This window comes from Neovison vison, chromosome 8, assembly GCF_020171115.1.
Source record: "Neovison vison isolate M4711 chromosome 8, ASM_NN_V1, whole genome shotgun sequence".
In the NCBI taxonomy this organism is placed as follows: domain Eukaryota; kingdom Metazoa; phylum Chordata; class Mammalia; order Carnivora; family Mustelidae; genus Neogale; species Neogale vison.
The window spans coordinates 27,460,944-27,531,396 of NC_058098.1; the positions used below are offsets into that span (position 1 = coordinate 27,460,944).

Here is a 70,453-nt window from a genome sequence, read left to right on the forward strand (position 1 = left end):
CTAATTATGCTCTACAAGGCCCTTATGACCTAGATTCCTGCTACCCTCCCACATCCTCTTTACCTATTCTGCTATAGCCACACTGCCTCCGTGATGTTCCAGGAACATACCAGACACATTCTTACCTCAGGACTTTTGTACTTGCTGCTTCCATTGCCAGTGTCTATCCTACCCCAGATACCCACATGACTCAATCACTTACTTCGTTTGGGTCTCTGCTTACATGTCAACTCCTCAGAGAGGCCTTCTCTGACCCACCACTCACCATCTTCCCTACCTAAACCATCAGCATCCAGCAGTCACTAGTTCCCTATCCTGGTTTATTTGTCTTGCTAGAAAAATACATACCAGCCCCTGACTCACAGTAAACAGAGGCCACATGATCTGTTTCTGGCCTCTGTCTCTTACTAGAATGCAGCTCCAGGAGACAGGATTTGATTTTACCCTAGGCTGTGTCCCCATCCCCTGGGGAGTGTTTGTTGGGTAAAAGAATGAGTGAAAAGGAGTGAGCAAATGGCATACAGCAAGGAACTAGCTCCTGGAAATTAGGAGGTCTGGATTCAAGCTCTAGTTGGTCTTGATAATTGTTCACCTTTCTGGTCCTTGGTTTCCCTAGCTGTGCTGTGAGGCATCTGTGGTCTCCAGGTAGGTTTTGTGGAGGTGGCAGGGCCCTGTGGGGGAGGATGGGAATCCTGGGGATGAAAATAGCCTAGCCCGGCCTCTTGGTTGGCCCCTTCCCTCACTGTGGCATCCAGCTGGAGCCAGGAGGCTCTGTCTGGAGCCTGCCAGCCTGGCACTGGGGCTGGGATTGCAGCTTCTGGACAGCTGGGCCAGGCAGCCCTGGGAGGTTCTTAAGGGCACACCGGGCCTGTTGGATGTCTCCAACCTCCCTCCCCACCTCCCTGTCCTCCCTCAGAGTCTGCTGGCAGGATAAATCCCTTAATCCCCTTAAATGCCTGCAGCCTTCAGCAGCTCACAGAACTTTCTCTTGGTCTGCATCTAGTCCTACCCTGCACGGTAGCTGCCTTATTGACAGGGACACCGAGGCTCAGAGAGGACAGCTGGCTCATTGGAGGTTACAGGCTAGCACGTGGGACAGTTACTACTAGAACCCAGGTCTGGCCCAGTCCTGTCCTGCCAGTGTGTGTGTGTGTGTGTTTGTGTGTGCTGGAGATGGCATGACTGCCCAAGGGCAGTCCCCTCCCTTCACTGCTGGCTCCCTGGGTCTCTGGTTTCTGATAGAGGGTAGTGGCAGTTGTTAGTGGCACTTAAAGCCAGGCTGCCAGGGTTCAAATCCCACCTTTGCTACTTCGTAACTGGACTCTGGGGTCCCACCCATCCTATCACCTCAGTGTCTGTCATTAGGGTAAATCCCTTAATCCCAGACATTATTAGGCCTAACTTTATGCATTGACCCGGTTTAAACAATTTAGTTAGTTGCCAGCTTTTGGCATATAAACCATTGGAAGAATCACACAAACACACCAAGCAAGGTACATCTCCATGAGGCCCCAAGCACCTAGAGTGTGCCCGGCACAGATCAGAGTTGTGGGGAGCTCATTCCTCGGAGTGCCATGGTGAAGTGGTGTTTTCTCCATTTCCTCCAAAGGAGCCTCAGAGATATGAAGCCCTCTGCCCAGCATCTCATGGCCAGGGAGGGCTGAGGTGGGGAGGGAGGTGAGTTGGGGGTTTGCCAAAACCCAGCACTCTCCCCTCGGGGCTCCTTGAGACCTAGTGGGGTCTTTTCAGGCTGGCGCATCACTCCCTGTCTGAGCCTTGGTGTTCCTCTTGGCAAAACGGGGCAGGGAAGTATGAATGGAGTGGGCCAGTCCTAGCCCACGATCACACCCCTGGAATGTGGGCTCAGGCGGACCAATGCTTCCAAGTTCTCATGAGAATCCAGATCTCAAAAATCAGTGAGTAGGTTATTTGCTCATTGTTTAGATGTGGATAAGTCACTATTTGAATGTGAAAATGCCCCCATACAAAGAGTAGATCATGTTCATTATTTCACCATTATCTGTAATAGCAGACAATTGAAAACAGCCCTCAGTGAGAAGTGGGTGAACCAACTTGGGCCCAGCCACCCAGTGGCATCCCGTGCAGCCACAGGAAAGACGCCGTGCGTGCACTTGGTGTGCAACAGCTGGATGCCTGGTGAGCAGGCAAGGTGTGGAATGGCATGCACAGTGTGCTCCTGTTTTTGGAAACTGGAATATATGTCCCCACATTCCTACTGGCATAGAAGCTCCCTGTGGAGTTCCACTGTGAGCCCTGCATGTTGGCTGCCTGTGGGAGAACGGGCTGGCTGGAGCCAGTGGTGGGAGAGAGACTCACTTCTTAATTTTTGTAACTTTTGAACTTTGAACCATGTGAATGTATTGCCTATGCAAAAAAAAAAAAAAAAAAGAGGGAAGGAAAGAAAGAAAGAAAAGAAAAAAGGAAGAAAGGAAGAAAGAGGGAGGAAGGAAGGAAGGAAGGAAAAAAAGAAAGGGAAAAAAATTTTTAAACCTAGGGAAATAAAGCAGAAACAAGAAATCTGGAACAGACAGACAGACAGACATGAGACATGCAGGTACAGTCACTACCCTCTCCCCTAGAGCAACCACAGGCCACATTCTGGGTTTTGCCCAGCTTCGTTTTGTGGCTCCACCCTCTACGGTAATATTTTGGTTTCCACACGCACAGCACCCACGGGAAACACCAGCCAATGGGCGTCAGGTTCTGGGCTGGGCCGCCTGCCAGGGTTGGTGGTGGGTATGACACAGCCTCGGGATGGCGTTGTCCAAATGCCCAAGTGATGACGCAGCCCCGGATGGAATGATGACACTTCCCACAGTCTCACAGGCCCTACTGGTCTGGTGTGTGTCTGGCAACTTCGGGTGTGTGGACACTTTCAGCAGCCATCCCCGTCTACTAGCTCTGAGTCTTCAGGGACTTAACCCATCCATCCATCCATCCATCCATCCATCCATCCATCCATCCATAGATCCATCCATCTACCAATCCATCCATCCACCCATCCACCCATCCGTCCGTCCATCCATCCAATATTTATGAAGTACCTACAACATGCTCTTCCAGGCACTGAAGACAGAGCAGAGAACAAAACAAAAGTTCCCGCTCCTGTGGAGTGGACATTCTAGTGAGGAGACAGGCAATGCATGCCACAGTGGAAATGTCCTGGAGAAAGTGTAGCCAGGAAAGGAAGTGGGAGGACTCTCCTGAAGTATATAATTGACATACAACAACGTTGATTCATTTTAGGCATATGATTTGGTGAGTTTCGGCGATTGTATACATCTGTGTATCCACCACTACAGACAAGTTCTAGAAGATTTCTATCATCCCAGAAAGTTCCCTCCTGCCCGTTTGCAGTCAGTCCTGACTCCCACCCCACTTCCCATCTGGGACACAGCTGGTCAGTTTTCCTTCTCTAGGAAGGATTGCATTTATCTTTTGTGTAGGTCACGTACATGGCGTCAGGCTTCTTCCGCTCTGTGTGATATATTTGTGATCCACCCATCTTGTTGTGTGCCTGTCTCTCTTTACTGCTGAGTAGTCCATGGTACAGATGTGCCATGTTTTGTCTGTTCATCCGGCCTATGGCTGGGCATCTGAGTTGTCTCCACATTTTGGCTATTCCAAATAAAGCTGCTGGGAACATCCCTACACAGGTCTCGTGGGCACGTATACTTTCATGTCTCTTGAATAAATGCCCAGGAGCAGGGCTGCTGGGCCTCCTGGCAACTGTATGTTTAACTTTATTAGAACCAGGCATTGTGCTTTTAATTTTTATTTTTTCAATTTTTAAAGATTTTATTTATTTGAGAGAGAAAGAGAGCATATGAGCAGGAGGAGGGGCAGAGGGAGAGGGAGAAGCAGCTTCCTGCTGTCCAGGGAGCCTGATACAGGGTTCAATCCCAAGACCTTGAGATCATGACCTGAGCAGAAGTCAGACCCTTAACCAACGGAGCCACCCAGGCGTCCCGGATTGTGCTTTTAAATAGCGTGGTCATGGGTGCTTGAGTGGCTCTGTTGGTTAAGGGTCTGACTTTGGTTCAAGTCATGATCTTGGGGTCCTGGGATCGAACCCCACATCGGGCTCCCTGCTCAGCGGAGAGCCAGCTTCTCCCTCTCCCTCTGCCACTCCCCCTGCTCGTGTGCTCTTTCTCTCTCTCTGTCAAATATGTAAATAAAATCTTAAAAAAATAAATAAAATAGTGTGGTCAGGGCAGGATTCCACAAGCAGGTAACATTTTAGCAGAGACTGGAAGGGGGCATGGGAAGCCTCATGGCTGTGGGCAGCAAGACTGTTGTGGCCGAGGAATGGGGTGAGTGGTGTCACTGCTGTGTTTGAGGAACAACATGGAGGCCAGCTGGTGGGAATGGAGTGAGTGAGGGGGTCAGGGCTTGGAGGTGGGGTCAGTGTGTAACAGGACTTCATAGGGTGGTGAGGATGTTGGCTTTCGCTCTGAGAACCCATGGGTGGTTTCTGAGCAGAGGTGGGACAGGATCAGACTTGAATTTGAACATCCTCCCCCGCGCCAGTCTACCCAGTGAAAATGGGCTGCAGGGCAGCCAGGGACGCAGCGGGGAGGTCAGTGAGGAGGGTACTGCAGCAGTCCTGGCGGGAGATGAAGGAGTGGGACTGGGGTAGCAGGGGCAGAGGATGTGGATGCTCAGATTCTGGATCTGCTCTGAAAGTGGATTGGATGTAGAGGTGAGGGAAAGAGGACATGAAGGGTGATAGACAGACTCTTAAGTGGCCTCTCAGATAGGGGCCAAGAGTCTCCCCGCGGCCAATAGCCAGCAAGGAAACATACACTTCAGACGGCAACCCCCAGGACCTGAACTTGGCCAACCACGGGAATCACTCCGAGCCTCCACAAAGAAACAATGCCCAGCTGATGGCTAGATTGCAGCCCAGAGAGACCCTGAGTGGAGACCCCAGGCCATGCCTGGACTTGTGACCTACAGAAACTGTAAGGTTGTGGTTTTCAGTCACTACATTTGTGATAATGTTTACTCAGCAAAAGATGACTGATACAAGCATCCTAGAGCGGGGAAACTGAGGCCCAGCGAGTGGCTGGTACTCGAACACAGGTTCTTGCAGGGAGACACCATCAGGCAGAACCTGCCCCAGTTGCAGAGGCCCCACTAGGCCCAGCCTCTCGTCTCCTAGGAGGCTGTGGTCTGAGCCCCTCTGCCAATACCTCCTCTGTCAGGGCCCTGGCCCCTCAGAGAGCCGGCTTCTGGCCACCCACTAAATGCCCAGAGCTCCTAGGGCAGCAAGCTCAGGCAGGCTCCCTGCTGGGCCAAGCCAGGTGGTCAGGAAGTAGAGTTCTCACCCCCACAGCAGAACAGGTCCCGAGGGCATAGGAGCCAGGTCCAAATCTGGGACCCCAGGCGAGAAGGACAAAGCACAGGCTTAGACCTGTGGTTAGGATCCCGGCCCTGCTACTCACCAGCTGCAGGACTCCGGTCATGGGGCAGTGTCCAGTTGGTAAACTGGGAGCAAGAATGCCCTCCTCCAGATAGTCAGTGAGCTAAGGTGCGGGAAACTCTTGGCAGGAGCCCCATTAACGTTCAAGTTCAAGGCCCCAAACTCTACCTTCTAATGGGCCTTGGTTTCCCCATCTGCGAAATGATCTTATTCCCTAGATGGGTTTGGAGGGCCCTGGTAGCTCTAACAGTTGGCCACCTGGGGGTTCAAATTCTGGCTCTGCCTCTAATCAGCTGTGACCATGGATAAGTCACTTAAGCCCTCTGAGCCCCAGTCTTCTCACCTGTAAAATGGAGCTATGAGTCATTCCTCCCATTTCATGTGACGCAGGTCAGAGACCTAGTTGAGTGCCTCAAAAAACTGTCAGCTGGTTTTACCATCCTCACTGTTGTTCCAAGTGCCTGCTGGAAAGGGCGGCAGGCTAGACACCCCAGGGCGAGGGAAGTTTGGTTTCCTTGGAGACAAACGTTTGTGGGCTGAGACAGGCCTACCTATTTTTCTGGTCAAAGCTAGTTTTTTCCACCCAACTCTCTGGCCCTGCACAATCTAAAACCAAGCCCCAGGTATCACAATGCTTCTAAACATTAAACCCACAGGCAAGTTTTGGGAAACAAAAATGTGCATTCATTTGTTTGCAGTTCTGGGAACTACCTCCTAGTTTTCTCTAGAGGGATGGCAGTAGCTTTGTGCAAATTCCTGGAGGTGGGAATGTGTGTCATAGGCACAAATGGGTGGACATGACAGCGATGTCCCCACTGGCCACATTTGAATTATGCCTGCTGTCCTCTGCACAGACTTGCTGGTGGGAACAGACACCTGCCTGCAGGCTGGACAGCCAGGGTCTCTCCTGGGAAGTTGATACTTGAATGGAGGTCACATAGGCAGAGGGTGGTTGGAGATGTGTCGTCCCTGGCCAGTACCCTAGAGAGGACAGCCACAGGCTCTGTCACTGAGTCCTCTGCGCATGCCTGAGTCCTCATGCTTGGGCTTTGTTCTTTCCCCATCCGGAGGACCCCTTCCCATAAATCTATGGCTGGTCTTCTTGCTTAGTCCCTGTCTGGTGTTTGTCACCCAACTCCCCTTTGCCAATGTGGTGTTGGGGGGTGGTGGGGACAGAGCCTTGTTGGGGGTTGAGGGCAGACTGTGAGATGGAGCAGTTACCCTTCTGGTCTGTGAAGGCAGTTTGGGGCGCTTCTGTGCAGAAAGAGCACTGGAATCAGAGTCTGTTTCTGCACATGTGACTTTAGGCCAATCACTTAGCCTCCCCATATGGTCCAGTGGGATGGTACCGGGGAGGGGGGAGAATCTCCATCAGCGGATGGGGAAACTGAGGACCAGAGAGAGGGAGGCTTTATTTAAAGCCACACAGCAGGTTTGGGACAGACCCTGGAGAGCTCCTGAGTCCCCTAGGTCCTGGCCCTGTGGGGGAGGAGTGGAGTGGGCAGGAGTAGTCTCTAATTACCAGCAGAACCTGTTTGCCCCAGACGAACCTCAGGCCCACCAGCAAGTCACAGATCAGATTCCTTTCCCAATTAATGGTCCCATTTGGCTCCGCAGTACCATCAACATCCCATTTGGGCACTGAGCAAACTGATTCCAGAGAGGGGCTTGTCCAAGGTCACAGCACAAGTTCATAGCAGAACGAGTCTGAGACAGATATGAAGCGCCCATGCTTTTTGCTCGAAATCAGTGTTTTCCAAGCTGATGAATGGGGATGTTTGGGGATGGTGGTTAATGAGTTCTTCAGAAGGATTTTTAAATGGTTTGATTTCATTTTGGTGATAACCCTAGAAGATGAACTCAAACAGCTCATGCATCACCTGCATGACCCCAGGTGAGTCCTGCTGGAGACGGTGCTTGGGATCACACTGGCACCACACAACTATGTTTCCTGAGCACTAATTAGGGGCCAGGCAGTGTGCTTGGCACTTTTCACAGAGTGTTCATTTAATCCTCGCAACAACTCTCTAAGATAGGGACTATTAACATCCCCATTTCACAGATCAGGACGTTGTCGCACAGAAAGGTGAAGTAACTTGCAACAAAGTCAACAGCGAGCAGGGGGTACAGCCAAAATTTGAACTCAGGCTGACTCCAGAGCCTGTGATCTTGACTCCTGTGCTCTCCCACTGTCACCAGCTCTGAGGGATGAGAAGAGGGCAGGAGTGGCTTTGCTATGCTAGGACGAGTTTCTGCCAAGTGAAGGACAGGTGATGCAGACGTAGAGGGTGGGAAGGAATTTTCGCCGTGGGTGAAATAGAGCCCAGTGGTGGGAGAATAATGTCATTAGGACACAGAGTTGGGCAGAAGCGTGTGAGCAACCAACAGAAATGGCAGCTGGATCGAGGGTCCCACATTCTCACTGCTAGTGGCAATTCAGGTTTAGCAAAACAACATCATCCCTATCACCAAATTAATGTTGTTACATTGATGCCATGGCAGCATCCATGCCTCGGTAGTTAGGGCCACAAGCTTCAGAGTTATGGCTTTTGAGGTCAGATCCATCTTCCTTCTTGCTTGGTTCTCAGATCACTGGCAAGTCACTGATTTCTCTCAAGTTCATTTTTTCTCATCTCTAAATGGAATTCTAATAGCACCCAAAAGGCTGCCAGTTGCCTATGGAATTTCCTTCTTTCCTTAATCTTTGTTGACCAAACCCTGATTTTATTGCGGTTGCAATGTACGCAGTTAGAAGACTCCATTCTCAACCTCTTGCAGCTACTGGTGGCCAATCTGTAGAAGTTGTTAGGTGGGATTTCTGGGAAATATCCTTGGAAGACACAGATGCAGCTGGGATGAAAGCCGATTTGCCCTTCTTTCTGCTTCTTCCTACATGGGACTCGGGCATTATGGCTGGAGCCTCAGTAGCCATTTTGGGTCAATAACTGGTCTTGAGGATGAAGCCACAAAGTAAGAATGAAGCAACACAAAACTAGCAGGAAGATGAAATGTTGATGATACCATACAGACTGTACCAGCCCCGGCCTGGATTGATCTTTCAGACTTTTTTTTTTAAATATGCTTTTAATTTTTTTACAACAGCTGTTGATTCACAGAATTGTCACAAAGATAGTGCAACATTTTTATATAACCCACATCCAGTTGTCTACCTTATTAACATCTTGGTTATTATTATATTATATATTATATATTATCATATATATTATAATATTAACATACTGGTATGGTACACGTGTCGCAATTAACAAACCAATACTGTTACATTACTATTAACTAAAAACAATCTATACTTCATTCAGATTTCCTCAGGTTTTCCTAAATGTCCTTTTCCCATTTTAGGATCCCATCCAAGATCCCAAATCACATTTAATTGTCATGTTTTCTTCGCCTTCTCATGGCTGTGACAGTTTCTCAGTTTTTTTTCTTTTTGTTTTTCATGACCTAAACAGTTTTGCGGAGGACTGGTCAGGTATGTTGTGCCTGATTTGTCTGAAGATTTTATGATTAGACCAGGGGAATATGTTTTTTGAGGAAGACCACAGAGATAAAGCGGCTCTTCTTACGTTCCCTCCAGGATAGATACTGGCAATGTGACTTATCCATATAGATCCGAACTTTGATCACTGTCAGATTCTCTGCTGTCAAGTTACTCTTTTTTCTTTCTTCCCATGCTGTGCTATTTGGAATCAGGTCACTATATACCACCCACACTTAAGGCGTGGGGACTTATTTTCCCCGTCCTGAAGGGTGGACCATCTTACGTAAATTACTTGGAGCTCTTCAGCACAAGAGATTTATTTCTCCTGTCTTATCTGTCTGTCTGTCTATCCATACATCCACCCACTGATTTACTCAATCATTTATTTGATATATTTGATTTGATAAGTATCGTATTTGAATATATCCATATTCCAGAAAGGACTCATGGATATTTATTTTATTCTTTAAGTTATAACTCAATACAACTTTATATTTTCATTCAAATTTTTCCAACTTTGGTCATTGAGCTTTTCCTGATTGGCTCCCCAGACTTTTTTCATTTCTTTTTTTTTTTTTTTAAGATTTTATTTTTTTATTTTATATATATAGAGAGAGATCACAAGTAGGCAGAGAGGCAAGCAGGGGCTGGGGTGGGGTGGGGAAGCAGGCTCCCCGCTGAGCAGAAAGCCCGATGTAGGACTCGATCCCAGGACCCTGAGATCATGACCTGAGCCTAAGGCAGAAGCTTAACCCACTGAGCCACCCTGGTGCCCATCCCCAGACTTTTTGACATGAGAGAAAAAAAAACTGAGGTGGGTCTTTTGCAGTCATGATCTCAAGTTCCTCCCATTCCTGTATGCTCACCCTTTGCAATGTGATTTTGCAGTTTTCCTCATCAAGACCGGAGTCCCTGGAATCTGGGCTGAGCTGCGTGACTTGTTTTGGTCAATGGGGAAAAGCCAAAGCTTGGAAAGGCCTTGTGCCTGGGGCTTGCTGCCCTAGGGGCTCTGAGACCACCATGGGGGCAAACCTCCAAACTGGGGAGATAGAGGGTTTGTGGCCCACTTACCTCCACTGCCCTTGCCCACAGCAATGGGAGGGAGGCCTTTCACCATAGCTGATAGCAGATGGGGAATGAACTCAGACACAAGCTGTTCCCACTGAGCCCCGTCCAAACTGCCAGGCCGAGGAGTCAGGAACAAAGCCCAGGTTAGTTTAAGCCTGCACATGGTTGGGGGGGAGGGGCACCCACACAAGCCACTTTCTTTCTAAGTCTATGTTGTTTGAGTTTCCTGTTAGGTGATGTTGAACCTAATCCTACAGGGACACAAAGTTGATTTCATGGGAGGTGGTGAAATTTGGATTTTATTTATCCACTTGACAGAGAGAGATCACAAGTAGGCAGAGAGGCAGACAGAGAGAGAGAGGGGGAAGCAGGCTCTCCGCTGAGCAGAGAGCCCGATGCGGGGCTTGATCCCAGGACCCCGGGATCACGACCTGAGCTGAAAGCAGAGGCTTTAACCCACTGAGCCACCCAGGCGCCCCATGAGAGGTGGTGAAATTTGAATGAGTGAGACAGGTCAGTACATAGAACTGCTTGAGTTGATTAATAATAATAATAATAATAAAATAACTAATTTTATAGTGCGTTATTATTTAATTTGTAGTTTTATCCCCAAATTTTAGTTTTTTAAGAACCGTGTTCAGATTTCTTCTTCCTTTTTCAAAATTTTTAAAAGATTTTACTTATTCATTTGACAGAGAGAGACACAGCAAGAGAGGGACCACAAGCAGGGGGAGTTGGAGAGGGAGAAGCAGGCTTCCTGCCAAGCAGAGAGCCCCCTGTGGGGCTCAATCCCAGGACCCTGGAATCATGACCTGAGCCAAAGGCAGATGCTTAACAACTGAGCCATCCAGGTGCCCCTCTTCTTTTCTTTAAGTAGGCTCCACGCCCAGTGTGGGGCTTGAACTCATGACCCTGAGATCAAGAGTCATGCGCTCTACTGACTGAGCCAGCCAGGTGCCCCTAGTTGTTTGGGAACCTCAAGAAGCTGAGAGCCCATCTTTATGCATATACACAAACAGTGTTTTTTTGTCCATGCCCTCCAGCCTGAGACCACCGGGAGCGCTGGGAGTCAGACAAGCTCGGCTGATGACTCATTGCAGTGGGAGAGAACGCACACCCGAGGGGAACTCTGTGGCATCTCAGTGAGATGCTGTTGGAAAAGGCTTATTATAGGTTCTGGGCTTCTGTTGGATGATCTAGAGGAGAGTTTAAGGAAGTAGGTTTTCCTCTAGGTTGTGTGCTGTCAGGAAGTGGGAGTAGTTCCACAGATAGGCTCTTGATAAGCCTGCTCTGCGTGGAAGGCGGACTGGAGCAGGGCAAAGACTCCGAGTGAGTCCTGCAGGGGCCGGGGCACTGGACCAGCCAGGGTGGCGGTCTGTGCCATCATTTTGGTGGCTTGGAAGTTGTTGAGTTTTGTCTTTGTTCAGCCAGATTACAGAGCATCTTGCTTTTGTCTTGGCTCATCAGGCACAGAACACCTTGTCTTGGTTCGGTTCAGTAGGACATCATCTGTTACCTGTGAGTATCGGGCTCTGCCAGTCACATCCAAGCCAGCTCCCGGATGCTGGGACTGCTCTCTCTTTCCCATTTGAAATCAATGCTGGTAGGTCCAGGAGGATTCCTTCTCCCTAAAGATCTCCAGCGATTACTCACCTTGGAGCCACAGGCTCATTCCTGCTCAAGTCGGGCAGGCATCTTTAAGTACCTTTCTTGTGCCAAAAGTCTTTCTTTTCCCATTTACGTATTCTATTAACAATATCTTAATCTCACTTTCGGTCTTAATTATACATAAATGGATTCTATTAGTAACAAGATATGATGATCCTAATATTTATCAAGCATTTGCTATGTACCAGGTGCTATTCTAAGCATCTTATATGTCTTAACTCAAGGATTCTTAACTTGCGGTCCTTCTGGGGTCCATAAATGCCACTTATCTTCATTCACCTATAATTAAATTCAGCATTTCCTTCAATATGAACACAGGACACAAGCACAGAGTGTCAGCAGTGCTTGGAACTTGGCCACCATTAGAAACCATAGCTACTTGCGTATCCCGCCACAGTAGTTCAGAGTATCTCCAAGTATCGTTGGCAGTCATCATTACTTTGCCATTACAGTACTTATGAAACTTAGACGATGAGAGCTTGTTATTTAAGTGTTCACCAAAAAACATGATAATACCATATCACATATCACATACCATATCACAGCTATGTTCTTAAAACTATTTTGAGTACCATGTTTTTAATGAATATAATTGGTTTCCTTCAGAATTCAATGTATTTTATTTCAAGCAGTTGAAAGCAGGTTTCTGAGAAGGGCTCCATGGTTTTACTGGACACCAAAGGGATCCACGGCAGGACACACAAGGAGAACCCTGTGCATTGATTCACTCCTCCAGTGACCCCACAGACAGGTCTCATCATCAGCTCGTTAATGGAGGAAACATGAGGCACAGAGAAGGTGTGTAGTGTGCCCAAGATCACACAGATATTGAGTGGTTGTGCTTATTAAATCTGCCGGCTCTTTGCACAGCCTATGGGCTGCTGTGGGGTTGTTCTCTGTATTATGCACGTGCGTGTGATTATCCCGAGGCTGGTGTCAGGCACATGGGCCTGTGGATCTCCATTTCTACATGTGGGTGTGTGTAATGCGTATGTGTAGCAAAGGGAACCATTCTGGGCCTTCTGACTCCTGGGATCACTTTGAGGAACCACATCCTCATATCATAACTTCATCCTCATATCCGGCTGAAGGGCTGGGCTGGGGAAAGCTCAGGGGCCAGGCTGGGCATGAGGTGGGCAGCAGGCGAAGCAGGGGTAGGAGGGCCAGCATCACTTCAGGTTTTGGCCTCTGGCCTGAACCTACTCTTGTGACCTGGGACAGCGTGGGGATAGGGAATCTGGAGGAAAGAGGATGCAGGTCCCAGAGTGAGACCTTCTGCCCAGGGACATGTGAGTCGAGAACACCTGAGACCATCTGGTGGGGGTGCTGTGGGCAGCTGGAAGGGAAAGCCACCTTCAGGTAAGGCCCCTGGGCTCTCAGCACTGCACTGCAGCACCCCTTCCCTTCAGAGCCCAGACGTGCGGGTTTTCCCAGGATCAAGCAGTTGTGTGACACTAGCTGGGTGTCCCACCACTTAAGTCCATTCTGACACCCTCCCTCCCTTCAGTTTCAAGTTCAAGTTGTCATCAGATTTGAAAAATCGCTGAAGCAGCTCCCAGAACTCAGGGAAACGGTTTATTTCCTAGATCACCTGTCTGTCATAAAGGGATCCGACTTAGGAATGTGGAAAAGATGCGTGGGGCAAGGTAGGTGGGAAGGGCCCAGAGCTTCCGTGTCCCCTGGGGTGTGTTCCTCAGCCTGCTGCCCCACGTGCTCACCAACCCCGCGGCTCTCAAAGCCCAGCCTCTGGGGTTTGAATGGAGGCTTTTTTATATAAGCACAATCGATGAAATCATTGGCCAAGGATTCTACCTTCAGTTCCTTGCTGCTGCCCACGGTCCCGGGGATGCGGGTGGGGTGGGGCCCGAAAGTCTGAGGCTGGCTGGGTCCCCTGACAACCAGTCCCCAGCCATGAGGCTTTCCGAGAGACTCACCTCATGAACAAACACTCAGGTGAGGAAAAGGAAATTCCTTTCACCTTCAGGGCTGGGAGCGTTTTCAGGAACCAATGACAAACCACCAAACCATGATGAAGGCTACTTTCCTGGATCTTATCACTCAGGGAATTCCAAGCATTTAGGAACTGTGTGCCAGGAATAAAGATGAAGACCAAACCGGGATGTTTCTTGTGACAGATCATAATGTCGCAGGAACCTAGGAAAGCCTGCCGCCCACACGGGGGCTTTGCGGTCCCCAGCCTGAAGGCAATTAGTCCCCAGAAAGGTCTTTTTTTTTTTTTTTTTAAAGATTTTTTATTTATTTATTTGACAGAGAGAAATCACAAGTAGATAGAAAGGCAGGCAGAGAGAGAGAGGTAAGCAGGCTCCCCACCGAGCAGAGAGCCCGATGTGGGGCTTGATCCCAGGACTCCGGGATCATGACCTGAGCCAAAGGCAGAGGCTTAACCCACTGAGCCACCCAGGCGCCCCCCAGAAAGGTCTTTGGATGTGGGCCGTCCGAGTCACAGAGCGGAGGGCTTCTCCTACCCTGTGGGCCTTGGGACGGGGAGTCACAAAGAAGATTCCCTTTGATCGCAACTCTGGCCGGTTGTGTGCCTCCCCAAGGTGAAGTGACAGCAGTAAACGTAACACATTTTTGTCCCATGGATTACTTGTGGTCATTATTTGCTAATGCTCATATCTGTGTCATGTTGGATCAATTATTACAGTTTTGTGAGATGCTTTACAAGGAGCGGGGGCAGCATGGAAAAATCACAGCGAGTCACTTTACTTCATTTTCTCGTTTAGAGAACAGGGACAGGGGCGCCTGGGTGGCTTAGTTGGTTAAGCGTCTGACTCTTGGTGTTGGCTCCGGTCATGATCTCAGGGTCCTGAGATCGAGCCCCACATCGGGCTCTGTACTCAGTGAGGAATCTGCTTGTCCTTTTCCCTCTGTTCTGCCCCCCCGCCCCGCCAAATACATAAATAAAATCTTTAAAGAACATGGACAATTACGTGGTAAGCTGTGAGGACTAAATGAAGTATTGCATTTTCTCAATTCTAAATGGTAGCCTCCCTGTCTGGTGGATGCTGTGTCTGAGGAACTTTGGACAGGAAGAGAAAACAGTAGCTTGCCTCTTATCTAGTGTTTAATTCAGTAACTTTTCTTGCTTTATTGAAGTAAAATTGACATGTGATAAACTGCCCATATTTAAAGTGAATCATTTGAGAAGTTTTAACATATGTGTGCACCTGTGAAGCCACACCCATGGTCAAGGTAATGAGCTCCCCATAAATGCTTCCACATGAGTAACTTAGAGGAAAGTGTTGTCTCAAAGCAGGAGCTCTGGAAGCTCTCATTTGTCCGAGTTGTTTTTTTTTTTTTTTTTTTTTTAAGATTTATTTATTGGGATGCCTGGGTGGCTCAGTCATTAAGTGTCTGCCTTTGGCTCAGGTCATGATCCCAGGGCCTTTGCATGTGCTATCACCTCTGCCTGGAACCCTTTTTTTCCCTCTTCACCTAACTCTTCTACATCCTATAAGGATGCCTCCCCCAGCTAGTTGCTGCATTTGCTCCAATAGTACCATATAGTTCCCCTCTCACATTCATTGTACTTTAGGTGGTTTGGTTAATTTGTATTGAATTTCTGTCTCTTTCTACCCACCCCAAACTATAAGCAACTGAGGACAAGTGTTGGACTGTCTTGTTTATGGCCATGTCCCCAGTGCCTAGCACAGCTGCTGGCACATAGTAGTAATTACTGAATGAGGGAAGGGACCATCTTATTTGAATCTCATGACAACCCCATGAAGCAAGCAGAGCTGGGCTGCTCACTCCCTCTTTACAGATGAGGAGAGTGGGGTCCAGAGAGAGAAGGGGTTGGTCCAGTCTTCTCATTTGTGGACACAGCCAGACCTGGGCAGCTGTGGTCCTGACGCCTCTCCCAGACACCAATGGGCCGGTAGAGGTGGAGGGAAGAGACCTCGGCCAGCCAAGAGGTTTCCAGTCTCCCCAGATTAAAGTGGCCTGTTCCTGTCCCTTCCCTGCCCAGGCCACAGGGGGCAGGTCAAGGAGGTCGACGAGGAAGAAAGCTAAGTCCTACTCAGAAAAGCTTTGGGGCCAGTGAGCCGGTGGCCATGTGTTCTGAAGCCGGGACAGGGAAATCAGGAAGTCAGAAGCAGGAAGGAAGGTCCTATCCCTGCCCTGGGGGTGGGGGTGGGATGGACGTCAGGCAGGGACAGCAGGACTTTATTTTCCTGTATGAGCTTCAAGCACTGGCAGCTTGGCCATGCACTGCTTATGCACTTATTTATTTTCCTTGAACCCTGGTCACTGGGAACACGAGACCCAGGTGAAGCAACCCCTGTAGCTGGGGATTTGGGTCCTGACCCACCTCGGTAAATTCTTCCTGTGTGACTTTGGCCAAGTGACTTCACCTCTTTGGGTCTCAGTTTCCCCATTGGGAAAGGGGAGAGATGATAATGGTACCTATCCCGTAAGGTCATTAAGGGGCTTCCGTGGAGAGTCTAAGGGAAGCTCTTCATGGGGTGGCTGGCACAGAGAAATAATTGGAGACAATTTGCAGAGTGTTTACTATGTACAGGTTCTCTGCTGGGTGCCTGGCAATTTACTAAGCCATCACGGGGATTTTGGAGGCTCTTAAGTTATCCTTGTAAGGAGCAGAAGTGGACTTGGGCCCAGCTCTTGGCAGAACCAGAGGGTTGAACCAATACATTGTGTTACCTACAAATAGTAGCCACTGCATCCTGGGCCCGGAATTCTGTGCCACAGGGATGTGAAAGTCCAGTGGAAATGGACCATCCTCCAGGACAACTGATGGCCGCCTGGCACCCAGAAGGAATTCCTCAGGCCCAAAGCCTCTGAATTCCAGTGTAAGAACAGAGCAGAGGTGGAGCTGAAGAAATACTTGAGATGGATGGTGAAGAGCCCAGATCGCAGGCTAAGCACCCGGTACTGGGGAGCCACTGAAGGTTTCAGGCAGGGGAAATGACATGACTATAGGCCAGGAGGGAGCAAACCTGGAGAGGGAGCCCTTAGGGAGACTGCTGGGATATTCTGAGCCAAAGATGAGTCTGGAGTAAAGAGGGTAAGTGCTGGAGGGGAAGCAGTGCCGGACAGCCTGTTTCCCTTCCTGCCAGGTATGAAATGGCAACTTTGGCTGCAGCTGCCCTGGCTGGAGAGGGAAGCTCAGGTTGAGGATGGCAGATTTTACAGAGAAGAAAAATACTTAACCTGCTGAGTTTTGGGGTCCTCTTGGTACAGCAGCTTAGCTTAGACCCTAAGTCACTGTGCAAGTATAGGCAAGGCACTGTATTTCTCTGAGCCTCTGTTTCCACATCTGTAAAATGGGGTAATACTAGAACCCATTGGGATTCAGAGGTGGTGCATGTAAACTAGCACAGAGGAGGCAGACAGTGCCCCATGTTCCCACCCAAGCCCCATTGTCGACCACGTGGAGGAGGCACTTCCAACCTCCCATTCAGTGCAAGGGTAAGTCCCTTACTTTCTTTTCCTCCTTTGGACTCCCTCACTGGCACCCAGCACAGGGCAGTGCATACAATAAGGCCTTTGACTCAGTTTTATACAATAACAGGATCTGGATGGTTTTCAGATGGAGGTGCTCCCTCCCCTGTATTTTACAGAGAAACTGAGGTTTAGTGAGGGGCAGGAACTTGCTTCCAGTCCATAATGACTCAGGCAGAGTGGTGACCAGATTCAGTCCCTGACAGGCATTGGAATGGGGAGTGATCTCTGATGTAGGTGCTGGGCAGGCACACTGTCCCACCCCTTCCCCCTTGCTCACTGTGACTGCAGTCACACTGGCCCCCTTGTAGTTCCCCGTGATCACCTCAGGGCCTTTGCACCTGCTGTTCCTCCTAATGAACCCACCCTTCCCTGGCTTCCTCACTATATAGTCCTCCAGTTAGGTACTATCTTTTCAGAGAGGACTTCCCCTGATCACCTGAAGTTGGACCTTCTGTAATCAGTCTCTACTTCCTGTTTGTTCTCTTTATTTGCAATATATTGTCAATTTAGTTTTATAAATTAAAAAAAGAATTGGATTGGGCCAGCCTCTCTCTCTAGCCTGTTAAGTTCTGTGAGTATAGGACTGTCTTGTTGGCTCTGTCCCCATTACTTAGCTTGGCCTTGACCCAGACAGATCCTCAGCATATGTGAACGAGTGCATGCATGCATGACTGACTGCATGAGAGAATGTTCCAGGCCTGGATGTCCACCATCATCTGGAATCCACATGATTTCCCTGTGAACCAGCCCCCGTGTGCAGAGAGGGAAAGGGAGGCTCTGAGTGTCCTCACGGAGTAGCGTAGAAATGTTTTGGGGGTTAAAGGCCATTGGACTTCCCTGACCTCAGAACACACGAGAACCTCTGTTGTGCAACCTCATGTTCATCTAACGCAGGAAAGTAACACATTTATGCTGGGTGCAGCCTGGACCAGCCTCCATTCTCTGAAGCGCTGCCCTTCGGAAAATGCTGCTGCTGCTGTTGCCAAGGCAATGCTGTTAGTTTTCGGAAGCATCTTTAAATGGAAGCCGTGAAGGCTTGTATGGACATCAAGGTGGAGGGAAATCTTGAAAATGGACTCAAATCCCCCCAGCCAGCATGACAGACCATCCTGATGCTGGCTGTTCCCCTACTCCCTGCAAAGGGCCACCTTTGACCTTGGCCATAGCTCTGGAGTGTGCACAGTGACTCTCTCCCTCAGTGTGGAAGCTGCTTTTGCTGGGGACATGCAGAGACCTTAGGAACAATGTGATCGAGTGCCAGTGGTAAAGGCAGACTGGTCTTGGAAAGCTTTCCAGAATTTTCCTTCAGTCCTTGAGATAAGGAGAGGGGACCCTACTCCAGAACTTTTGTGGTTGGTGCCAAGATGTCCCAGAGAGGCCTGGACAAGCGAGGCAGCTCATAGATGCAAGTGCACTGGAGGTGGTGATTGGCTGTGCTACCTTGGCTGAAGGCCTTTCCCTCTCTGAGCTCTAATTTCTTCATCACTACAATGGGCAGACTGCTGGGCTGGTGTAGGGAGAGGTGAAAAGGATTCTGCATAGAAACCTGCAGAGTCACGTGTCCCAGAAGCCAGGTCCTACGTGTAGGGGCCCAGAGGAGATCCATCCAGGGCCTAGGCCACACCAACCATGCCCCCACAGGGACACTGTGCCACCCAGAGTCCTTCCATTGGTCTTGTCCGCAGCCGCTGTGGGTCAGCATCACTGTCAGGCTCTGTCCTAATAGCACGGATGGGAAACATAGGCTCAGGGTGGGAGAGGGACTCTGTTTCAGGGACACAGCCAAAACAGCAAACCAGGGTCTGACATCCCTAGACAGGCCACAGCTGTGTCCTTGATAGTTTGGGGCAACCCTGGGATGAGCTGAAGCTTGAGGGCAAGGAGGATGGGAGAGGGTGCAGAGATGGAGAGAAGGGAAATGGGAGTCAGAGAGATGGAAGAAGGAAAAGTGATTGTCAGCCTGGAAATAGTGCCTGCAAACTGCCAGTCCATGTGACTTGGGTGGGATTGACCCCAGCCCTGTTCTAGTCATGATCAGGTGGCCCAGGTCTGGCCAATCAGATGCCCAGTGATAAATGCAGAGATGGGCACAGGAGGACCAGTCCCAGCTGGAGAAAATCATGCCTTTGCCAGAATCACTGGGACAGGGGAACTCTCTGCCTTAGGGATGCTCACCTCGGAGGATTCGAGCCTAGGGCTGCCAGAGCCACCTGTCAGGAGAGTAAAGTCAACATGTTGGATGCAGGGCTGAGAGGTGAAGACAGGTATGGGTTGAGCCCCTGGATCTAACTGTGCCTGAACCCACCCCTGGACTTCCTGGTATGTGAGTCAATCCGTTCCTTAGGACCAGTTCCTTTCTATCTCCTGGGCTAGAAAGTCCTGGCATGGAGGAGGAAGGGAGGTAGGAAGGAAGCATGAATGTTTAACAACAGGCATCTGAGGATAACCCAAATCAGCTTCTCAGCCTTTTGTAGAAAATGAGCACAGACCAGAATTTGAGACTCAGCCCATCCAGAGGGGTCTGTCTCTGGGGCTCCCAGCTCTGCCTTCATCTTCTCTCCAGCACACAACTGGCCCATACATAAATGCAAACATAAATGCCACGGATTCAAAAACAAATGCTCACCTTACTTGGGTTTGGAAGAAGGGGGGCATGCACTTAGGGGTGAATTTCCTCACCCCACTTTCCTCTTTGGGAACTAAACTTTATTAGGCACCTGCTTGTGCCGAGCCCTGTTACAAAGCTGACATACACAGTTTCATCGCCTCCTGCCACGGCCCAGCCAGGAGGGAGCGTCATTTCCATTTCACAGACAAGGCAACTGAGGCCTTGAGAGGCTGAGCCACGGGCCTCAAGTCCATGAGCTGGAGTAGGTCTGTCCAATTCCAGAGCCCCACCCACAGCACGACCGGGCACACAGTAGACGCTAAATAAAAGCCTGGCTGGCAAATGGTGTGCGAGGCCACGTGGGCCTTCTGGGCAGCGCCCTGCCCTTTGGTACTTTCCCCCTCATGCCCGCAAGGCCACCATTGGCAACCACCTCTTTGTTTTTTTCAAAGAGATCAGCGTTAATCTCTGTTGGCTTTGCTTGGGGGACTGTCTGAGGTGAGATTCAAGGACAAGTGGGAAAAGGTGGCCCATTTCCATCACTCCAGCCTTATCCAGGAGAAACCCTCCGGAAGACAGAGGCGTACTCTAGTGGGAGAGCAGGATGGTCTCGGCTGGTCTAGGTGTTGGCTGAGGACGGCAGGGCAGTGCTGGTCTCATCAAGCCCGAGGAGGGTGACCATGATGGGAGTGGGTGGCAGAGTGGCTGTGGCCCTTCTCTGACCCTGTCCTCTGATGGAAGCTCATGGGGAGCCCCTGATCTTCCAGACCCAGGCCAAGGCCGGCTCTGCCCCCCACACCTACCTCCCTCGAACTCCCAGCTGCAGCATGACTGTTGGATCAGGTGGGAGGAGAGGGCTAGGGTCCTGGCTTGGAGGCTGGAAGGTTCTGGACATGAAGACTGGTGTCCTGCCCAAGGCAGAGTGGATAGTCCCTAACAGTTCCTGAACTTGAGCTGAGGTGAGCTAGGATCGCAGGGTAGCCTCCAGGCAGAGATCTGGCTTCTTAGGGCCAGAAGGAACCTAGCAGGACCCCAGCTCAAAGCACAGACTGGAAACTTAGTTCTAGACCCTTCTTCAGGGGTGGCATGTGTCTTCTTTAAACCAAAGCTTCTTCCAGTTGTTTTTAGAGGCTGTTTGAGATCGTCACTGTGTCTCTTGTAGTTAGAAAGGGTGAGTGCAGATGGAGGTGGGGAGAAGGGGCTCCTTCTGGTCACACTTGACCAACTTTTTCCAAGGGCATCTTAGATATTCTGGGATAAAGAGGACCTGTTTTCAAATAAGGACACTTGGAGAAAGCTGCCCACTTTAAACAAAGGCATATGACTTCTCTAAAGTCTCTGACAAGTCCTGCAGGTAAGAATGCCTGTTCATATTGATTTAACCAGGTGTTTCCCTCCCTCACTTGACCATAGGTACTTTTCAAGGGGAGCCTGAGTTATTCTCTCTAGAACATATTCTAGGACATGCTGGGGGTAAAGTAATCCTTGTTAGATCTTCTGATGCCTCCAAGAGACCAGGTCAGAGCTCCAGATGCTGGGGCCTCGGAGGGGTGGACTGTTAGTCACGTATTTCTTTGAACACCTAAAAGAATTCTGTTCTCAGCTCATTCAGTGTGTTGTGACCCTCAAGCTGGCAGGGGACCCGTGTAGGAGACAGAAAGGAAGAGGACAGAAGGGCACTATAGAGGCAGGATCTCCCCATGACCCACCATTTCTCAACTGGAGGGGAACAGGGTGGCAATGGACCCTCTGACTTTGGGCAAGGAGCGCTGGGCTCAGGGGACACAGGGGACCCAGGACAACGCCCAGCACTCTGTCCCATGTTTGGAGTCCAGCTTTTCCAGGAGATGCCCAGTCCCGTCTCTTCCTCTGGGTCCAATCTCCAGGCGCATCTGCTTCTCAGATGCCCACGGGGCGCAGCATCATGCGAGTGGCCCGCAGCGAGTAGCTGGGGCCCTGGAAGTAGTGCCAGCGAATGCCGTTGAGCTTGCGCACGTGGTGGCGAGCTGGGTAGTAGATGCCGTTGAGATTCGAGAGGCCGCAGGCATCAAACCACCATCCTGGGGGAGGGAGAGGGACGTGCTTGGGGAGGTGGGGGCCAGCCAGTGGGCAGAGGGCAGTCCCCCACCCCAGGGACTCATCAGGGCTGCTGCCTCCTCTGGGAAGCCAGCTTTCAGGGGATGGGGCCGAGTGTCAAGGGCATGGGAGCAGCAGGGAGACTCCCAGACCCTCTGCTCAGCCTGCAGCCACTGAAGGCAGCACCTCGATAGCCCCCAGCTTGTGAAAAGTATCTCTTTGGGGTTCCGTCTGATGTCTCTGTCTCTCTCTTTGGTCTGCGTTTCCTTGCCTTTCCTGGTCTGTCTCTCACATACCATGTCCATCTGTCTTTCTCTATCTCCCCCTCTGGACTTCTATTCCCACAGAGCTCTCTGTGTCCACTGCTCCATGTCTCTATGTCCTGCTGTTCCTCTCTCTGACCTCTGTCCTTCCCAAGGAACACCACTGGAACCAGGGTTGGTGGAGAGCTGCCCCTTGTTCCCCTGCCCAGATCTCCCCATCCTGGTCCTGCTCGGCCTGGGAAGCAGATTCTTAGGCTTGGGGCTGGGACTAATCAGGCATCATACCCCATCCTCAGTGTTCCCTAGCCCAGGTTCAGAGGAAGATCCATGGTGCCTGTAGAATGAGGGGAAACCCCAAGGGAACCTCAAGGACTTGGTAGGGGAAGGGATGGAGGAGTGTGGCCAGGCCAGCATGCAGGTGAGGTACCCACCTGCACACTTTTCCCGACAACACCTGGCCACCCAGGACCTGGATGGGAGGTAATAAGGGTGTCCTGCCAGGTGAACTTGGGGACACATGGGGCTTCAGCCCCCCGCACCCACCTCCAGATAGCATCTGGGCACACTTGCAGAGGCAGTTGTCATTGTCTGCGTCACGGGTGCTGAAGTTGGTGCCCTGTAAGACCAGGCTGCTCTGGCGCCCTGCTGACCCGCTGTACCCGCTCAGAGAAAGCCTGGAGGCCACCCGGAGGTGGTGATGGGAGATGGGTCCAGAGTTAGGTCAGGACTGGTTAAAAAAGGTCTCCCCCTGCCCAAGAGGCTTTGCTGAGACTGGGGCTCCCCCTCCAGTTGTTCTGGGAGGGGGAGCCCCAGTCTAGGCTTCTTGGGCTGTCCGGGTCCCTGGATTACCCTCCCTGCCTGCTGCCTCCCAGGGACAGAGAACCCGCTGTGTGCCAGGCCTCCCCCATCTCACTGACCCTGAGTCTTGGACGGGAGTGAAAAGGATCAAAATAATAATACTAATAATGAGAGCAATGCCCAACATTTTTTTGAACACCTTCTATGTGCTAGGCATTCTGTGGCTTAGCTCCTGCTCCTGGCATCCTCACAACACCCTCTTATTTCCATCTTACAGATGAAGAAACAGAGATCCCAAGAACCAAGGGAGACTGCCCTAGGCCTCGGAATGAAAGACAGTGAGAGCCAGGTCCCAGCCTAGGGTGGCTTGTCTGGAGAGCTGTGTGCATTTTGCTCCCCAGCTGACCACCCTGCGACCCCAGCCTGCCACCTCCAGGAAGCCTGCCCTGACCACACCAGCCCACATGGATCTGCAGCATCCCCAGCCCTGTGACTTGCACATCTGCAGCCAGTTGGTGGTTTCTCTTTCTCTGCCAGGCTATGAGACCCTGGTGGGCACAGCCAAGGCTGTGTGGCAATTACAACCATGAACTCTGGGGATAGAATGCCTGGATTCGAATCCCAGCTCTGCCACTCGCCAATGGTATGACCATGGGCAGACTGTGTTGCCTGTTAGCTGCAGTTTCTCCTTCTGTGAAGTGGTAACGATAGTCCTGTTACCCGTGACGACTTCATCGTGTTATTGTGATCCAAGGCCCCCGGGGTTGAGGAGGGCAGAACTGCACGTTAGTGCTTGTTAGCCATTGTCCCTGCGGTCCCACTCGGGACACACAGCCGCCATGGGCTCTTGTTCAACCTGATGGGAGAGGGTATTGGGTGCTTGCAGCCCTGGGGGTTGAGGGTCCTAAGGGTGGAGAAAAATGGACACCAGATGCAGCCAGAGCAGCTCGGGGCAGTTCTGGTTCCCTCAGGGCAGCGCCTGCGAGATGCCACTGGTGGGATCAAGAGGGAACGTGGGACCTGGGTGTGGGGGCTGGCTCAGTCCCTGCGCCTCCCACCGTGGGCTCTGCCTGTCTGTAGTGATGCAGTGGCATGGCCGTTAGGGTCCAGGTGCCCCAACTGGGAAACCCTAACTGTGCCCTTAAACATGTAGCCCGGGACTTATGGGATTGGTGTCGCAACCTCCCTGTAAAGGGGCCCATCTGGCCAGAAGCTCCCACGGGTGGGGATGGCAGGTTGGCCTGGCTTCTCTCCGTGGCCATTAGAGGCTCCCCTTGATGTTTCAGTGATGTCAGTTCAAGGTCAGTCTTGGAGCTCAGGCTGAGGTTTGGGGGTCCCTTTCAGTCCGAGGTGCGTGGAATCACGGCTGGACAAAGCCAGTGGTCTCACGAGATCATTCCAGCAGCACTGGCCTCCCTAAATGTCTCCAAGTCCTCAGCTTGGGCTCTGCCTCTCTTCCCTTCTCCTGTGGGAACTAGCATGGGGAATCTTGTGACCTTTGGAAAATTCTTAAGTTGGGGACCAGGAACCTCCATGTGACCCTTCGTTCAGAGACACTTTGAACATGTTCACAGCTCAAGCCCAGGGACTTCAAATACACAAGTCTCTGGGTATTCCCAAGTTATTAGACACATAAGGTATGTTTCCACGTGTCTGTGGATCTGTGGGTGGGGTCTGTGTGTCTACTGGTGTGAGCATTTGGGTACAGTTCTTCATGCCTGCACGTGTGTGTGTGTGTGTGTGTGTGTGTGTGTAACGTTTGTGCAGCAAGAGCTATGGTGGGTCCCGGTGTGTGCCCTGGAATCTGTCTCTATGTCTGATGGTGTGTATGTCTGTTTGTGTAGCTGTGCGCTTATAGCCCGGGCACTCTGTAGACCCAGTGCCCCCTCCCATCACCCTCCACATGGGCATGTATGTCTCTGCATGCCCCTGGGTACCTCTGTGTGGGTTTCTATGTGGATCCTGCCTTTGTAAGCAAATCTGGCTGTGTGGGCACCTCTGGGGGGCACACACCTGGCATCTGTGTGTGTGCGTGCCTGTCCGTGCCTCTTCTCCCTTGCTCTGTGGGCCACTTCCTCTTGCGGGCTAATGCGTGTGCTTCAGCCAGGCTCCAGAAGGCCCCATTATTGTGTCTGATACCTAGAGGCACCTCTCCTGCCCCTGACCCCCAGGCCCCAGGGCTGAATCGGCTTCCCTGCGGGGTTTGCTCCCCATCTCACCAGCCAGCTGACTCTATGGTGGGGGCACGGAGGCCGGCCTCTGTTCTGTCACCATCTCCTTGGCTCTTCTCTGGCAGTTTCCAGGTTTGTGTCTTCTAGGATCTCTACCCCCTCTGCCCCCCGCCCCCTGCCCCGGCTCCCAAGCTTTTCCTGAATGAGTGGGGGATTCTTCCTTATGATCTTGATAGAGACTTGCTCAGGTTTGGGGTATCTGTCACCAGTTGGATGTAACTTATCCCCTCTGCCTGGGATGCCCTTCCTTGTCTCTCTTTGTCTGGAGGATACCTACCATTTATTAGGCCTTACCTCCTCCCAGGAGTCCTCCCTGTTTGCATGAGCATCTCTGTGCCCCTGCAGTATCCCCATAGGCAGCTACTGTCTTCCTGGGAGTGTGGGACTGCCTGTGGACCTGCTCACCCCCAGACACACAGGACACACTGGACTGTGAAGTAGGCACTGGGGATGAGAACAGCAGTGAACTCACACAGGCCTGCTGAGTGTGTTAAGGCTGCCTTCGGGACAGCAATTACAACATTATTTGCTGAGCACTTACTAAGTGCCAAGCGCTGTGTTAATGCTCTATGGACAGTATCTCATTTGAGCTTCATAACATGTTGAATGAAGCAGATGTATGCAGGGCACCCATTTTACAGATGAGAAGGTGGAGGTAGTCCTTTGGGGTTGCTCAGGGAGGTCGCTAAGGTCGCTCAGGGAGTCAGGACTTAAACCTTGGCTTTGGTGGCTTAAAGGGGAGTCAGCAGGGTGTTGTGGTGACTCATTGGTCACCTTGAGGAGTACAGGGGCATCCAGCTTTGCCCTGCCTAGCCCGAACCCAGGGCATGGTCCATTCAGCTCTGAAGCTTGCAGTTTAAGGAGGACTATTATCAGATTGGGGTGGGTCCTCATAAAGAGGATGTCAGGACAATGTAGCTGGAGGATCCGGGAGCATTTAAAAAGACCAGAGAAGGGCAGGGCACTCATTGAAAAGCTCCCAAGTTGGAATTAGACATAAGGTGTAGGAGGACAGAGAGCCTCCAGAGATTCCTTTGGAGGAAGTGACCTTCCTGTCAGTGGAGGGATTCCTGGCTGGCTGATGACTACGGCTGTGGAGGAGATTCTAGCATCATGGGAAGACCCAGATGACACTGTGAGGTTCTTTGCAGACCCATGAGTGTGAGTCTATGATTTCAATCCTGTCCTGTTCAAAGAGAACTTTGAGTTTCTCAAAGAGGCAACATCACGTAGTGGAAACACCCCGAGTTTTGGTAGCAGTGAGATCTGAGTTCAAGTCCAAGCTCTACCTAACTTGTAACTTTGGGCAGAGGACTTAAGCTCTGTGCCTGCTCCCACATCCCTAGAGCAAGTACAGCAATGTTTACCTCAAAGTGCTGTAGGAAGACTAAATGGAATAATATGCTTTGGGAACACAGTAGGTGCTCAATAAATGCTCTTTTCTTTTCCTAAACAGAGCTAAGAACCAAGCCAAGGGAGGTGTGGGAGACCTTGCTGCTTTTACATTATACCTATTTAAGCCCATCCTGCAGTTAACAAGCAGAGGTACAGAGAAGCCAGAATGTTGACTTGCCCAAGTTCACAAAATGAGCTGAAACAGAGCCAGAATGAGCTCAGGTCCCCTGATTCCCTTCCCTTTCCACCTCACCCCACAGCATGGATAGCCTGGACTCCCTGCTCTGGGCCTCAGTAATATGGCTGACTCGGGATGACTGACCTTAGAAGGCCCTTTCTTGCTCCTAGGCTGGCAACGTCAGCGACATGCTCTCCACCCCGCCCAGTGGCTAGGAGGTGCTGAGTGTTAACCAGCCGCCTCCAGAACCCGTGACGTGTGCCCAAATGGGGGACAGATGGTAGGAACAGGAGACGCCCAGGGACTGACCCATAGTGCAGACTCTACAGCCACTAACCCAGGACCCTGGCCCACCCACCAGCCTGGGCCCCAAGCCCACCTGTACAGCTGCCCCTCACTGCCCAGCTGGAAATGCTCATACTGGGCATAGGCCTCGTTGCCCTCCCAGTCTTGCAGCTCCACGCGCAGAGAATAGGCTGTCCTGCTGGTGAGCTGGTGCACCACCTCATTGCCCAGCCAGTGCTCCCCCGCCAGGTCACCGAAGCCCTGCGGAGAGGGAATGGTAGGGGTGGGTTTCGTGCTGTGATGGGAGGCTGCCCCGCTGGCTAAGGAGCTGGGCTGGGCCAGGCTCCAGGGCCACTTAATCCAAAACCACTTTGCCTGATGATCAAGTCCATAAAGTACAGTGTGGGCAGGCCTAGGGATGGGAGTTCCCCACCTTCTGGAGCAAAAAGACTAAGATTTTTGTAAATGTAAATTTCTGTTCAAAATAATTGAAATCACATTTCTACAGAGTTTGAGAACAAACAAAATGAATATGTGGTGATAGAAGTCAGAATAGCTTCTTGACCGGGACGCACAGAGGCAGAGGGGAGCACAGGGAGGGCTTCCGTGGTGCCAGGAGTGTTGTATACCTAAATTTGAATGGTGATCACATTGGTGAATACATATGTAAAAATCCACTAAATATCTTACACCTAAGATCTGTGCCTTTAGCGGCAAAAAATTAAAGATTTTAATCAGCTGCATACATTGTAGAGTAAACTTTGTTCAGTGACATGGCAGCTGCTGCAAAATTTCAGCAACATAGAAATACAAAGCTAAGCATGTTAGGAGTTACCAGTGTCCCTGAGCGAGGAGAAACCAATGCCCTGGGCAGAGCCACAATTCAGCACCAAGGACAGGGACACACCTAAGCCCCACTCCCCATTTTAGCCAGCAGGGCTGCTGATCAGCCTAATGATTAATAATCATTGCCCTTGTGTGTTTCTGCGTCTGAGCACTTATTCCTTTTTGTCATTTCAATAATTGTTTAAAACCCAACTGGCTCAAGAACACTCCTATCTTAATTTGGTATTTCTTTTTTAAGTATTTATCAAATGAACAGTAAGCAGACACAACTAATGATACTGTTGCATTTCCACGTATCCTTTTCTATTTCTTTTGCTTGTGGAAACTTTAAGAGCTTTTAAGTCAGCTTGCCAAAGGTCCTTTATTCAAAATTTAATTAAAAAATTAGAAGACAATCTAGCAGTATGTCTCATCTTGTAAAATGCATGGGGTCTTTTTAAGCCAACAATTCCATGTTAAGAATCTCTCTTGCAGATGTAATGATATTAGTATGTGCGAAGACAAGGACATTGACTTAAGCAATGCAGCCAGGGGTGGGCAGGGGAGATTATTTTCTTCTGTTCCATTTTTTTTGTATTCTTAAAAAAAATTTCTAAGCAACATGTATATATGATCTTTCCACAAATAAAGAAATAAAGTTAAACTTTTATTCTTAGGGTCTGTCTTAGAACTTGCAAAAAGAAGGTTTGATTTTCGATGACAGGGTCCCTGACAGCGAATGTGCACTGGGAAAATTTGTTTGAGGGTAATTGGTCTTAGGTGGGTTTCTGTTTTTTGTTTTTTGTTTTTTTTCTTTCTGGGAAAGGCTGAGGGTAAACCAGTGCCCTGCCTCCGATTCATCTCCACCAGGCTTCAGGGTGGAGAAGCCCCTTCCCAGGGCAGGAGTGTTACCTGTTTGTAATCTCTCCAGTTCCGCTGGAAATTCACACTGCCATTCTCACGGCGCTGGATGAGAGTCCACCCACCTCCATTGGCCTCCATGTCACAGAACACCTGGAAGGAGTTGGGTGGTGGTTGGTAGGGATTCAGAAGCCCCTGGGAGTGTCAGAGACAGGTCTGGGCCAGCCCGATTTTGATCTGGCTGACGTTCTCACAGAACAACAAGTGAGCCTGGTGCTTGAGGACATCAGAAATATCCAGGTTCACATTTCCCACTTATCGTCATCATTTTTCTAAAGTCATGGGCAAGTGATGCCCCCCTCAGAGCCTTCCTTTCCTCATTCATAAAATGCAAGTATTAAGACCATAACCTCTTTGTGCCTCAGTTTCTCATCTGCAGATGGGCTTGATGTGAGAACTATATAAGCTGAGCCATCTGAAGAACAGAGCCTGGGTGTACTGGGCACTCAGTAAGTGGAGGCTTTTCCCTTGTTGGTATTGTGAGGTTGTTGTCAGGATTAAATGCAGAGAGGCGTAAAGCACTTGGCCCACAGTGCAGATTCAGGAATTGCTGTTACGTTCGGCAGACAAATGTTTTCTGAGCACTGCTACATACCTATTCAGGACAAGGAGGGTTGCCAGTATGGATAAGACAGAAAAAGTCTTTCTCTCAAAGGCTCACCATCCGTCATATCATAATCTTCTCTTTCAGCCTAATCTTTGTTCACATATCCCTTTTCCAGCCAGTTCAGTATAAGTTAGGTGTTCAGTGAGAGATAAATCAACCCTCAGGGCTGGCTTGGTCTGGAGGAGGCCATGATGGGGTAGGCAGACTGTAGATTATGAACATTTGGGTAACTAGAAGGAGAGCTTCTAAGGAGTCACTGGGAAACCCTGGAAGTCTTCTCAGAAGAGATAGCATTAGAACAGGGCCTTGGCATGTGCCTGACAGGCAGACAAGGGGAATGGCCCCTCCAGGGGAGGGAGAAGCTCTGACAAGGTAGAAGCCAGCTCAGGGAGAGAAGACAGTTGCTTTTGTTGTGGAAGTAGCAGAAGGTGCAAGAAGGGAAATTGAGGTCCAGAAAGAAAGAAAGAAAGAAAGAGAGAAACTTCTTTGTGTTAAGCCCCTGGATTTTCAGGGTTGATTTACGGAATCAGCTAACATTACTTTAAGCAACACAGGACTATTTTCTGCCCTTCCAACTGAAAGCATTCTGGGAACTTCTCTACCCCCACATTCTGACCTCTGATTGGATGGAGGCTCCAGAAGGTAGGGTCAGCCCACCTTCTCTGACAGGTCAGATGTTGTAGAAAGCCTGAAGCTGATGGGGGATGGCCTGCCAGGGACGCCCTTGACTCAACACCCTCGGATAGTCTCAGCCCCCAGGGAGTCCCCTAACCTTCCTGGGCTCCGTCATATTGGCCACATGGATGGTGTAGATGCCACTGGCATTGGCCCCGAAGCGCTGGATCTCTGCACAGTCCTGGAACACGTGCTCAGCGGCCCTCACAGAGGCTGCAATGGGACAAAGTAGAAGCAATTGGAGGTAAGCTAAGGAGAGAGGGAAGGGGCCAGGTGGGCATTACTTCCTGCCAGCTTCTGGGTTGGGAGATGCCAGGCACAGGGAGAGGTGTCAGACCTGGGAAAATTTCTTAGGGGAGGTGACCATGAGCTGGGATGTGGATACAGGGCAGGAGTGACCTAGGAGAAGGGGAAAATGTTCCAAGCAGAGGGAACAGCAAGTTCAAGGGCTCTAAGGTGGGAACAGTCCTGGTGTGTACAGTGATGGGAAGTGGTGGAGGCCAAGGAAGGAAAAGATCCACCACCCATGAGAGCAGAGCTGAGGCCAGAGAGAACTCTGGCTGTCCGATGAACTTGATGGGAGTAGGGCAAACCCAGCACAGGCATGGTCACCAAAGGAGAGATGAGGCTGAGTTTCAGCAAGGGGCCAAGTCAGCCTTGTGAGCCAGGATGAGGAGCCTGGGCTGTGCTAAGGAGGAGCGCTCCGGCTAGAGTGTGGAACAGGGACTGGAGGGGATGAGACTCAAAGCAGGGCAGCCACGGAACAGGCTTCTAGAGTCTTCCAGGACTTCCAGGAGAGGTAACTTGGGTCTGAACTCCAAGGAGATCTTTCCCCCTTTCACAGACCAGGAATCCAAGGCCCAAAAGTAAGGTCACTGACTCAAGGGCGCATAGCTGGGGGCACAGGCAAAGCCTCCCCTCTCTCTAGGTCATACGAAGGAGTCCTTAGAGCCTTGGGCTGGAGGCACAAATCGACAATGCCCTTCTTTGGTGACAGTGGGGCAGGGGGACAGGGTGTTTGGGCAAAGTGTGCCTGAGGCGAGGTGCCCAAAGCAACCTGCTCTCCGGACTGGGGAGCAGACACTGGGTCACAGCTGGAGACCGGGCTGGCTGTGGGGAGAGGCCTTGGGGAGAGGTCTTGGGCCGGGGCCTGCAACGGGGGCTGAGCTACAATACCCCACACATGGGACTCATTTAGGCGGCTTCCCTGCCAGGGTTACGCACAAGCCAGTGATGGGTTCGGGTCACTCCATATCGCATGGTTTGGAAGGCATCCACTTCTCCTGCCTGTGGCTTCCTTGGGGCCTCAAATCTCTTAACCCAGCAGGGCCTGCCCGACTTAGACAAGCCCCTGGTGCCATCCTCTGGCCCCAAATCCCTGCCAGCCATCGTACCTGGAACCCATCACTATTGCTTGATTCCTTGTAACTTAGAGGCTTCCCAGGCTCCTCTATGGCAATCCTAGAAACCCCTTCCTATGTCTTTCTCTCACCCAGCCATTCTCCACTGCCCAGTTCCAATTAGGCTTCCCCAAATATAGTCCCACTTGATGCAAAACCCTCATGTGGCTTTTGGCTGTCCTCAAGTTCATGTTCTCGCTCCTCAGCACAGCCTTTTTGGCCTTCAGTGGCTTGGAAATTTCAAACACACAGATAGCACATAGTGGCACATATTAGGTACTGAAAAAATTCATTTCCTGCTTCTTCACTTAGAGACCCAGAGATGGGCAGGTGGGTATTTTTGCAAGACTAGGCTGTTCACTGCTGCATTCCCAGAACCCGGCATTGGGCCTGGCACATAGTGGGTGCTCAGTAAGGGCTTTGCTGACTGAGTGAAGCTGAAACCAGCAATGCCTTGGCCACCCTAAATGGACTCCATCAGAAGGAGTCAGTGAGAGTTTGGGGGGGGGGGCACCAGGCATTGTTCTCCCTTCTCAGAAGCTAGGGCCAGAGTCACCTCCTCACTTCTGTTTGGCTCTCCTGGGCTTAGGGACAAGGGCAACAGGGTGACAGGAGTCTTTGGGGGAACGGTGAGTCTAACCTCTCCATTCTACAGAGAGTGAAACTGAGGACAGGGGAGGGGTGGGGCAAGTCTGAGCAAGCGAGGATGGAGCATGTGGATCCTGGAACCCAAACTTGTCTGGGCTGGTGGTATCCTTATTAGCTTCACTTCCTTTAAACAGATGGGGAAACTGAGGCCAAGAGAGGGACGGGGGCCTGCCCAAGGTCACTCACAGAGTCAAGAGGTAGAGTCTGGATTGGTTCCTCCTGGCACACTCGTCCTCACCACTATCATTACTGGTAGTTATTTCTGTTTCACAGGTGCTGGGAGAGAGGCCGGGCCCTTCTCCGCCCCACAGTGGCTTCTGGGCGACCCCTACCCCCACCTCAAAAGCGAGCCGGCAGGGTAAGCAGGATCTCCCTCTCCGCTCCTGCCCTCCTCCCACACCGCGCAGGCACCCCGCTCGCTCACCCGGGCCCTGGGCCACGACGCGCACCAGGCGCTGTACGGATTCCAGCAGCTGCCGCTGCTGCCGCTGCAGGAGACTGGAGTTGCCGCTGGCGGCGCGCAGGCTGCGCTCCAGGCCCGCGAGGGCGCCGCTCTGGCGCCCCAGCAGACGCCGCAGCCGCTCCTTCTCGCCACGGAGGGAAGCCAGCTCCGCCTGCTGCTGTGTCTCCAGGGCCTGCACCCGCGTCTCCAGCGCGCTGCGGGGCGGGGGTGCACGCGGGTCATCCCGCGGGTCCCCACACACGGCCACATTCGCGCGCTTGCCTCTGGGGCTTTGGGGCGGGGGGCGCACTCCGCAGAACAGATCCGCACGGAGGCCCAGAGAGGCAGAGCGTGCTGTCCTGGATTACACAGCGGAGGGGATGGAGGGGAAGAAGTGCACCGGTGGCAGAGAGTGAGGAGGGGAGGAAATACCCCGCCCTGGAAGAAGATAGATTGGGATCCATAGAAGAAAGAGGTGCGGGTGGGGGGACATGCCAGTAATCTGGGCAGTGGTTACCAGATCCCCAGTATGCCTGCCCTTGGAGCCAGCAGTCCGCTCTCAGATTAGCTCCAGGGAGCAGGCGCGAGAGTGCCCCTTGGGGGATTAGTTATACTAGAGAAAAACGAAACAGCTTCGACGTCCAACAGCCAGAGCTGGCTGAGTCTGTTTGCTTTCCGTTCCTTGGAAATGTTCTGGAGCCGCGAAGAGGAAGGAGGCAGAGCGCATCTGCACGAAACTGGAAAGACGCCCAGGGCGCGGAGGGAACTGCGCCGGCACATCGGTGCCTCTAGTGCAGTTCCACGTGTGGGAAGACAAAAGAGAAAGAAAAAAGGTCTACAGGGAAATGGAGAGGGAAACCGGGGAACTATAGGAAAAGGCATGGAAAGACACGTGGAAGGACACATTGGTTCCTGAGCGCATCCTCCTGATGAGGTGGTTCTGGAGGAGAGCGATGGAGAGGGAGGAGCATGGAGGCAGTTGGAGGGAACCCACCTTCCCTTTCGTTTTATAGGTCCTTAGTCTGGTGATATAGTAAACATGGAGCATATTTGTCATGAATTTTTAAAAAAAGTTTTAGAAAAAGCAAAAAAAAAAAAAAATCTTTTGACTCAACAATTCCACTTTTGGAGTTTTATCTTGGTTGTTCCTGCATGTGTGCAAGGAGGTATGGGGACATAATTAGGGGCTTGGTGTTGAACAGGAATAAGAGACAGGAAACAACTTTAGGAATAAGAGACAGGAAACAACCTTAATCCCCAAAACTGGGGACTGGGGATACAAGCGTGGGCGCAGCCATAGGGTGCAACAAGGTACAATTAGAGAGAAGAATGGACAAGTGCGTCGTGCAATCATGGAACAGTTTTCAGGATACTTGGAAAAAAGAGGTGCAGAGTGGGACGCTCCATTTGGGTTCAAGAAGGGCAATAAAAGGACTATGCGCACGTATTTGTTTACATATTCACAGGAAACCCTCAAACCCTGGGCTTGTAGAATGCCTGCTGTGGGATAGGGATTTTTGTCTATGTGTTCACTTTGTCAATACAATGTCTCCCATGTGGTAAAGCTCAAAAAAGTGATTGTTGGTTGAATGAATGGAAGAGGACAAGACACTAGGAAGAGGGGTTACCTCTGCTGTGGGCAGGTGTGTGGCTGAGGGATAGGATGGGAGGGAGACATCCTCCTATTTATGAGGTAATGCTGACCCATTCTCCAGACAAGAACAACGAGTCCAGCCAGGGCACAAGGAATTTCCCCTGAGCCCTGAATTCTGCGGCAGGAAGAGAAAAAGTTGGGGGCACACTCGGGTTCTAGAATTTTAGCTCTCTCCATGGGCCAAGTGCTTATTGATGACATCGTCTGTCTTCTGTGACTTCTAGGCACCTGGTGACAATTCAGACTGTCCCAGTCCCTGCTCTCCCCCACCTCGGGGTGGGGACACAAAAATAAGAAAGTGGACAAACTATCATTAGCTGCACACAGATCAGAGGGAGCTGGGCGGGCCTGATGGCCTGATCTTGACCCAGCACGTGAGCGACAATGACATCTCCCCTTGCACCCGAGCCGGTGGCTGCTTCAGAGCATGGGTTTTGCCTCCCCTAACACCTTGACCTTGACAGTTTTTCTCCACTCAGCTCGAAACCAAGATGAAATCAGCCTCAGAAGTGCATTTCTCTGCCTTATCTGTACCCCATGACTTTTTTATTCTTTGTAATTTGCAGGGTGTTCCCCTCAAGTGTATTTGCTTACAAATGCTGAGACTCTCTTCTCTGCCTGTGTAGGCGAGAGGCCGGCAATGTGGTTGCTTCTGGGAAAGGCAACCAGTGGATAAGATCAGATTTACTTATTTACAAGCAAGTAAATCAAATAGAAATTTACAGGGTGAATTGCACAGCATATAAACTAAACTGTAGCTCAATAAAACTGTTAAAAATTTATAAAATAAAGGAACAAAGAAGGAAAGGAGAAAAAAAAAAGAGAGAAAGAATGGAGAAAGAATCAGGGTGTCCCGAACTCCCAGGGGAAATATCTGTCTCCTGTCTCCACCCAGGGGTGCCTGTCTGACCCCCGGCCCCGCCCCAGGGCCCACCTTCCCTCCCAGTTTGAGTCTGGACTTTAGCCCTGGTTTCAGTCCTTACCCCAGCTCTGGCTTCAGCCTGAGACCCCCCTGTAAATGGTCCTTCACTTCAGTCCTAACCCGGGCCCCCAGCTCTGACCCCAGCCCTGGGCCCAGGCACTAGCCCCTAGTCCAATTTCCAACCCTGGCCCTGGCCTCAGTCCAGCCCTGGCTCTGGTGCCCCCCAGCCCCACCCCATCCTGAGTCTCAGCCAACTTGGGTCCCAGGCTGGCCCTCGCCCCCAGGCTTGGCCTGGTGCCAGGGCACTAGCACCCACCTGTTGCGGCCGTGCAGCCTGTGGAGCTCATGGCCCTGCAAGAGTAGCTGTTTCTCCAGCTTGTTGGTGGACAGTGAGGTCTCCAGTAGCTGGATCTCCATTCGGGATGTCTGGTTCAGGACCTGTCCCAGCAAACAGGAAGGGGAAGGGGGCAACGACGCAGACCCTGCAGGAGCCCTGATTGGCAGCCGCCCCCCTCTCTGGGGGCTTTGCCATTCTAGCAAGGTGCTGATCTATTTCCCTCCTCCTAGCAGTTAGATCCTATAGTCGTTCATTCATTTATCCCTTCCTTTCTTCACTCACTCACAGGCCTTTGTTGAGTTTATGGTCTGTTTCTTGACAGCAGTTCCATTTTTCCTGATGCTCAGGCTTCAGGAGGAGTCCCCCTTGACCAGCCCCCCTCCTACCCCATCTGATCTTGTCAGATCCAGCTTCCACTCCCCTCCCATGGCTCATACCCTGCTCTTGGCCTCTGTCATCTCTTGCTCTGTGTTCTGTGCCACCCTCCTCAAGGGCTCCCTGTCCCCACCCTTGTCCCCTACACTCTTTCCTCTGCTGAGCAGCCCCAGGCATCCTTTTAAAATGTGGCCCATCTGCTCAGAATCTTCCTGTGGCTCCCACAGCACGTAGTGGAAAAGTCCCAGTCCTCCCCGTGGCCTGCAACGTCCTGTGATGTCCTCCGCCCCAGTGGCTCTGTGAACCCTTGCCCACCCTCTCCCCCTGGTTGCTCCAGCTACACTGACCTCCTCGATGTTCCTGGAGCTTGCCAGCACGGTCCTGCCGCTGGACCTTTGCACATGCTGTTCTCCCTGTTCACTGAAGGCCCTCCTGGTGAGCCTGGCTCTGATCCTGCCTCCTCGGAGGTGCCTTCCCTGCCTAAACTTGCAGGCCCTCCCTTTGCCACTCCTAGCACATACTCCCTCCCTTCTGTCCATGCCGGTTTCTCCTGAGACTCTCACCCTCTCCCATATACAGGGGGTTTATCATGTTCATTCTCCTGGGGGTCATTAGAAAGGAGATGTTGAGGGTAGGGATGCATGCCCGTTTCATTTACTGCTCTAAACTAGAACCAGGCACCTCCCGCCGTGCCTGGCACACAGTAGGGTTTCAATACACATGTGCCTATTTGTCATTCAGTCCTTTTGTCCATTCCTTTACTCGCCTTCCTCTTTATATGTTTGTTCCCTCCCTCCCCTTCTGTCGCCCCCCCCCACCGCCTCCCATCTCAGAGCTGCTGGCCCCATGAGGTTGAATGAATTCTTCACGATCCATCTTTCCCTGGAGCTCTCGGAGCCCCCTGAGTGCTGCTACCCTCTCTCATGCCAGTGCCCAGCACAGACGCCGAGTCACTGGAGTCACAGAGGCAGAAGACCCAAGCCCAGGGCCCGCCCCCAGGGGCACTGCCTGGTGGTCAGAGTGGTTTGTGATGGGGGTCATCTGGGAAGGGCCCCAGGGTGCTACAGGCCCAGAGGAGGCCCAGACTTTATCCAGGGACAGAGGTCAAGGCTACATGGTCCAGGCTGTAAGTCAGCCAGGCTGGCCATAGCCCTTCCCCCCACCTCCCAATGCCACAGACTTGGCCTCCATACCTGAGCCTCCACGTCAGTCAGCTTGCGGGTCTGGGCGGTGGTCTGGTTCAAGAGGCTGGTGCCTAGCTCCAGCATGGTGGCCGTCTGGTTCTGGACCATGTGCTGTTGGACCTGGGCCAGCTCTGACCTCAAGTTCATCTGGATGTACCGTTCTAGCTGTGGGGAGACCGTGGGCTGGTGTCATGTGTAGGGGCTGGAGGAAGGCTCCCGTACCTTCCTGTGCCTTCATGAAGGACATAGAGCAACGAGCACAGGCCTTCCTGTCAGGCCAGGCCACCATTACCTCTCACCTGGACTATTCCAGTAGCTTCCTCCCTGGCTTCTCTGCCTCCATCCTTGTCCCATGTACAATCCATCCTCTACTCAGCAGCCAGAGGGAACTTGTTAAACTTAAGTCAAATAAAATTCCTCCTTTGCTAGAAAGAAACCCTCCCAGGATTCCTATCTTAAAGGAAAGGCCAAATTCTTCCCTCCATGACCTAGCTTTCTGCTCCCACTCTGATTTCTTCTCCCAGTCCTCTCCCACACTCTGCTCCAGATGCACTGGCATCTGCCATATCCCTCCAACACAGCAAGCAGACACCTACCTCAGGGCCTTTGCACATGCTGTTCCCTCTGCCTGGAAATTCCCTCCTTCCCACCTCCATCTAAATGGCTCACTCCCTCATGTCATTTCAGGTCTCTTCCTATCTCTTTCCCCTCCTCGAGTTTATATTACATATTTATTGTCTGTTTTACCACTGGAATGTCAATTCCATGAAGACAGAGACTGGGTCTTACCCCTTTAGCTCTGTATCTAGCACAATGCTTAGTGCTTAGTGGATACTCAACACATACATGATTAATGAATCGATGGAAAAGGGGGAGAAGCAAGGGTCGGAGAATAGCCCCCAGTGTCATGCCCATTATAAGAGTTTGCAGGTCTGTCCACCCAGCTGGACTTTCTATTTTCCAGCCCCCTCCAACTGCCAGACAGACTGAACCAGACAGTCTCCAATGGTTCTCTCAGCTCGGATGTTCTGGGATCCCACGAACTAACATTCATATCTTTGACAGGGCTGCTCTCTTTCCCAAGGGCAGTTGAAACTTGTCTGGCATGAGACCAGGATCAAGTTGCAAAGGTGAACAGAGTGTTCTCAGGGATCTGCGCCTACAGGCAGAGAGCCGGTGCCCCTCCTCCACTCCCTCTCCATTCTGCACACACACTGGCCTCCAGCCATCACCCCCCAACCCCAGCCCTGGCTCCTTCCCTTGCCCTCTTGCTCAGTCTTCCAGGAGGTCTGACAGACAAGGCAGCTCCCAGGGTCCCTGGGAAGACCGGCGCTCCCCAGGGAGAGGTGGTGACCTTGGCTGGGGGGGAGGGTGATGGGGTAGACTCTGGCTGTTTCCTCCTTGGTCTCTTCTCCCCTTTGCCATCCTTTTTTTTTTTTTTTTCTTTTCCTTTTTAAAAGATTTATTTATTTTAGAGAGAGAGAGAACATGAGCGGGTGGGGCAGAGGCAGAGGCGGAGGGAGGGAGCATCTCAAGTGGAGATTCTGTGCTCACTACGGAGCCTGACATGGGGCTTAAAGTGGGGTACCATCTCAGGACCTTGACATCACGATCTGAGCCAAAACCGATAGTCAGAGTTTAATGGATTGCGCTACCTGGGCACCCCTCCCTTCTTCTGTCTTAACAGTCTGTTCCTGTCCCTTCCTCCTACCCCTGTTTTTTGAGGAGGGCAAAGTGCAACATCAGATCCTGGAGGGGGCGCATGTGGGTCATGCCATAGTGACTACAGCGGTGGTTCTTGAAGTGGATACCCTGCTGCAATGTCCTGGGAGCTTGTTAAAAATGCAGATTTCTACCTCCCACCGTAGACCTCCTGAAACAGAAATTCTGGGGTGGTGCCCAGCCATGCAGGTGAATCTGATGCTCACTCAAGGGTGAGAACTCCCAGGGAGGCAGTCACAAAAGGGACCGAGGACTAGGGAGACTGGCCCATTGGAGCTTCTCAAGTCTTTGTCATGTGGGCCCCTCAGTCCTCTCCTGCACCATCAGCTTCCCACCCCGCTGTCTCAGCCACTCCCATCTAAGAACAAATTCTTGACCCCGCAGTCCCTCCAGCTGTGCTGCAATTTCCTTGGTCCCCTCAAAGGCAAAACTTCTTCAACTTGCCTCCAGTTTCTCACCTGTATCCCCACCTTTGCCTCTAAAAACATTAACGGTATTATTTGGTGTATGGCCCGCATACAAAGAAGCATAAGGAACGATATAATGAGGTCTGTGTCTTTACCCCGTTCAAGAAAAAAGTATAACCCATACTGGAGTGCTTGAGCGGCTCAGTGGGCTGAGCAGCTGACCTGACTTTTGGTTTCAGCTCAGGGTGTGGTCTTGGGTCGTGAGACACCCCCAAGCCCTGCATCAAGCTCTGCACTCAGCAGGAAGTCTGCTTCTCTTCTCTCCCTGCTCACTCTCTCAAATCAATCAGTCTATATCATCTATATCTATATCTATATCTAATCTATATATATAACCCATCCTGTTGAATCCTGTGTCCTGCCTGCCTCCCCAGCCCTGGGAGCCCCTTCTCTCCTTAACGTGCCTCGTTGTCGTCTTCTCCTGAAAAGGGAGGCCCAGGGACCCTTCCATGTCCTCTTACTTGTTCCCTAGTAGCACTCAGGGCAGATGGCCACTCCCGAGTTCTGGAAGCTCTTCCCAGATGCTCCTTCTCCAATTTGTCCTTCCACCCATGGTCACCCCCTCTCTGCCTCCTCCTTTACCAAGCTCCTACATGTCAGGGGGCTCTTGGCCCAGTTCTGTGCCCTTGTCTCTCTGTACATTCTCTCCCTAGGTCAGAGGTCCTCAGTGGGGACCACAGGGTCTGCAGAAAGAATTCAGGGGGTCCATGACCTTGGGTGAGAAAAAACTCTTTTGTTTGCTAACCTGTAAGGAAAGTTTGGCATTGCCTTCTATTATGAGTGTAGGCCACACACAGCATTTTTAGCGGATCCTGCAACTTCATTACCAATAGAAATCACCAATATTTCCACACCATAGTGCGAGTGTTATAGAACCTTTTTTTTTTTTTAAGATTTTATTTATTTGACAGAGAGAAATCACAAGTAAGCAGATAGAGAGAGGGGAGGAAGCAGGCTCCCGGCGGAGCAGAGAGCCCAATGCGGGGCTCGATCCCACCCTGGGATCATGACCCGAGCCGAAGGCAGAGGCTTTAACCCACTGAGCCACCCAGGCGCCCCTAGAACCTTTTTTTAAAAAAAAATCTTTCATCTATTTATTTGAGAGGGAGAGAGAGTGAGCGAGCATGAGTGGTGGCAGGGGAGGCCCGAGGGAAAGGAAGAAGCAGGCTCTCCGCTAAGCAGGGAGCCCAATGCAGGACTCCATCCGAGATCATGACCTGAGCTGAAGGCAGATGCTTAACTGATAGAGCACCCAGGCGCCCCCGTTACAGCATCTTAAATACTGGTTTTACTCATCGTGACCTGAGAATGATGGACCTTCTCAAACCCACCCCGGGACGGCTTTCCCACTAGAGCGGCAGCCTTGCTATTTGCTGTTTTGATGACAGCGACAACATCGCTGGGTGGTCTTGGGCTTTTGTTTTACGCATTTAAAAGCGTTGCTCTGAAAACGGATCTACTAGCTTCACCCAGGACCAGAGGACAAAGTGTTCGGGGCCCCAAATGCATCAGGCCCCACGCTGCAGGTGCTCCTTTTGGTCCTACGACTGTCACGTGCTGACGGTGCCGCCTCTGCCTCCCACCGCCCTTCTCCCCTCCACAGCCGCCAACCTGACATCCTCACGTGGGCTTCCAACAAGCGTCTTCAGGCAAAAATATCCAACGTGGACCCCTTGGTTCCTCAGCGCTCACTGCCCTGTCTCTCCCTCACTCCCCCCATCTTTCCCATCTCCGCAACTGGCCCCAAACCAAGACCTTATCCTCGATGCTTTTCTTTTTCTCATCTGCTGCGCTCCATCCCCTAGGGAGTTCCGACCACTAAGATCCCAATGCCAGTTTCGAATCTGCTCTCTTCCCTGGGTCCTGGGCCAGGCTACTGCTGTCCCCCCGGGTTGGCTTCAGGTGCGCTGGACACCATGCCTCTGTCAGCTCCCTGGGATTGCTAATGTGTGGCTGCCGGGGTGCCCGGGGGGATAGGGGAGGCAGAGCTATAAGGAGGCTGCTCTTGCTCACTCTCAGGAGTCACAGACCTCCTGGAGTCTGGCTTAAAATGCAAAAAATGCAGACTCCCAGACCCTAAGCAGACAAATAGTAAGTGCATTCAGGAGATGAGACTCTCATGCATCTCCCCCAAGCCTCTCATTTGCAGATGGACAAACTGAGGCCCAGAAGACATGCCCAAGGTCACTGCCTGGTGGGCTAGGTTCCCCAACTCCTTGCCCAGGGTTTTTTTCAGGTCTGCAGAGCTGGGTTGGGGACTCAGGGTAGCTAAGGGGTCATCTCAAGTGACAGGAGTTCCCTAAGTACCCTCATTGGTCCCCCACTTGTCCTGTGGCTGTGAGTGGCTGGGTGGGACCCAGGCCACCCACAGCTGGGGCCCATCACCCAATTTGCCACACCCGCCCACCAACATGGGTCCTAGGATGGGTAATTTGGGCCAGATGGACCCATTTTGGCCATGCTGGGCTCTGGTGAGTAATGCTGGCCTGCATGGTGGGGATTGGGTCTGGTCCAGGGTTCAGGCACAGGCTGGAAGGATGGGGGAAGGGTCCTAATGAAGGAGCCAGCCCAGGATGAGATCTGCCAAAGTCCCCTCCCCATCCCCCACCCCCAACCTTAGGATTGGGCCTGCCTCTTCCCTGTCACCGTTATGCTGGCAGATTCTTGGGGTTGAGATGGAGGACAGGGGCCTTGACCTGTGATGATGACAGGTCCCTGTCCTCCATCTCTCCAGCCTACAAAGAGGCTGATCTCTGGCCTTGGGGCTACCAACCCTCCCCCTGCGCCACGGGTTTTAGTTTGGCTCTATGACATTCCAACTGTAGTAATTGAGGGCTACAATTCTCTGAGCCTCACTTTATTGATCTGTGACAAGGGGACAGGAGCCTTTGCTCCTTGTTGGGTAGGGGGCAGCTGAAAAGGGCCTTGAAGGAAAGGAAAGGAGTTTAGGCTCCAGGGGCTGGGTAAGGAAGGAAGGTATTCTGGACAGATCACAGATGGATATCCCCTCAAGCCTGCTTTTCTCCCACGTTACTTGTACAAAAAAAAATTTACAACTAGAGAATGGAGAAGCAACCGTCTACAGATAAGTAACCATCCTTGACTCCATCCAGGGAGCTAGTGATGTGCGCAAACAAAAAGGATGAACTACACAGAGTGAAGTAAGCCAGACTTAAAAGCCTACATACTGTAGGACTCCATTGATGTGACTTCTGGAAAAGTCGGAATCCATGGTGTTGTCAGGAACGGGAGTCTGGGGTTGGGAATTGACTGCAAAAGGTCATAGAAATTTCTGAGGTGTTGGCAGTGTTCTGTGTCATGATTGTGGTTGTGGTTCCATGTCTGTAAACATTCGTCATACTCATGAAACCATATGTTAGACGGGTATGCCTCACCTTGTGACTACACCTCGGTAAAAAACAAACCCACTGAAACAAGATTCTAGAAAATGTCCCATATGAAAGTATGTATTACAATGATAAATACAGTTTTTCAAACGAATCCCTCTGAGTGCTATTATGTAGTCACTCAGGAATTTCTTGAGCAGCTATTGTGTGCTCAGCCCTGTGCTAGGGACTAGGAAATCAGGAATGAACAAAATTGGCAACAAAATTCTGATTCCAGCCCACGGTCCCAAAGTCATTGGTTAAATTCCAATAGTGACCAGTGCGCTGAAGGAGATGAGACAGGGCAGTGAGTGAAGTCAGGCTAGCGCTTGGCCGGAATGGCAGGAAACCCCTCACTGGAGCTGAGAGTCTTGCCCACTGTGCCAGATTCAGGAGGAAGGGAGTTCTAGACAGAGGGAAAGGCAAAGGCACAAGGCCTGAGGTGTGAGTGCATCTTGCGTGTTCGAGAATCAGAAAGAAGGTCAACAACGGCGACCTGCCCTGCCTGTCTCTTCCTTGGAAAACGGTGCCCGAGGTTCATATTTGGGGAAAGCATTTTGTCAATGACAGATAAAATCCAATGAGGAAAGAGTAGTTAGTTCTTTGTATCTGATGACCCTGGGTTCGAATCAAAGTTCTCAACTTAGAGGCGGTGTGACCTTGGGCAGGTGCCTCTACCTGGCTGGGCTTCTTCTCTAAAATGAGGGTAATCTTGGCTCCTATCTCTGGGTTGTGGGGAGGAGGAGGATTCCTGACACAACCTACCTAAAGGGCTTGGGGTGTGGTTATATAACCAGCACAGGACAAATTCCAATATGGCTGTGTCATGGATGACCAGCCAGCTGTTAAAAAGAAGGAGGCTGACCTTCATCGGAGGCTGGTCTAAAAAGAAGTCCCAATTATACTCTTGAGTGAAATCAGCAAGATGCAAACATTTCCCACAGTGAGCCTGCTAATCTCTAACTGAACCGAGCTCCGCCCACGGTATGGACTATGGGCCACAGATTGCTACCATGGTGGTAGCAATGCCCATGACTTTGTCACCAGGAGACATCCCAGACGTCCCTGTGTCTCACCACAGTAACTGCGGACATACAGGATATCCTGTTTACACGCATCATGACCGCAAAATGATGGAAAGTACTAGATTGTCAGATTTTGTTATTTACTATATTAACATAGGAGCCATAGGGGTTGGTATTGCAAATCTGTTTAAAAAGTACTGGGATACCTGTCTCTCAAGGCAATGTGTTTCCTCTGTCAATCTATGCATTTAATTTTACATTTGAAAAAATCTGCTTCAGAGAGAGGGTCCAGAGCTTTGCCAGATGCCAGAGAGGCCCAGGGCACGGGGAAGGTGAACACAGATGTCCTCACTGGTGCTCCCTGAGTGGAGCATGTGCCCCAGAGTGCATGTGGCGCTCGGCCCCCCTTGGCTTCTGGAGCCTCAGGGGGTGACTGGCTATTCATAGTTCCATGGATGCTCATTTATTTGAATGAATGAATGGATTGGACACCTCCCCTCTTGGAAGAATTGCCTTTGAAAGAAATACCACTGCGTGGCTCTGTGGGGCATTGCTGGGAAACAGAACAATGGCTAAGGACGGAATCGCACTTAAAAAAAATTAAAAATTAAAATTAAATTAAATCCCTGCCCGAGCTGCCTCTTGTCCCTTCTGGCCTTTGTGCCAGGAAGCCAGTAAGGGAGAGCCCACCATCATGACCCCCACTGGCCAAAGCTGCTCTGGAATGGGCGGCTGGGGTCCCCCACAACCTTTGTGGGATCCTTTGGAAGTCAAGGCCATCTCTTGACTAGCTCAGAGTGTCTAGCTCTGAGTCACTGCGGGCGGGATCTCGTAGGAAGGTGTGGCACTGGCCCCCTGGAGTGGGAAGGACACTGGAGGAGAATGAGGCCTCGTAGCAACCCTTCCAGAGGCTGGCGAGGCTTCTAGTGTCAGAACTCTAGGCTCTGGGTGTGAATCCCAACTGCTCCACACACTGGCGATAGGAACTGAGTGGAATGTCTTCCCTCTGAGTCTTGATTTCCTTATCTGTCAAATGGGAAATGGGGAAACCAAGAAACCCCCTTTTGGGATTAGCATGAAGGCTAAACGAGACCCCTGGACAAAGAACCCAAGGGTGTCTGGCCCATAGCAGATGCTCCCTGCATCTCCCCTTAGGAGACTCTGGAACCTTCAACTTCCATTAACCGGACTTCTTTTCTACAGGCCTGGAGAAAGCTTCTGTTTATATCTAGCTTTGAGGCTTCCTGGCTGTGTGGTCTCTCAGAGTCTCAGTTTCCCCAGCTGTAAAATGGACTCAGTAGTGGGGCCTATCACATGAGACTTGGGGGTGGGGGGAGGTTCAGTGAGCCTGTACCTGGTGTGTGCCAGGTGCACAGTGACTTTAGCTGTTACTGTTGTTGTCATCGTGGGGGCTTGGCACCCCTCTACCTGCAGCACCCCAGGAAGGCTGGAGCCTCTGTCCTTATGGAGAACATATGTCTCAGCCTCTGGTCCTTCTGTCCTTTGCTGGTGGGACTTTGCCAGGAGTGAGAGTGGGGACAGGAGTTGGGAGCCCTTGGGGGATGGTAGTTGTCCCGCTAACTCATTATGGCACCCCATGATTGCCGGTTGTGCTTGGACACCTTAGAAATCGCCTCTCGTCCCCCTGTGTGGGGCTTCTGCTATTGGCCCCATTTTATGGATGAGCAAATGAAGGCTCACTTCCCTGAGGTCACCTGTCAAGCTAGCAGATCCTGGAGTCATACCCAGATCTGCTGATTCTGGAAGCCAGGAGGTCAGGTCCGGCGGGCATAGGCAGTTTGGGGCAGGAACTAAGCAGGTGGAAGCCGTGTCCCCCTCACCTGGTGCAGGAGTGGGGTGTAGCCCTTCTGCCAGGGAGCACCAAGGACAAGTAAGCCAGGTGAGCCCTGATGTTGGCTTCTGCCTGTCGCCTGAGTTTCGGGGTCCCCTGCTCAGGCTTATGCCTGAATCAGATCAAAAGAGAACCAGGGGCTTCCAAGAACTGAGGTGTCTGTTAAGGTACAGGAAGGCCAGGGATTTGCCCCAAAACAACCCCCGTGAAACTTCAGGGAGGCAGTGGGGAGCACGGTTTCTCGTCTCAGCTCCCCAGCTCTGAGCTACGAGACTTTGGTGAAATGATTTCATCTCTGAGCAAATGCCATCCTTCCCATGGCTCAGGCCCAAACTCTTTGAGCCCTTCTTCACTCCTCCTCCCCAAGCCCACATCCGATCTGTGGTCCCTACTCTGCAATCATGTGCAGAAGCTGACCACTTTTCCCAGCCCCACCACCTCTACCCGCACCCGGCCTCCATCACCTCCTGTGCGGCTTCCCAGCCTCGCCACCCCAAACTGCTGTTCGTGCCCCCCCCCAGCCCCCAGTCTGGGCCCCACCCAGCAGCCAGAGAGAGCGCAGCACACCTAAGCCGGGTCATAACACCCTCTGCTCAAAAGCCTGCTGGGGGAGTCCCACGTTAATAGAGGAAACCATGCTTCTTTGCAAATTCCTTTCCAGGAGGGGGGGGGGGAAAGTCTGTGCTTTGGAAACAGGCAAAACTACCCCAAAGAGCAGGATCTGAACTGGGCTGCATTGGAGGTGAGGATGGGGGGAATTAGGGTCAAGCCAGCCAGGCTGAACCCAGGCCCAAGGTACAGGGTAGGGGAGATGAGAGTCTGGCCTGATGGTAAAGAGGAAAGCAGCACCACCCCCATCCCCACCCCCACCGACCAGCGATCCGAGCCCAGGCAGGAGGGATATGGGAATCTGAAAGACCTGCAGGGACCACACAGCCAGCTCTATTTCCCATGTGGGGAAACCGAAGCCCTGATCAGGAAAGTACTTTATAAGAAGCTGCACACAGGAGCTAACGGCCCAAGGTAGCCAGACCATGAAAATCTGGAAGAACAGAACTTTGATATCTCCATGTGTGCGTGTGTGTGTGTGTGTGTGTGTGTTTCAATTTAAATGTGTATTTTTTTTTAAAGGTTTTATTTATTTATATGACAGAGAGAGAAAGAGACAGTGAGAGAGGGAACACAAGCGTCAGGAGAGGGAGAGGGAGAAGCAGGCTTGCCGCCGAGCAGGGAGCCTGATGCGGGGCTCGATCCCAGGACCCCGGGATCATGACCTGAGCTGAAGGCAGACGCTTAACCATCTGAGCCACCCAGGCGCCCCTAAATGTGTATTTTTATAATTTTAATTTTTTTTCTTTTTTGGGGGCGGGAATGGGTGACACGAGCCCATTGTCAGAAGTCCAAGGACTCAAAGGACGAGGAAGGCTAACGCCTCTCGCCTCTCGCAGCCCTGCCCTGGTTCCCCTCCCACAGGCCACTGAAGGACATGCGGGGCTCACTTCCAGGGAGACTCCATGTCCGCTGGTGCCCCCAGCGAGCGCGCTCACATCTCCCGCACTTTGGGCCCGTAAAGGTTCTGCACCCCCTTCTGCACCTGCCACTTCTCTCTAAGAACACGGTGTGGAGCCTGCATGCAGAGCCATCCGGACAGCCCTGCCTCACGGCTTTAACAGCTTCACGGCCCTCTGTCTGCGGCCACCGCTATTTGTGCAACCGGTCCCCGCCAGCTGCGGTCATCTCCAGGCTTTTGCCATCACGCCGGGGCTGCTGGGAGCTTCCTTACCCACAGGTCACCTAGCTCTCCTGCACCGCTGTGTCAGGCATGAGGTCTTTGATGCAGAACTGACAAGTCCAAGGGCATGGACACTTGTGATGTGAACAAACGGCCCTTGGCAGAGGTCCTGTCTGCGGTTTCCACACTCGTATCGGAGGAGGAGGGGCCCTGGGGCTGCGGCAGCCACCGCAGGACCTAAAGTGTTGCCCGACCAAGTCCTCCGGACACACATCCACAGCCCCGAGCTCAGGAGCACCCTGTCAGCCTCCTTCTAACTCTCGGGTCTCCCCGCAAATGTCACCACTCCAGAGACAGGTTCCTGGCTACCCCATCAAAGGTAAACACGGAGCCCCCTCTCCCTCCTCCTCCCACTGCAGCCACCTGGTTTCTTCACGGCACTCCACACATCTGAGATCACGGCTGGGATCTCCTAGCTGTCCGTTTTCTCCCCAGGAATACCACCCCCGGGCACGCAGGACTGCCATGGTCACGGCGACATCCTCTAGGCTCAACACGTGCCAGGCCCCCGAGAGGCACTTAGTAAATATTTGTTGAAAGGACGAATAGTCGGTGTTATGTCAGGAGTGGCAGATTTCCACGGAATAATTGGCTGCTGGAAATCAGTTTGGAGACACCTGGAGAGAGGCGGACAGACAGGAGCAGAAATGCTGGCGAAGCTGCTGTGGGCTCCTCAACAGCTGGAGGTCGGGGAGGTCCCCAGCAAGGCAGGGAGCCAGCCGGGGTTGCCTTCAGGAGACACGTTCTAGAAATGACGTGACACTCATTCATCTGTTCAACAGATTTGCTCCGATGGGCCGGGACCGGTGCATGGACCCTGGGGAGAGCGCAGAGACCGAAGCAGGCCTTTTTCCCGCTTGAAGGGTGGGCCGGGCTCTGCCCTGCGGCTAGGCACCTCGGAAGGCCGTCAGGTCTCCAAAGCACTAGGTGTGTGCGGGCCGGGCCTGGCCTTGAGGGCCCGACACATAGAGCCTCTCTCGTCCTTGGCTCTCTCATCATCCCCATTTTATAGGGGAGGAAAAAAAGCACGAGAAGATGAGCCCATCGCCCGTGTCACACAGCCTCTGAGCGGCAGAGGTGACTCAGAACTCGGGCCTGCAGCTGTGGAGAGCACAACCCTCACCGCTCAGGGGGCACCTGGAGGCAGCCAGACTCCAAGACTCCAGGCTCCAAGGGTCCCACCTCCTGGTATGTGCTCCAGGCACCGTGCGTCCCTCACTGGGCCAGGACTGGCCATGATGACCATGGCACCTTGTAAAAATGTCTGAGTGAGGCTTTCTGCTTTGCACCCTTTTGGGCCTCTGGTTTGGGGGGGCTACTGGCCGCCTTGTCCTGAGGACCCGCCAGCAGCCCGTCTGCAGGAGTGGAGCCTCCCCACCCCCACCCCGCGGGCCAGCACCCACCTACAAGCCCTGGGAGTGGCTGCCCAGAGCCTGGTCCTCCAGCTCCAGGGGTGCCTCCAGAGGACCCCAGCCCCAGCTGGCATGAGTACAGCGCATGAAGCAAACCCGTGTCAGAGCTACCTTGTCAAGCTGCGCCTGAATTCCAGACTCTCAGAGACCGAGGGATGGTCACTGTGTTTGGTTCTTTTAAGCTGTGACATGTTGGAGGGGAATGTGTTGTGCCGCAGTTGTGAAGGAACGCGCTACTTTTGCTGTGGTTGCCAGAGTCAGACCCTCTTGTTCCCAGGTGCTCCCCCCTACCAGGCTGAGTGCGTCACACCCCTGCCCCATTGTCTCATTGCCTCATGACTCAGTTTCCTCATTTTTGCGACAAGGCTGACTTTGTGGCTCTGAGCCTGATGGCCAAGGGTTGGCCCTTCCTCCTCTGCCTTGCTCCAGCCCCCTCCCTTTCCCCTTGGGGCCCACACAGACCCTGACCCTGCAGTTCTGAGCTGCCAGGACCGGCCCTCCTGGCTGCTTTTCCCTCCGTTGCTCTTCTTCTGGGCCAGGGCTCAGAGAGTGTAGAGCAAGTGGGCAGGGGGCCAGAGGTGGAGTATGTCAGGGACCAGTGGGCTGTTGTGGAGGGAGGCGCTGTTCCGCCCAGCCCACGATTCCCGGCACAGGCCGGCCTTCTCCAAACTTCGCGCTGCAGCCTTGAGTCTAGCGGGGACCCGGAGCACCAAGTCAGGCACTGGTCCAGTCACAGTTTTGCCATTTCATTTCTGTGCCAGTGATGGAGCTTCTCTGGGCCTCAGTGGCCTTGTCAGAAAATGAGGCTCATTGTTTCCACTTGGCAGATGGGCCAGTGGAATAAAGGCAGCCAGTGCTGGAATCTGTGCCCAACAGGGGCTGGGTTTCTTTCATCTTGTTCACTGGTATAGCCTAGGACCTAGTGCGGAGCCTGGCATGTGGAGGGGTTTACCAATATCTGTCGAATATTCGTAGCTGTCCCGCTCTTGGAGCCTAAGTCGAGGTGTGTGTCTGTGTGTCTGTGTGTGTGTGTGTGTCTTTGGGCTGCCCAGTGTCTGTTCAAGCCAAAGAAGCCACAGGGAGAAGAGAATGGAGTGGGGAAGGGAGAGCAGGGGGAGGGGAAGCTAGGCCTACATTTGCTGTATGAAGTTGGGTTGCTTCTCAGAAGATGGAAACAGGCTGCCGGGGCCATTGGCCTTCCAAGGCTCCACTCTCCTTTTGTAGTTGTCTGAGTCTCAACCTTGATCTTGGAAGGTTGGTCTAAAAGGGGGCCCATTAGATGAGTCCTCCTTATTCTCCCTTGTGCAGAGATTGAGAATTTAATGGGGAGAAAGTGAAGAAGCACGTTTCTCCTAATTGCTCACCTCGCTGCCACCTGGGGACCAGCTTCTACATAGGACGGGGTAGTGTGTCCATTTTGTTTGGCATACATAGTATGTGCTGGGCACTGTTCTAGTCACTGTGATTATTAGATCTTTGTCCTCACTCTCTGTGCTATCAGCCCATTTTACAGATGAGCCCCAGCATGGTTAAGCAACTTATCCAAGGTCAGGCAGCTTGTCATGGGCAAACCCAGGCTATCTGGGAGCAGATCAACCAGGTCACATGTCTGCAAAGTCTCCTTGACTGAAGTGGTCATTTGGCAGCATGCCCTCCCCTGCCTCCCAACCCGGCTCTACCTTGGGGAATCGAGCCAAGCAGGTTCTAGAAAGAGGGAGGCCTTGCTGGGGTGTCTCGCCATGTGGCTCCAGGCTTTCCTGCAGCAAAACTCTGGTGTGTGACTGTTCTTGTCTGATTCCCAGCAGCCTGGAGGAAAAGAGGGATTGCTCCCCAACTCGACAAAGGAATAAGCAGAGGCCTGGAGAGGCCGAGCAGTACCCACAGCTTGTAGGTTCAGATCTGAATCCAGTGGCTGAGCTCTTGCCACTCACCCGTCTTGCATCTTTGGTGTCTGAGGCTGATTCTGAAAACAGGGTGATGGAGGAGGGATCAGGGAGGAGCAGGTCCAGAAGTCTGTAGCTCATTACAAAGCAACTTTGCAGAGCAACCCTCACTAGGCACAGGGCAGAAAAGTGCCCAGCACCCAAGATCCCTGAAAGCAGGATCGGGCCCAGGGCGGTGTGGTCTGGCCCCTGATGAGCACTCCAGTCTCAGCTTGACCACATGTCTCCTGGCTCTCTATGCTTAAGCCACAAGGAATTCTTTTCCCTTCCTCTAAATCACTTGTTCATTCCACCCCAGGGCCTTTGCACTAGCTATTCCCTGTGCCTGGAATGCTTTTCCTTTCTCTTCCTCTTTCCTTTCCCTTCCTTTCTCTTCCTTTCTTCAGTTCTGTCCTTCCTCCTGGAGCCCTTCCTCCATCAAGGTCAGGTCCCACGTTATCTACTCCTAGAACAGGTGAGGTCTTCCTCACAGAGTGTATCATGGTTGATCATCACACATGAGAAATTACTAGGTTGGTGTCTCTCCTGCTGCTGCAGAGGGGAGGGATTGAGTCTCCCTTGCTTACCGCGGGATCTGCATCCCTGGCACAGTGCCTAACAAGGCAAGCTCTTAATAAACCTCTGTGGAAGGGGTTTCTATCTGTGGATTGAGTGGATGGAGAAAGAACATTTTCACCTGTGTGAAAGCGTGCCTGCACATGAGCCCAGAACTTAGTAACTGTAAGGACGCATTAATTTTTCATGAGGTTTGTGACATGCAGTGTGTCATGCTGCTATAGGGAAAGAGGGACAAGATGCCCTCAGCTAGGTGTCAGGAGCCCTGAGTTCTGATCTAACCCCTGTCACTGACCTCAGGGTGAGGATAGTTGAGTCACTCCCCATGCCCAGGGGCAGTATCCCCATCTGTAAGCTGGGGGGCCTAGAGAGGCCATCCATGGTGTTTGCGTGTGAGGTCTGGACCCCACTTGGGTTCAAATCCACCTCTTTCCCTTCCTAGCTATGTGAACTCCCTGGGCCTCAGTGTCCCCTTAATTAAAGTGAATCGTGGGCGCCTGGGTGGCTCAGTCATTAAGCGTCTGCCTTTGGCTCAGGTCGTGATCCCAGGGTCCTAAGATCAAGCCCCAATTGGGCTCCCTGCTCAGCAGGAAGCCTGCTCTCCCTTTCCCAATCCCCCTGCTTGTGTTCCCTCTTTCGCTGTGTCAAATAAATAAAATATTAAATATATATATATAAATGTAAAAAAAATCAATATATATAATAATATAATATAATATATAATAAATATATATATGTAAATATATATATATATATAAATGTTAAAAAAATCAAAGGGGATTGTAACCATCCTCAGCATTGAGGATGTTGTGATGTTTAATGGATCGATCTTTGTGTCACACGATAGACAGCCTCTGTGCCCAAGTCTGTGGCCATCACGCACTCCGGAAAGGAGGAGAAACTTCCCTGACAGCTGAAGCTGCATCAGGTTTGTGCCCTGACCTTGGTATGTGCTGGGCATCTGGGCCTCGTGGTAAACCCAGACAGAAGCGTACCACCGCTCCCAGTTTACAGCTGGAAAGACTGAAGCTCAGGCCTTTCGCACATTTGCAGAGTTACACATCTCACAGCTGTGAGGCTGAGTGGACAAAAGTGAGTTGTAGAAAGATCTAGATCGTGCAACACCGTTTATAGAGGAAACAAATATTATACATTGGTTAGGGAGGGTGAGCCATGGGGTAAGAGATGACTGACATCAAATTCACAGTGACTCTCTCTGATCGGGAAGGAAGAGGGAGGGCCAGGAGCTGAGACGCATCGGGAAGCTTTTGCTTCTTAAGCTGGGTTGTGGGAACGAGAGCTTTATCTGATTTTTCTATCTTTTCGTACTTCTAAAACATTTCCGTGGATATTTAACAAGTAGAGAAGACACTGAAAGGGAATTAACGGGGAGGTGACCAGGGAATTGGGATGATAGGTGATTTTTTTCCCTCTGTGTCCTACCCGGCCCTGCACATGTGTTAACTCATGTAATCACGATACCCTGCAAAGTGGCTTCTATTAGCTCCCCCAATTCACAGATCAGGAAACTGAGGCACAGAAGGGGCAAAGTAATTGGGAACACGCAGCCAACAAGCAGTGGAGCAGCTGGGGTTCAAACTGTGTGTGTGGGAGGGGAGGAGGCTTCAAGGTTCACACTCTGTCTGCCTCTGTGGGATTTAGTGTGGGCTCTGGCCAAGGATGGGGGATACCATGGTGTTCTGGGTCTCCTTGGCTTTCAAGAGCTGCTGAGGCTTGCTGAGATGCTTACCAAATCTTCTCTGGCACAGAGTCTTCCAGAAGCCCTCGGTGGTTGAGGGGCTCGTGGGGAAGGGAAAAATCTAGCATCGGTGAGTTTCTCTCAGGTGGCCAGGGTTATCTCCGTTCTGCAGACCCCAGCTGGGTATCCGGGGACCAGGCCGCAACGGATACGTCTGATTTATCAGCCAGGAAACTGGTCTTAGTGCCCAGAGTGTGGGTTCAGGCAGCAGACAGCTCGAGGGTTAGATCTGACCTCCTCCTTTCTGGCCATGTGACCTGGGTCAAGTCCCCGAACCTCTGGGTGCCTCAGTTTCCTCATCTGTGAAGGGGCAAACAGTCTGGTTTCAGAGGCTCGCTGTGAGACTCCAAGGCAGGAACTCTCACGAGGCACATAGGACGGTGTGTGGCACATGGTAAATGCTCCGTGAACCCTGCGCTTGAATTCTGTTCTCTTTCTTCTCTCTTGTGCGCTCTCCAGGAGGCAGTGAGTGTTTTGATTTCCACTTTACAGGGACCAAGTGATGCTGGTGGCTTCCCCAGGGTCCCACAGCTGGTTAGTGGCCCCACTGGGACATGACCATCCCCACCCTCACCCCCCCGGGCTCTGGGTCCATTCCAGACATTTCAGAGCTGACTCTGAGGTTAAGCAAACGCTCCAAGGCCAGAGGTGCAGACATAGGGGCTGACCTGGGGCCTGTCTTCTCACATTTCCTGCCCTAGTTGACAATGGGGGGAGAGGGTCTGTGTGCGTCCCAGCCCAGCTGAGCTGTTGAGCCCCAGAGAAGAGAGCTGGAAACGCAAGGCCCTGACCCCATGGGATGGCCTGTCCCAGGAGCATGAACAAATAAACCTGTCCTTCGCTGGGGGGAAGCTGCTTGGGGGGCCGCTGCCCCTGTGGCGCCCTCGGTCATCCCTAGGCCAAGGGCATCTGTGCCAGCCATTTCTAGGTTCCCTTCTTGGAAAAATAACCCATTTCTCCAAGAAGCAGATGCTGTTCTCTCTCCCCGCCCCCCCAGCCCCAAACTGCTTAGAAAGCAGCCAGCGGTGAGGTTAGGAAACCAAACCCCAAGACATTCTGTTCGGCAACTGAGATTCATTTCTTGTTTGGATAACCGAAGGCCGAAAATGCCAAGAATTTACGGGCAGCCTGGGGAGGCTGGGGCAGCTGGGAGTCCTGGGCCAGTTTGGGAGGGTCTTGGGCTGGGCCAGGAACCCACGCTGCGCTCTGCTGGATGTGCTTTTGACCCACATCCAGCCGGGCAGGGCTTTGCAAGCGCCGAGCTGAGGTCTGGAGCTCTTCTGAGGTTTGGCGTCAGGGATCTGGAGTGAGTAGCAGAGGCTGGGGCAGTGCCAGGTTGGGAGGCTGCTGTCCAGCCCCTCTTCCCTCCCCACTTGGCTTTGGTGTGCAGAGAGGGAAGAGAAAGAGGCCCCAGATGAGCACCCTTGCTGAAGGGTGGGCACTGGTCATTGGCTTGTGGGTCCTGTGTGTTCTGGGGTGGACAGAGACTGTGGACACCCAGGAAGATAGAGATGGGAGGGCTGGCCCATCTGGGGGGGAGGGAAGGAGGGTCTGAGAGAGAGGCAGGGAGAGACCAGTGGCAGAGACACACACAGTGATAGAGGCAATGTCAGGGCCAAGGTGAAGGTCTCAGGAGAGAGACCCACGAGAGGCAAAGAGACACAGAGATAAAAAGGGAGAGGCAGAGATACATGAAGAGGTGAGCAGAGAGGGCCCACTGTCACTGGGACTGGGGAGAGCAGAAGGCCCCATGGTTTTGGGGTCTGACATCTGCCCTGCCCCTGGGACTCCAGCAGCTCAGAGGAAGTTGGGCTGCCCTTGTGTCTGGCCTGGGTTTCCCTGCTCTCCTCATCTGTAGAATGGATCCTGCAACGGGAGAAGACAGAGTGGGACACTTTCTGGCAGAGACTCGGGTCAGCTCAGGGAATGACAGTAACAGGAGGGACCCTTCCCTGAGCATCTGTTGCTGGCAGATGCTTTCCCAGTCCTGCTTCTCTTTGGCCCACATCAAACTCTTATCACACGGACGAGGCACGGAACGCAGGGCTAGCGCGAGGTTGCCCAGGCAGTGGACCCAGGAGGCCCCACCATGCTGCACAGCCTGCTGGGGAAGCCTGCCCACCCCCGCCCCCTCTGGCTCTGTCCCCTCACCCCCTCAACATTCCTGGCTGCAGTTTTCCACCCACATGAGAGGGTGGAGCAGAGCCAGGAGCTGATGCGCAACCGACCCAGACCACCGAGAAGACTCCAGACGTGAGTCATTAGGGCAGAGGCGGTCCAGGGGGAGGGGGGAGCAGAAGGAGAAGAGTAGAGGTGGAGGAAGGGGAGAAGAGTAGAAGGAAGAAGCAGAGGGGAGTGAGGAAAGGGAAGAGGGAGTAGCCCCCCACCCCATGCACCCCAGCACAGGCAGGAGGACACCGGCCAGCTGGCGGGCTCCATGCTGGGACAAGGGAGTGAGTGTCAGGGATTCGGGAGTTCTGAGGCACTAGGGAACGCCCCCCCCAATACCATCTTTCGAATCTTGCCTCACCCACCTCCCTGGCACCCTCCAGAGTCAGGAGAAAGAACCTGGAGTTTGGAGTGAGAATCCAGGCTTGCTGTCACTGCAGGTGACTCCCGGAAGTCCCCTTCCCCTGTTTCCTCACCTGTGTACTGGGCGGGTAGGGGGAATGGGCAGGGGACAGGGGCTGGAGTCGGGGGCATGGGCTGAGCAGGTGCTGGCCACTGGTGGCTGGCAGCAGGGAGGGTCTCTTCTACGTCTACCCTGATGATTGGAATCTTTTTTTTTTTTTAAAGATTTTATTTATTTATTTGACAGAGAAAGACCACAAGTAGGCAGTGAGACAGGCAGAGAGAGAGAGAGGAGGAAGCAGGTTCCCCGCTAAGCAGAGAGCCCGATGCGGGACTCGATCCCAGGACCCTGAGATCATGACCTGAGCCAAAGGCAGAGCCTTAACCCACTGAGCCACCCAAGTGCCCTGATGATTGGCATCATGCCAAGAGCTTGATCTGGAGAGGCCGTATCTCTCTGCTCATCCCCAGGAATCCCTAATGGCGATGGTGGTGATGATGATGCTTCTACATCAGCATATTGTGAATCATTTTTTTTTTCTCCTCTGGGATGTTACCACAGAAACCAAGAAGAGGCCTTTAGGTTTCAAAGACTCTGAGATAGGCCCAGCCCAAAGGGCACGAAGGGGGCATTCAACCAAGAGCACACAGCTACTTGGACCCCAGCAGAGATCAGGCAGGACTGGGAAGCCCTAGAGGACACCAGCAGGGACAGGCGACATTGCCAGCCCCCAGGTGATTGGGCTCGGGCCCTTGGACTGACTTGTCCAAGGGCTGAGCTTCCCTCACCAAGCAGTGCTGGGCTCGAACTAGTGATGCGGCTGAATGAAGTAAGAGCCCATTGATCCTTCCCATCTGGCTGGGTCTGACGGAGCACACGCTCTGCCCGGGGCAGCAGGCTGAGAGCAGGATGGGAACCATTTCACTGGTCCTCCCGGCCATCCCCCAGCATGTTGCCATTTGCTCCATTTTGCAGATGGGGAAACTGAGACTTGCTCATCCACAACCACGTGGCAAATGTCAGACCAGGATGTGAACTCAGGTTGGCCTGACTCCAACACTGGCATTCTCTGCTCCATGGACGTCTAGAGAAGACATTGTACTTCAGGCTGAAGAGGTGGCCTGGGGGGGCCTCACCTGAGAGCCTCTGGTCTAAATTCATCCTTCGGCTCAGTCCATGTTGCCCGAGCACCAGGTACCCAGGGGAATCAAAGAGGGTTGAGTGGGTGATGCTTGGAGTAGAGAAGCCAGTGGGGAGGTGACAAGGCCTGCGTGGGGTGGCAGCCGGGGAGATAGGACAATGAACCACAAGGAGAGAGGCCAAGGCCACAAGACGGGTGGGACCTGCTGCCTAGGGACAGGTGGGCATGGAGGACAACCCAGAGCTGCAGAAGGCCTTAACAGAGACAGGTAGGCAGGGAGGGAAGAGCTGAGAGTGAGGCAGCTTCGGGGTTGAGGCACAATGACCTCTCAGAGGAGAGACACCTGCGGGGTCGCGGTCATGGATTTGGGGCTCAGGAGACTGTCAGATGCTGATTCTGTGTCATCAGGGGGAAGGTGGGAGACAGTGCCACAGGACCGCTGCGGGCAGCCCTGGGGATGGTGTCATGAAGTGTGAGAGGAAAGGAAGTGCGGGGACAGAGTCCTGGGCAACACTAGCATTTCGGGGGGTGGGAGAGGGGGCCCGGAGCGACTGGAGGGACTCAGGGATGTTCACGCATCCGTGCGCTCGTTCACTCCACAGACATGTAAGGAGCACCTGCTCTGCCAGGCGCTGTGCCAGGCTCTGGGCACTCAGTCATGAACAAAGCAGCTATGATCCTTGCTCTTCTGGAGCACAAAGACCCACAGAAGTGCTTTAAGAATGGGTAGTGGGACGTGCAAAGACAGAAAACCAAAGTCAGGTTGAGAGGATGCAGAAACAGAGGGAGGGTGGCTCTTTTAAATGGAGCAGACAGGGAGAGCCTCCCTGTGGAGGTGACATTTAAGCAGAGACCCAAGGGGGGCTGGGTGAGCCATGTGGGCATCTGGGAGAAGGGGTGTCCTAGGGACTAAGGATTTTTGCTTTCATTCCAAAGAGATGGGAGCCCCAAGAGGGTTTTATGCAGAGGACGGACAGGATCTAACTTAGGATCCCTCTGTCTGCTAAGAGAATGGACTGTGGGGGCCAGGGTGGAAATAGGGAGCCCAGGGCGGCTGCAGAGGGAGGGAAAGCGGTTGGGAGTTAGGTCAGGGGAGGCGTGTTTTGTGGCTGAGGACTTGCTGATGGAGACCGTTTCTGGAAGGATAGTCCTGGCCAGCAACATTATATTTGTCATGAGATCAAGTATGATGAAGACTGAGTCGTGACCTTGGGATGTGGGAGGTGGCATGTGGGAGGTGACTTTTGGGGGAAGGAGTACATGGGAGGTGAGGAAATGGAGGCAGGTTGTGCAGACTTCGGAGAGCCAGGCCAGAAGTCCGAGAGGGTGTGGGCTGGAGGGGAGGCTTGTTTCCTCTACTCTTCCTCTTTCTTCTACTTCTACTTCTTTTTTTTTTTCCTTCCTATGTTTTTTTTTTTTTTTTTAATGGAAGATACTTAGATGGGATCGAACCCTGAGGGGAAGAATCAGCAGAGAGGGAGCACAGGAGGGGATAGTCGGCTTGGGGAAGTTCAGGGGCTGTAGGGGTTGGGGATGGGATCTGTATTCTAGGAAGGAACAGTGGCCTTGGCCCCTGAAGGAACCTCTTCCTTCTGAGCTGAAGAAAACTCCTGGGGACTAATGGATGCGTGGGTAAACGTGCAGGTGTGGGAGAGGCAGCTGAAGGGTGGCTCTCCCTTTGTCCCCATTTTTCACTGAAGCAGGGCATCATTGTTCAGGTGAGAGGATGGGGGACAGTAAAGATGGAGGCTTGAGGAGGAGGCGAGGTTTGGAATGACCCTCATGGAACAGGAAACACACAGACTTCAAGGCTGCATGGAGCTCCCACTCCAGCATGGGAGGGCAAGAACCTTCTCGAGGGGACCTTGGGGTGGGATTGTGGCAGGCTGGCAATGTGGCAGAGTAGGGGGAGGTGAGAGGGCAGGTAGGCAAGGGCCTATGGGGAGATGGTGAATGGGGGGCTGAGATCAGGGCAGGAGCAAGGCAGGCGGTTAAGTGTGCGTGCCCATAAGTGATATGCAAGTGTGTGCAAAGCGGGTTGGTTAGTCTCACGTAGGGCAGTCTCCCCACCTTGGGGACAGATAAACCCAGGTGTGCTCAAGGCAATTCTTTGGAAAACAGAGGAAACCGTCAGAACTTCAATTGAAATGATGATTTCGTAGGTCACCTTTTTGAAAATGGAGGGTTCCTTTTCATTTTATTCCCTGTACTTGCATTAATATGGGTACATGTGCAAAAATTATTAACTAAATGTTCATGGACGCTCTTTGGTGATTGGGTGCACGATCTGAACAGTTTGGAAAGCAAGGAGTGAGAAGGCACTGCTCCTTGGAGAAGTTTCCTGTCGCTTGCTCTGTGCTGTTTAATACACCCGAAGGCTCTAGGAGTCGGGCCACTTCCCTCCATCATATGTCGCTGCTCAGACCATCTTCTGCACCTGTGGCCTGGGTCTCACTCTCTCCCTCCATTGCTCCTACTTAGGGCCTCCTGGCAACCCCATCTGGGAACCCAAAGGGCACCCTTCCTGCCCGCAGGCCTTTGTGGGGCCACGCCAGCTTTGTTCATCTCTGTGCTCAGTGACTTGTCTCGGGGGCCGGCACACAACGGGAGCTCACTATTTGCTGAAGGAATGAGGACAGAGGACTCTGGAGCGGTTCTGGCCTTGGGCCAGAGCAGCCGGGGGTGTCCTCAGCTCCTCATCAACAGGGCTGAGTGGCCCCCCTGCAGAATAAAGCAGGATCTGCCCAGCCCCATCCCGCTCCATCCAGGCCTCCATCTCTGCTTGCCTGGCAGCTGAGCAGCCCCCTCCTTGGGCTCCCAGAATGCACCCTGCTCCCTGCAGGGTATTTTGTTCAGAACAAATCAGCTGTGTCTCCCCTGTTCCAAGGTCTGCACTGGCTCCTGAGAAGTTCAGAGCAAGAGCCAGAGTCCTCCCAGTGCCCCCCGCCCAAGGCATGACATGGCCTGCCTCCCCTCACCTCTCCGATCAGCTCCAGCTCGAGCAACCCTCTCTTCCCTCCTTTGCTCCACCGCGGTCCCTGTGGTTCCCCAGGCACCCTGACTGCATTCCCTTTGCACTCACAGCCTTTGCACCTGCTGGCCCCTTTGTAGCAAATGTCTTCCCAGTAGGTATCCGCATGTATCCGCATGGGCTGCTACGTTACCTTACTTGTTCTCTGGGTTTAAACATCACCTCCTCTGAGAAGTCCTCTCAGATTATCTGACCTCAAATAGCCACCCTGTCACTGCTCTCCCTCTTTCCGCCTTCATCTTGCTTCACCATCTGTCACCATCTGACATAGCTCTTTATGGCCCCCACCAGGCAAGCAGGGGTCATATTGTTCTGTGTACAGTTATATCCCTGGTACTTAGGATGGGCCAGGCCCCGGATCAGAGCTCAGTGGATTTTGCTCACATAAGGGAATGAATGAGGGAGCCAGGTTTCCAGCTCTGAGCCTGCCTCGTTTTGCTGTGTGGCATCAGGGCCATCCCTGTCTCTCTCTGTTCCCCATTAGCCCAGTCTGTACAAATCAGAGCCACGGGTTCGATCAGCCTGATCTTTGCACTGGGGAAGACTTCTGGGGAGGACCCCCCACCTCTCCACGGGACAGGCCCCTGTGCCTCCCCACACCACGCCCCTGCAGGCCCAGCCCTTACCTTCTGCAGCCACTGAGTGTTGTTCTCCAGCACCTTCTCCAGCTGTCGCACTCGCTGGGCAGGCCAGTCCCCTAGGTTAAGGGCGGCAGCTGGCGAGTCCCTCTGGAGGCTGTTGGAGCCCCCGAAAGGCTCGGGCTCCGGCGGGCAGGGCTCCGGCTCGGGCAGCACGAAGGTGTAGCTGCACTGGCCGTGCTGGACGCGGTGTGCCCGGCGGCGCCCGCCCGCCTCCTGCCCCCTCCGCTGGGCCACGGTCACAGAAGCCACGACGAGGAGGAGGCCGCCCAGCAGCATGGCCAGCCGGGAGAGCATCCGGAGAAGCGGCAAGGGCGAGGGCTGCAGGCTCAGAGCCCCCCCAGCGCTCTGCCTGCCCCCCGCCTTGCTCTGCACCCGGGATGTGCTGCCGTGGCCAGCCGCGGGCGGACAGGCCTGCCCCCCAAGCCCTGCAGCGGCAAACCCCTGCTTGGCCGATCTCTGTCCAGGCGGCTATTTATACTTGCTCCAAATACCACAGCTGCTCGGCTTCCTCCCACCGCCCGTGCTCCCGCCCCGCAGACTCCCCCTCACCTCCAATCTTCCCCCTCTCCCTTCCTTCCTCCTCGCGCTCCTGCCCACGGCTGCCCTGTCCCCACACCGGCCCTGCTCCCCCGGCTTGGCCTGGTCCCTGAGTTCTTTTATTATCCAGTGGAGGCTTGGCCTCCCTGTGAGAAAGAAAACAACACACACACACACACACACACACACACTCACATGCACCAAACCCCCAAAGCTGCCTGCTTCAGAAAACCAAGCCCAACTGAACCCTCTCTTCCTGTCTCTCTCTCTCTCTCTCTCTCTGTGTGTGTCTCTCCAAACTACCCCCACCAAGGCTGGGATCTCAAGTTTCAGCTCCCCTTCCCCTTCCCGCTCCCCCCCCACCTTCCCCCCTCTGATTCCATGTCAGCGCTTGGAATATGAGTGAAGTGACCCCAGAGAGAGCAAGGGGGGGCAGAGGGGTGAGGCTGGGGAGGAGGTGGTGAGTCCAAACTGTTCCTGGAGACGGAGAAGATACTTTCGAGGCCAGGGAAGTGGGTGCTTTAGCCAGGCCAGGGAAAGTGGGTGCTTTAGCAGGGAGCTGGCTGCAGCGCTCCCTTCTCCCTTGGGGCCTGGGGAGATGTTGTGACCTAGGGTGGCTCTGGTTTAGCGGCTGGGACACTAATGAGAGGCTGTCCTGTCCTGGGGCAGATTGTTCTAGAACTGCCTTTGGCCGGAGTGGGGAAATGGATTGCAAAGAGAATAGCTTGGGGTAAAGAAGTGTCTCTGCCAGCCCTGGAGCCAGAGGGGGCTGCCTCTAAATCCTTCTCCCCAGCCCCTGGCCCTGGAGTAGGCAGCTGAATTTCTCTGTGTCCCCATATCCTGCTTTGTCAGCAGGGCCATTCCCTTCTCTTACAGGATGAATGTATGTGAGTCCTCTGCCTGGGAACTGAGGAATGTTTGATTTACTCGGTTACCTGTTTACTGGTCTAAATCCTGGCGAGGCCAGCTGTGTGACTTTGGGCAAGTCACTTAACCTCTCTGTGCCACTGTTTCCTCTTGGCGAACTGAGGAAAATAATACTACCCACTTCACAGAGTGTGAAAATTAAGTAAGTTGGAGCAGGGATGGCAGCGGGTGAGCACCAAATAAATACTTTGTACGGCTGTGATCAGTGTCATAGTTACGTGTATCTGTTCCCCGAGCTCTTGGGAATGTAAACCCCACGAGGGCAGGACTTATTTAGGGGGGACATGGTAATTGGCAGGAGGTGCCCAGGAGTGCTGGCTCCTCTCCTGGGTGTGCTGCCTTCTGTCTTCTTCTCCTGCTTTTCCCAGAGCTGGGGGTGGGGTGGGGTGGGGAGTGCATCCAGCTGTTTGGTATTGTTTTTTTTTTTTCCCTTTGTTTTCCCAAATCCTATGGAGTTTTGAATGGGGAAGCCTGCTTGGGGGCAGCAGGAACCAGGGGGCTTATCCGGCCAATTGAGAACTTTAAACCAGGTGTGTGGGGCTTTGGCAGGAAACGGAAAGACAGCTGGTTATCAGCCACCGGCATTCGCTGAACTTCCTGTGTGCTCAGGACCCTGCTTGCCCACCTCTGCCTCAATTGTCTCGACTGTAAATGGGGTCATACCATCCCCAACCTTGTGAGGAAGAAGTGTGCTAACTCAAGTCAGGTGTCTGTCCTGGTGCCTGGCACAGATGAGCCCAGAGTAAGGGGCGACTCTCATGAGGATGTAATGATTAAGTCACACGGTATGAGCCCAAGGCTAGTGTCATTATCATCCCCATTAACAGAGGAGAAACCCAAACCCAGAGCAGGAGGGTGATTTGCCCGAAGCCTGGAGACGCCTTGACCTGGAGCTGGGGCAGGAAGGCAAGCTCTGCTGCCAGGTGGGTCTGGAGCCCATCTCACTTCCTCCCACTTATCCCTCTGGGCAGTGCAGGAGCCTGGCCTCCACCTGTTCCCCGCCCACCTCCAGCCCCAGTCCCCTCCTCAGTGCACAGCAGGGAGCATCTATACCACCTTTGAGAGCATTGGAGCTCTCCCTTCCTCCCCACCCACAGACACCCAGGCCATGCATTTAATCTTAAAGAATGAATGTAATTTTCTTCCCAAGGTCCCATTATTATGTGAATGGCTCTCTGCACAGAAGAGGAAACGAGATTACCTGTTCATGGGAGAAATGTGGATAGGACCAAAGGAAGAGCTCTGGAAAGCTTGGGAGATGATGATCCTGGCAGCCTCAGCACCTTCATTTCAGCACCTCTTTCTCACCTCAGGGCCTTTGCACATGCTGCTTGCTCAGTCCAGAGCACTGCTGTCTGCCCATCCCCACCTTTCAGAAGTGTTTCTGTTACTGTGGCTGTCAACCAATTACCCCAACACTTGGTGGCTTAAAACAAAAATAACCATTTCTTATCTCTCGGGGTTTCTGTGGGTCAGGAATTCAGGAGTAGCGCAGCTGGGCCATCAAGAGGTTGCAGTTGGATGGTGGCTGGATGACAGTCATCCCGAAGGCTTCTTCCATCACCTGTCAGCACCTCAGCCTTCCACCCGCTGCCCTGGCTCCCTCATGGTCTCCTTAGATGGTGTCTCCAGCACGCCAGCTTCAGGTTTTACAAGGTTTCTGAGGGCTACAAAGGTTCTTGTCTCCAGAGAGCCAGGTGGAAGTGATATAGTACTTCATGACCTAGGCTTGGAACTTCTGCCTCTGTCTGTTCATCAGGGTCTGCCCAGTTCAAGGCTGGGAACATGGACCCCACCTTTTGATGGAAGTCATTGTCCCAAGAAGAGCACAGAGGATGGGAGTTACATTGACGTAGCCATCTCTGGGAAATGCTACAGGCAAGGGAACTGATGCATGCTCAGCCCGGGCCTAGAGCCCTGTTCCTGTCGTAGTTCAGAATCCCCTCTCATGGTACCACCCTTTATTGTAACCTCCTTCAAGGTGTTAAGAGATGAATTACTTGTGTAATTACTCAGCTTTCTCTATTTGGCCCCAGCATTTGATATGTAGTATGTTCTCAATATCTGCCAATGAATGAATGAATGAGTCTGTGAATGAATGAATGAATGAATGAATGAATGAATTAGTAAATGAGTGAGTGAATGAGTGGATGAATGAGTGAGTGAGTGAATGCAGTGCTTGAGCCAGGCTCTCCCAGATGGGCTGCTGTGGAGCAGGAGGCGGGGGCGGCACCAACAGAGCAAGACCGGCTGACACAGACATGACAGTGGCCTTGGACAGATGGCTGACGTCTTTGGCCTGCAGATTCCTCTTCCTCAGTCAAAGGGAGGGTCAAACAGACTCTACGAACGCCTCCAGGAGATCTCTCAGAGGTGAGCTCTAGGCAGAATTTACAAACTTCTCAGGCTGGTGAGGATCTTCAAATATGGGTCCTTAAGGCCAGTGTCCAAGGTAGTTGGGGGCAAAATCTAGACCAGAGGCAGAGGGTTTGCAAAAAACCTCCCTGCCCTCAGGGAAATGGGAATCAGCCAATCCCCGGAGGAGCAGCTGGAACCCAGGTGGTAGCAGGGACAGGCTGGCGGCAGGACCCAGAGAAGGAACCTGAGAAGCATCATTGGGGATCAGTTGGCAATGTCAGGGAGCACATGTGCTGGTGTTGAACTCAACATTGAACTTGGTAACCTGGTGCTCTGTGCAGACTTGTGGCCCCCACCTCACTTCTGAGTGCCAAACCCAGAGCCATCCACCCGGACGCAAACCTCAGAGTCTCAAACAGAACTCCCCACTTTCTATTCCCCCACTCTGCCCTAAGCAAACTTCTGGATTTTTCCATCACTAGTAACTGCCCAACCTTCTCCAGGCACCTGGGACAGAAACCAGGGAACAGGGCTGGCTTCAAGGGTGTGCAACCCTTACATTCACACAGAGACCATGCTTCCAAGGGCTGCATACAGGTGTAAGTCACTGTCTGGGGAGTCTTAGTCAATTCTGAACAAAGGGTCCCACACTTTCTTTCTGCACTGGGTCCCACGAATTATGTAGCCACTCCTGCCAGGGAGTGTGGAGCCTCCCCCACCCCCATCCCACCCCATCCCGAACCCCAATCAGACCTGTTCTTCAAGCAAGCTCCTGTAATTCTTTCTCTCACTGCCCCCGTCTTCGCTATTCTGGACAGGCCAGAGCCAGTCTGTCACGGGGGGAGTTCTGGCTTTCTCGCTTCCAGACGTATGCTTCATCTGCTTGGAGCTGAGTTTCCACTTCCGTCGAACGGGGTTGATGCTGGTGATGACCTGATAGGGTTGTTCAAAGGATGAGAAAGCCGATTGCTGTAAAAGGCTTAACACAGAGCCTGGCACAGACTAAGGGCTCAATAAATGACAGCCCCATAATGTCATCATTCCTCCCTGTTGTCACTCTCCGAGGCCAGGCTGATTCATCTCTTGCCGAGGGGAGAACAAGAGCCTCAGAACTGAACTCTTGTTAATCCATCTTTGCTGCTGCAGCCAGAGTGATTTTTCCAAGACACAAATCCAGCCCCTGACCTCTTTGCTTAAACCCTTCAGTTTTAAATGCCAAAATTTTTAGTGGTTTACAGATCCCTGCAGAATCTGGCCTCCAGCCTCATCGCTCTTTCCCTAAGTCTTTGCACCTCATGATGAGGAGCTGGTTTTCCTTTCCAGCACCCTCTCTGCTCTCTCCAGACTCTGGAACTTTGCTCTGATAGTTACCTCTACGTGGATAAATCCTTTCCACTGGTATTCTTGGCTTACTACTACTTGTCCTTTGGGTCTTATTTCGGACATCACCTCCTCCGGGAAGCCTTCCTTTATTGCCTCCCCACTGTAGTGGGAATAGACCCTCTCTGGAAGAGGTACTCTCTCTGCACCGCCTCTACCTCTGGGATCCCAATGCTCCTTGCCTGTGTGTCCCCTACCAAAGCATCAAACTGCATTATAAAGGCTTGTTTGCAGACCTTAGTCCCCCTCCAATCTGAAAACCCTTCCAGGGTGTTGACCATCTTTCCATTTCTGTGTCTGTGGTATGTCCTAGGGTCAGGCTCATCCTAGATTCTCACCAGTGTTTGTTGAATGAATAGTCACCACTCTGGGGTGGGAGCTGGACTGGTAGTCCCAAAGTGGAGACTAAGGAAGCCTTTCTAAGGCAGAGGCAGCAGGAAGTTTCTGTCCAGGGTATTTCTATTTGGGTCCTGCCCAAACATGTAAAACAACCGCCCCTCCCCAGTTTATTCTCCCTCTACTAGCCTCTTGTTACTATGGCGCCAGAACATGGAGAGAATACTTATATCCACCTGGAGAATTTGGCTTTTGCTCAAATGGCTTAGGCAAAAAGAGAACTTGTTGGCCGATGTAACTGAAGAGTGTAGGGGTTTCTAGCTTCAGGCATAGCTGGATCCAGATGCTTAAATGATATCAGGAATCTTCTGGGCCCCTGTTTTCCTTTTGGCTTAAATCTCTGAGAGTTCCCACCACCGTTCCCTCCACCACTGGTGGCAACAGTTCCAATCTATCCACTTAGCAACCCCTCCCGAAACAGAGTGCCCCTTTCCTGAAAGTTCTTGGGAAAGTTCTGGCTCGGGTCACAAGGACATTCCTGAACCAAACACTGTAGCCAGAGGGATGGGGTACTCTGGTCGGTCAGGCTGGGCCATTTGCCCAGCCCTGGAGCGCTGGAGTAGGGGCAACCTCATGGGACCAAGAGGGATTGAGGGAAGGGTAGGAAACCTGGGATAGAATGACCAGAGGGAGATGAATGTTGAGGGTGCAAAGCATCCGCCCTCTTGCCTCCCCATCCTGGCCACTCACCAGGTGAACTGGCTCCCCTGCTGCCACTGCCACCTCCAGCCAGTGGAGCCCAGACATCACCAGGGATGCCGTGGGTCCTTACCTCCCATTTAGCTTATGAGAAAACACACCCAGAGGGGGAGGCAACTTGCCCAAATTCGTACCCTGTAATCTATTTTCTTGGAAGCACTGATCTTCCTGTTCTTGGGAACAGAGGCAGGGGAATCGAGATCATTCCTGGAGAACCATGTGCTGCTTTGGGGCTCCTTGAGTATTTGGATCTGAAGGAGATGAAACCACAAGCCTGGGTCTCCCACCCCGGACCTCATCTCCACGACCCAGCACTTCTCCCAGCCCCCTTCCTCTTCAGCCCCCCGCGTTTCAGCACCCAGGATGATAACCGAGGCTCGCAAGCGGAGCAGCATGGTGGGCCCCCAAAGCTTCTTGTATGCGCTGGGCGTGGCCTGGAGGACATCACCCAGGGCATCTCAGGCGACCGCGGTGGCGGTGTGGCAAGTCCTGGCATGAGGCTCAGGGGCTGCCGACCACCTTGGGGATGGCCTGTAAGTATCCCCAGGAGGTTGAGGGGCAGCTCTCGTGCAGCAAGAATCACGATGTCTTGGTGAGACTTTCTGCTCAGGACCACTGCCTGTCTGTCCGGTGCTCTCTGCATCCCCTTTCTGCCACCCCAAACCCAGAACCACCACACAGTTCACAGATCAGAAGGCACCCAAGGCTGGGTTTTGAGGTCACTCCTATGACCCAGGCCTATCAGTGAAGAGTCCTTCACTCCGGGCACTGAAACTTGATTCCTTGATACCCCTTTAGTCAGCAAGACACTGCTTCCTCATCTCTGAGAAGGGATAACAGTCCCTCGTTTAGTAAGTTACAGTCTAGTAAGTCTAGTAACTTCCAGTTACCGGTGCTGCGGAGCAAAGCATTCCAATACTTAATGGTTTTCTTTCTCTTTTTTTTTTTTTAAGATTTTATTTATTTATTTGACAGAGAGAGATCACAAGTAGGCAGAGAGGCAGGCAGAGAGAGAGAGAGAGAGGGAAGCAGGCTCCCTGCTGAGCAGAGAGCCCGATGTGGGACTCGATCTCAGGACCCTGAGATCATGACCTGAGCGGCTTAACCCACGGAGCCACCCAGGCGCCCCTACTTAATGGTTTTCAACAATGGCAACGTGACGTTACTCATATATGCACAGTTTTAACCAGATTCATTGGGGATGGCTTGACTCGACTCCATCAGACAGCACCTGGAGCAGCTTGAAGGCCTGGAATCATCTGGAAGCTCATGCGTTCACATATCTGTGACTCAGCTGGGGCCATCAGTGAGAATAGCTCCACGGGGGGCTTCCTTGTGGCCTAGGGGGCTGGGTTCCCAGGGCCCAGATCTTATGGCCTAGCCTCACAAGTCACTCAGGGTCAGTCTTCTCCATGCTATTCATAGAGGCAGTAATGAAGGCCCACCCAAGTTCAAGGGGAGCAGGAAGAGACTCCCTCTAGGTGGGGAGAGGTAAGGTTTCAGAAGATCACATAGGTTGGGAGAGATTGCTTGTGTTAGAAAACACAGCTGGCCACAAGAGGCTAGGATGAGAAGATGTCATTTAAGAATTTAGCACGTAGGTGCTCAAGAGTCAGTAGTGTTGTTATCCTTGCTATTATTGGAAAGATCCAGCATCTCTTGGCATGAAAATATCCTTTAGACCTTCTGATAGTGAAAGGTGCAGTAGGAAGTGGCTTATTTCCATCGGGGCTGCCAGAGAAATTGACCTAGAGGTGTTCCAGGATTTGTCCAAAGTCACCGAGCATATCCGCACCTCGCAAGATGGGCTCCCTTACAGCTGCCTCTGTGGTTAGCATCACTTGTCTCTCCGGGGGCAACCACCCTGGCCTCAGTTTCCCCTCTGAACAGGGGGAGAGTCCGGGCTCTGCCACCCCAGAAGCTGAGGGGTCCAGTGTGGAGGATATTCTTGGCTGTGCCTCTCAGCCTGGGTCACAAGCCTGCCCATCCTTTCCCAGGCCAGGGGGAGCTCGGCTGCCTCTGAGCCCGCCTCTGAGCCTGAGTCTGGCACTCACTCCAGGATGTGAAGAATGAGCCTGCCAGGTCGGAGGGCAGATCTATTTTTGAACCTGGGACCCCGAGGAGGTCCAGAAGAGCCTGTGACCCAGGGAACCAGCATACCCCTATATATTTTGTTTGTTTTTCTTAGAGAAGCACAGCATGTCCTTCAGAGAAAAGTCAGAAAATGCATGTTAGCATGAGGGAAAAATAAATGGAGCTTGAATTGTCACCAGCCGGAGGCAAAGACAGTTGCTCACATTTTTGGAGTATGACCCCCCCCTCCTCCCAATCATTTCCCTCTATGTATAGATGCATGTATTTTGAGGGTGGGTTTTCTAACACACATACACACACACACACACACACACACACACACTGGAAAATTCTCTAAATGGTGTTTTATTGTATTTTGCTTATTTTTGGATTTACCTTTTGAAAAAAGAAATCAGAGATGTGCACAGAATCATATGATTTGATCCTATATATCCATCACTGTAAATGGGCACATTTTGCGTATCTGTTCTGGAGTTTTTAAAGAAATAAAATATTATTACACATTAGGTTGGCCTCTCTCCCGTCCTGCTTTCCAGTCTCATTTTTCTCTCCCTTCCCACACACAGGTCCCTAAACATGTATCCATAAACAATGTATACTGTTTTTGTGCTTTCAAAATTCAAATATATTGCTATGAAGATGTAAACAATGTTCTGTGTGCACACTGTTTTCCAGCTCTACCTAAATGACTCATACAGATCAAGAGCCTAGGTCACTTTCTCATCACTGCTATGCAGCTTTGCACCGTGTAATTACATGACTCTTGATTTATCCAGCCCCGGGCTGACGGGCAGTGGGGTTGATCTAGTTCTTCTCTCACTCCTAAGGAGGCTCCTCTGGCTATCTTATCCATGAGCCCTTGTGCCCGCGAATAGATTGCCAAATTGTGCTTCCAGCGGCTGCTGCGCCAGGTTACCTTCCGCCCGTGGGCACCAGGGTTTCTTTGCTCCATGTTCTTTGCTGTCCTTTGGTATCACAGGCTTTACTCTGTGGAATCCGATGGCTATGAAATGGTACACATATCTCATGGCCTACTTTTCCTACTTTTTTTTTTTTTAAAGATATTATTTATTTATTTGACAGAGATCACAAGTAGGCAGAGAGGCAGGCTGGAGAGGAAGGGAGAACCAGGCTCCCTGCTGAGCAGAGTGCCCGATGCCGGGCTCCATCCCAGGATCCTGGGATCATGACCTGAGCCCAGGGCAGAGGCTTTAACCCACTGAGCCACCCAGGTGCCCCTGCTTTTCCTACTTAACAACATGCTATGAACTCCTGTCCTCTGCAGACGTTTCTTCTATAAGCGCATGTTTAATGGCGGCAAAAATCTCCACTGGGGCCCTGCCAGGATTTTCTGAACTGATTCCCTGTTGTTGGACACTGGGCTTGTTTTCTCGGTAGACCGCAAAACTGACCACAACTGCCTCCCATCCGCGTGAGCACCGGCCTTTGCAAGGTGACTTCCCAGCTCCTCCCACCAAGAGGCGGAGTCTATTTCTCATCCCAGTGAATGGGGGTTTACCCATGTGACTTGCTTTGGCCAATGAAACAGTTTCACATGTGAGGCTCTGGGCTGTGCGCTGGGGCTTGCTCTCTCGCTTCCCCCCCCCCCCCCCCCCCCCCCCCCGTACACCGGGACCAGGGTGGGAACAAGCCTTGCTCCTCTGTTCGATGAAGAAACACCTGTGGTCGTGTCATCCTGTCACCCCCGCTGACATTGGACCAACCCCAGATCGGCAGTGTGAGGCCATCCTAGACCACCCGGCCCACACGAG

The 70,453-nt window shown here is 52.4% G+C and overlaps 1 protein-coding gene across 1 annotated transcript; it reads right to left on the minus strand.

Moving 5' to 3' along the window:
• Nucleotides 1–19,852: 19,852 nt before the first annotated feature.
• On the minus strand, nucleotides 19,853–60,584 carry ANGPT4 (angiopoietin 4). Its single transcript, XM_044263311.1, has 9 exons — nucleotides 60,276–60,584; nucleotides 37,002–37,157; nucleotides 35,413–35,534; nucleotides 32,503–32,735; nucleotides 30,128–30,243; nucleotides 28,740–28,841; nucleotides 27,097–27,263; nucleotides 22,659–22,789; nucleotides 19,853–21,836 (listed from the first exon to the last, which is right to left on the minus strand). Exons 1-9 carry the CDS (start codon nucleotides 60,582–60,584, stop codon nucleotides 21,676–21,678), a joined length of 1,497 nt encoding a protein of 498 aa, XP_044119246.1. The 3' UTR covers nucleotides 19,853–21,675.
• Nucleotides 60,585–70,453: the final 9,869 nt, after the last annotated feature.

Bases quoted from the DNA above. Each gene is read 5' to 3' on its own strand.
- ANGPT4 (XM_044263311.1), bottom strand. From the start codon at position 60,584: ATGCTCTCCCGGCTGGCCATGCTGCTGGGCGGCCTCCTCCTCGTCGTG. The intron at 30,244-32,502 runs GTGAGCGAGCGG...GTCCCATTGCAG, and splicing joins CGTCGTGGCCCAGGGCCCGG to CCTCTGTGAGGGCCGCTGAG. The intron at 28,842-30,127 runs GTTAGGGGACTC...AACTCCTTCCAG, and splicing joins ATATGACGGAGCCCAGGAAG to GTGTTCTGTGACATGGAGGC.